General features: G+C 43.5%; 1 protein-coding gene across 16 annotated transcripts; it reads right to left on the minus strand.

Annotated features, from left to right (window-relative positions):
- Positions 1 to 3,555: 3,555 nt before the first annotated feature.
- TPM1 (tropomyosin 1) lies at positions 3,556 to 29,521 on the minus strand. 16 transcript variants are annotated; one of them, XM_067534569.1, is made up of 10 exons: positions 29,278 to 29,496; positions 28,059 to 28,184; positions 18,057 to 18,190; positions 16,551 to 16,668; positions 15,523 to 15,593; positions 15,182 to 15,257; positions 14,034 to 14,096; positions 12,449 to 12,518; positions 11,041 to 11,119; positions 9,123 to 9,343 (listed from the first exon to the last, which is right to left on the minus strand). In XM_067534569.1, the coding sequence occupies exons 1-10, from the start codon at positions 29,389 to 29,391 to the stop codon at positions 9,340 to 9,342; spliced, it is 855 nt and encodes a 284-aa protein (XP_067390670.1). In that variant the 5' UTR covers positions 29,392 to 29,496; the 3' UTR covers positions 9,123 to 9,339. The 16 variants fall into 16 exon arrangements, with proteins under 16 accessions (XP_067390672.1, XP_067390671.1, XP_067390676.1 ...); XM_067534568.1 differs by lacking the exon at positions 15,182 to 15,257 and adding an exon at positions 14,611 to 14,686 and having other exon boundaries at positions 29,278 to 29,487; XM_067534571.1 differs by lacking the exons at positions 9,123 to 9,343; positions 11,041 to 11,119 and adding an exon at positions 3,556 to 4,461 and having other exon boundaries at positions 29,278 to 29,518.
- Positions 29,522 to 54,422: the final 24,901 nt, after the last annotated feature.

The following is a 54,422-nucleotide window of genomic DNA, read 5'->3' on the forward strand; positions in this document are numbered from 1 at the left end:
AGATTATGAGGCTGTGGGAAATGGTGCAGACAAGGTCAGCATCTTTACTAATTATTAACAGAAATAGCACTTGAATTCTCTGCACAGAGGAAAGGTTTTTTTGTGAACTCTTTGCTGCTCTCCCCCATATCAATCAACTGACAGACATTCACATTGCTTACTAAGATCAATTTATTTTTAGCGGTACCCTATGTTTATGCAATAGTCAGAAATAGCTTACAAATTGGCAGGACTCTGGCTTAGAGACAATAAAATAGATTTGGAGCAGCAGCCAAGAATCTTATTTACATTTATACAGATTTTCCATAGCGTAACTCTTGGAAAGAGTACAAAACACACTGAAGAAGGAAAATTACACAGCTTTCCTCCATTAAAAATATTCCTGTGTGTTTTCCAAGAAAACATATTAGGATGGAAAACCTACACTTTTCTCTATATATTTAATATTTTATTAACCTTTCGGCCTTAATTCCCAATCATTCTTTCATGGATATCCCTATTTTACTAAATAAAAAACTCAAAATACAAATCTTAGTCCAAAAGAAACGGCTGAGGAAAGATATTCTATTTCACAATGGACTGGATGATATTTTTTCATCTCTTCCTCTTTTGATTCTTTATATTTCTTTTTTTGCTAATTATTTTGAGCCAATTTCTGCTCTCGCTTCCACCTATAATTCCATTGAAGTCAGTGATCTTAACCCAGATTTTTCACTAGTGGAAATGAGAGCAGAAATTGGCCCATTAAACCTAATATATTTAATGGATTCAAATTCCTCACTTAGAGCTAATTCTCTAAAGGGACATGTCCCATTGATGGGGACTGGCAATATTTACTGACAAAGGACAGATCACAGGCAACTGCAAAAAGTACCTAATAGACATTAAATTTGCAAAGCATTACAGCATGTCTAAAGTGCAATACAAGTAATACATAAAGGTAGATTTCAATCTGCCAAATGTGTTCTGGTATTCAAGCAAGAAATGAATTGGACTGTCTCATGAGAACATACACCTCAGGAAACTCAAAATGTCGTCGAAATCGGTGATTTAACAGAACCGATTGTCTATGAACTCCATGTCCGGAGTTAGCATTGTTGCTGAAAGTGACGGGTAACAGCAGCAGGGAGAGAAACCCATGTTCGTTAGGGTTAGATTTGCATCCAAAACGTGGAACTGATCCCACGTGCAACCAATCCCTCTCTCATTATCAATTACTTTTGCCTGCTAAAGAACTGCAGCAGCAGGCCCAGAAGGGCTAGTGGCTCAGGGGTCTGAGATACACGATTAGCCTGATCTAAACAGATGTTACTGATACTGTGCCAATACAAGGGTGTGTTCGTGTGCACCTAGCCACATCCCTGTGGCTAGAGTCAGTAAATAAAAGCCACCTGGGGCTGGCTCACTCTAGAGCTCACATTTACCTTCAGTTCTCCAAGAAGAGAGGCATTCATTTGCCTATTGTGAAGGCTTACAGCAACAACCACAGCGCTTCACTCGGGGAAAGCTACTACAGGAGCCAAGAGAAAGAGTGTGACTTTCAGCCGAAGTCACATCTTGATGTACAGACATTTGCATTTTTCATCTCATTAAGTGATACTGAAAACGTTACAACCACACAAGAATGGGGGATGTTATACCCACAAACTGGGAGCACAATTCATTGCTTCCTGGAAGGCGAGAGATTTTAATGTGTGTACATAAAAGGTTCGTCCTTACTCAAGCATACAGTACAGTTTAGAGCTAAATACACAAGCCCAGACCATGGGACCATAAAAACAGCAATTGGGAGAGGCAGCGTAATCTGCTCCATTTAACTCAGGGCTGAGCGCCAGGAATGCCTCCATGCAGATCCCAGCTCACTGTGTGGCCTGGGCCCCAATCCTAGCACAGCACTTACTACTGTGAGCGGTTCCGCTGCCTTCACAACCATAAGCAAGTGCAGGACTGGACTCTTACAACCCCATTATCTGGTATTCCAGCCTTGCGCTAAGGAAGGTGAATTATTAATCTGTTTGTGCACTTCTAGTATTTTCAGGTCTTCGGAGGGACAGCCCCATCCAAATTAGACCAGACCTAGAACTCCTCTAACACAGACTTCTTGCTTCCCATTGCCAGTCCTGGGAAACAGAATACCTGAAGCAGGGAAGTGCACTGGCAATATTCTAGCCCACCCTTACTCACGGGGCATGGTGGGAGGCCGGTATACTGCCATTACAGCAGCTCTACACCACTGAGGGAGGCCCATTACCCTGGGAATATTCCCTGCCCTGTTATTTCCATCCCCTTTCTGCAATGATGAACAGAGGCCAGGGGCAACAGAGAAGCCGCTCCAGTATATCTCCCACCCCGTTTTCCAATTAGTACCTGAAAACATTCCATGCTTCCTTATCCTTCCACCATTTCTTATAGCGCACAAGACATTGTGGAGTTCCTTAGTTTCCATCTATTGCCCAGGATTCACAGTTGTACAAGCCTTTGGATGATCTGGAAGCATCTTTTTAACTTGCCACCATCCCACCACTCTGGCTGCTGGGAGCAGGGAAGAAGGGTGGGTAACGTATCCCCCTCTCTCAACAACCAGGGCGTGTGTGTAGAAAATCCACACACACACCCCCCTCCCCATTTTTTCAAGTTTTCCAGTGACAGAGCAGGCAAGTAAAATGAAGACAAATATACATTTACAATCCAGCAGCTGACACTGAGAGGGGTATGAAAAGAATAGCTCGTTCAGAGTGGACTTGACAACAGGATTTTCAAGTGTTACAAGTAAATTAACATCTAAGATACACAAATACACTATGGCGGGATTTTCAAATGTGCTCACTGTTGGCCTGACTCTGTTCCCACTGAAGTCAATGGGAGTTTTGCCACCGACTTCACTGGAATAGAGTTAGGCCGAGCGCTTTTGAAAATCTGACCCACCGTTATAGAGAGATGGGCCTGAGCTGTATAACTGGATCAGAGGATGAGGATATATGTCTTTACTGCCCAGTTAACTACTTGAGTTATCGCCTCTTGAGTTAGCCTAGTGACCACACTGCAAAACAACATTCAAGCTACACAGAATGGTATATTAGCAGCTGGCAAGACATGCTAACTCAAGTTGTAGCCTATATCCCCAAAGGCCAGACAACTCGAGTTAAAAGAACCACCATATTTGAAGTAAGGATTTGGACAGGACTCGAGTTAGGGGCAATACTTGAGTTATGATTTGATTTAACTCTGCAGTGAAGACAAGTCCTGAGTGCATTTGGATTGGGAGGTGTGATTCCGACCAATCTCTAAGAACATACACACAACAATAATTAAAAATGTAGAGCACGTTGTTATAGCACTAATGGGTTTTTTAAAAAGTTTTTAACTGTTCTGACCCTCTAGCAAATGCATCTAATATGTCACGCATTTTAGCATTGTTTTTACTTTACTTTTAGAGACGGTAGAAAGCCAGCTTGTTCATATATTTTATCTTGATGAGCCACAGCTATGTATATGCATGCTTTACACAGATCAAAAGCTAAAAAGATTAAAAATATAAATCACAGAACAGCAAAATTTTAAAAAATGTCCTAAAATGTGCGTTTTATTCCATATCATTATACAACGTTTACGTACAGGCATACTTTTAAAACTGCTCAACAGGTGTGTAAAATAAAGTGAGGCAAATACCAATTTATAAATTCCCCCCAACTCCACACAAATAAAATACATTTTAAAACAATCTACCAAATTTATACTTTCTCCTCAATTTACTGAATCTTTCATTTCAACATGAAAAATACAATGGAATGGATACTCAAGTTGAAATGCTGACCTACACATTTGTAATGAGCTGCTAGTATACAAGTTAAAAACCAAAGTCTTAAATATTGTATGTGGCTTACAAATCCTTGGTTTTATTGAATTAGCACAGCTCAATAAAACTCAGATCAAATAAATTACCGTGCTGGACAAACTTCTGAATTGTACAATTATCAAACAAAAGATCACAGCAGTACCTTTTGTTCAAAGTAGCACCAGTCCACACCTGATTTGTCTCTCCAGCATTAACTGTCTTGTTAAATATACAGCTGGCACTAGAGGTGGGATTCTTTCTGCTACAGCAAGGATTCCTGGACAGACTAAGCATACTGATGTTGCTGAACTCTCTACAAAGTGTAGGCAACATTATATTGGGAAATGGCACATTGAAACCGTAATAGAATAGTTCAACCTGCATATGGCTTGCCCATTTTGGTGTTTCCCTGACCCCTGCCCGGCATTTAGCGGATGTTCCTGTGACTGTGGTGAAACTAAAATAAAAACACGTTTAAGGGGTTTCATGGCAAGCAGGTGTAAAAACAAAGAAATATATATGTGGTCACAGCTAAGGAGGTTTTCACATGTTGTTTAACTCCAGTAAAGTTTGATCCAGCATCTGATGCATACTAAGGTTTTCTTCTTTGGCATGCGCCACTTTCTCTGTTATGGGATTAGAAAATCAAAATGTGAATAGCAGCTCTTCGGACACATCGATTTTCTATACATGAAGGCATGCAATCATCCTTTATAATGGAGGGATTTATTATGATAAGAAATGTGCATGCTCATAAATACCAATGTTCCCAGCCAAGACAACTAGGGAATGGTCCAAACTAACAAAATGAATCGCAAGTGATGCAAGTTTTGAACTGTTCTGCAGCTGTATTTGTTAAAAACAACACATTTGCCCGAAAAGAGGAGAGATTTTGTAAGGTCTAGAAACCATGTGCTGTGGGAATGGGGAGGTTTAAACATTTTTTGAATGAATAGGGCAACAATAAATGACAGAATTTGTTAATCTGTATTCTATGCAGTTCCACACTTTGAAGTTGCATTATAATTCAGAACTTGCAGAGAAATGAGAACAAAAGAACCAAAAACTGAAATTATATCAGCTGCTAAATAAAATAACAGTTTCATTGGCAGTTAGTAGTTTTATGTTGCATGCACACTTTTTTATAGAACAGTCATTTAACACTCTTACGTGATACAGTATGTGAGCACAATGTTCTGGAGCCATATGCTACCAGAATCCAATAAAAGTGACTTTATTCTGATGCAAGTATACCTCTAAACTGACCAGGTATTTCCACCAGGAGTTCCTATTTTGGGGCTGCTTTTATTCAAATACTAGCCAATTTTATTGTAACTCAAAACAGTGCATTAAATTTCCAGATACAAAACAGCTGGGAATATATTTATTTTGGTTTTGAAAGCTGATTCTTAGCTAACGTTTTTCTTCCCCTAGTTACCAGTGACATCAGCTAAAAAGGAATATGCTCTCTCTACAAAGGGGGTTTTTAAAATATCATTAGCTAACTACTGTAACTGGTACTGAAGTGGAAAGAAACTGATATGACAGTGGCATACAAAGAATTTGTGGCTGCTCCAAGATATTATGGAGCTTTGTCAGAAGGGTTGCTTCTTCCACTTGCACTTTTTTCCCCAAGAGTGAATTGAGAATTTCATCCATTAATTTACAGCAGTTATAATATCTTGGAAATCAATTTACAGGTTTCTTGCATATTTCTACCTTGCTCATTCATTCTTGAGGAACTGCAGAGTAAGATTGTTTAGACACAACTAAGTTTATTCACGCTAAAGTTTAATCCTCATTCAGTGCCAGCTTTAGTTCATTAGTTAGGCGACTGTTTTGCTCAAGTTGCTGGTAGAGTTGGTCTGTACAGTCAGCAAGCAGGTTAGAAGAAAAAGAGAGGCAGAATGAACAAAGATTAGACAGAGAAACAGGTGAGCAAGAGTTAATAAAGAAACTAGTCACACCACGGACAGTAACTAGTTACACATTGAGAGAAATTCTTTACCTTAGGAATCCCTTTACATTTCTAGTTCTCTGATGACTAAATACCTACTCCAAAGCTCAAGAAACAGCTTACAACCTATAAAGGACTTCTCTAAGACCCCCTTTCTGGAGTAGGCTTGTGAGTCAGGAAAACAGAAAGAAAAATGGGAGAACTGCTATGGTATTCCCAATGACGCCACATGAAACACATTATAAACTTCCTAGCTTGAATTCACACACACGAGCAATGTACATAGGGTTTACTTGTTTTATGAATGCCATGACTCCTAGCAAATGCAGAAGAGGTGGCAGAATCATACTCAATATTAGCAAACTAAAAGCAATAGTATAATCAGCCTTCACTGCAGAAGAAATGCACTAGTTTAGTCAACAGCATACTATTTCTTGGTTCAATCCAACTCCAATGAAATCACTGGTGCTTTTCCACTGAGCCCCCCATTCGATTTTTACCATTGAGTTTGACAGGAATTTGCTCAAGCCCTAAATGCTGCACTGTATGTTCCCATTATTGCGCCATTTGGTTGTTGAAATGGTACTTAAGGAAGAGAACGTGTATTTCTCAGCTATTGAGATAAGGAGGTTTTGAGGCCTTTAAACTAAATTTTTTTTAAAAAAAATCACAAGTGCCCCTGTGACAGCTTTCACAAAAGATACCTTTCAAATTATAGCTGAAATGATAGCATGCAAATTCACAGATGAATGCGTTGCTTGAGTATGGCAAACTACTAAAGGACTGCCAACAGAGTTCATTTCAAGACTGGACAAAACATCCACAGTAACCGCATTTAGACACTAAATCTAGAAAGGACTAGTCCATGAAGTTGCATTCGGTTCCCCCCCCCCCGCGATAGCTTAGCTGTGAATTCTGAGACAGGTCTACACAGGTTTCTGAACATCCTTACTCCACAACTTATTCAACTGTGGGGAACCATCCATTTTGCTTCTTTTACCCTTCCTGATAACAGCAACTGTAGTGCTGTTCCTCTAGAAGGTAGCTGTCCAGTACCACCCAATGTGGGCAAGGTCGTGCAATGAATTCGTTTGTAGGATGCACTTGTGTAATGAGTGGCAATCACCAATTGCTCCTGAGAACCCAGACTCCACTGACCAGAAGAATAAGATCAGAGGATATACTGGAACACAGGTCTTCCACTGCTACTGGACTGCTTCAATTTCCCTCTTTTACTTTCTCTTTTCCACTTCCATGTTATATATTAAACACACTTGGAAACAGTTTCCAAACCTAGATGTAGCTAAGCTTCCATTTCGAATGCCAAAATGTATTTAGCGCTTATACAAACAATACTGTGTTACCATTTGAATGAAAACCTGAATGTTTACCTGTGTCAATCAAAACTAAAGTTATATAAATCACTGAGGCAAGGATTCCCAATGTTTCTGTGTGCCCAAATTGAGACTAGTTCTAAAGTAACTAGTCACACTTGGAAATTTTGATCTTGTGCTTAATTTACTAACTCTTAAATGTATACATAAAGAGGGAAAAAGCCATGTTTGGGGTAACTTGATACCTATTGGATTTAAATTAGAGAAAGAAAAGAAAGAAAAATCACTGGCAAGGCCACAGTCAAATTTTAAAATAAATATGTTTATAATCTGGACAATCTTCACAATCATAGCAATTATCTGGTTAGACTCTACTGAAGTTACAAAAAATAAACCCGTTGTGTTCTCTCTATAGCTGCTTCTAGTGCATTTCTAATAAGCAGTAATCCAGGTGTACTGATCTGACAAGATGGCATGAGCTGAAGTTATTAAAAGAAGGGAGGGTGTAATTTCCAATTCTATTTAAAAAACGGGGCAAGTGAGGGGGTTATTCCCAAATGTGAAGAAGCAGTGGGAGGTGGGGCAGGGGGAGGTTGACGGAACCACTTTCAAGCCTCATGGAAAACTGCAACCAAAGGCAGGTTTCAAAAATATAAATGAAAAAGCTCTACATGAGGTTACTTGATGGTGTCTTTTAAACTGGAACGAGACATAGCCAAATTGAAGAGTTACTGTTCTACAACTTTAAAATGACTACCCTCAAAATTCAACCTCAAATATATTGACCAGAGCTTATTAATGTTTCAAGCTTTAGAACTTCAGCAACAAAATCCAATGAAAGAAATAATTAGTAGTCAATTCAGTTTAAATTGATATTCACTTTAATGTAAAGCTATTAGAAAAAAAGGACTTTTTCCATTGTGAAGGAAATGAAGTTCAAATAGTTACAATGAACGTAAGTCCCCCTGAAGCAGCATTAAGGTTTAGTTGTACATTTCAGCAGGAGAGCAAAAAAGGTCAATATTTAGTGTTTTGTATTTAAAAGGAACACTGTCAGGTCAATCTTAACCCATTTAGGTTTTGCCAGATAAAATTTTATAAAACCTGAGATCAATGGAAACATTTTAATTATACATGAAAACAGTTTCACTCTAAGTCCTAATGACAAGATTTTTTTTTGTTTGTATTTAAAACATTCCCCTGAAGTCTCAAACTTGCAGCTTTGTGCTAGGGCAGTCTGTGAAACTGACTAAAGGTGAAAGTGAAACTTGTATTTTCATCTCCCCAGTGAAATGTAAACAGTAAACTAACAGCATCTATGGTGATAGATTAATCAATTTTAAAATTCTACAACCTAAGTTGTTGTTAATGAACACAGATAAGGACATTTGATTATCTTATTTTGAGAAAAAAATGATTTTTCACCTGACACTATCCTTTTAAAAGTTCTTTTACTAGAAGTTAAACAACAAATACATTTATATAAAGCAGGAAGTCTTCCACATCAAGACTTCAAGCTGTAGGAAATTTTGGACTCTCTAGAAAAACACAACTGTGAAGAACTTAAGGGCCAAATTGTTCTCTCAGCTGTGTTCCCATGACCGAGTGACCCCAGTGGGAGCCATGTCCTTGCAGATTTTGGCCCAACAATAAGAATCTAAAAAACTCATTAAGTCTAAGAAATAGTCATATCATCTGAATTTTAATTTGAGAGAAAATGAGGACTGCATTACAAAAGCAACCAATTTAAGATAGCCAAGAGTAGCATTATCATGCCACAGACTGGTATTTTTCATTTTGCAATTTTGCATTGTTGATATTCTGACAAGATTGTTGCTGGGATTGGGGGCTGGAGGGAGGAAGGGGTGGTGAACAAAGAAAAGAAAAGAAAATCAAAACTAAATCCTTAATGGCAAAAAAATAGCAGATTTTTAATTTTATTAATAGTTGAAATGATTATTTAAATAAATAAAAGGCAAAGGAATAGCAAAAGGGATATGGACACAGTGGGATGTTTATTTTACACTGAAAGAAGTAGAGTTTCTGTACAATAGAAGGCATGAAGACAGCAATGTCCTGAGACAGGATGCTAAAAGGAAAGAATCAAGGTAAGCTGGAGGACAGGACAATGAACCCGTGAAACATCCAAGAGCTTGAAAAGGTGGCTTATCCAGCTTGATGAAGATATCTTTGGAGAGGTGAAGCAAAGAAATTTATCTGCATGAAGATAAAAGGTGGGAAATAAAAGTGGCATAATGGAAAGAACTCAAAACACAGCAGCAATAGCACAGGATACCAAGATGCATGCGCCAAGATGACTACTAGTGAAATATCACACCACACTTCTTGTTGGAATGCCTTCATTTAAATATATATATGGATAAATGAATTTAGAGTTGAGAGTCAATTCCTGATTATCTTTCCATTTGTTAAACTCCATTTATGAAAAGTTACCTATAATTAAAAGTCAATTACAGAAAGGCAATTATAGTTACAAAATCTTTAAAGCCTCAGATTTTAAGCCTATTTTCAAATTGGAAATCTCTCAAAGTTATGCTATAATTATTAGTAAGAAGATTTTGAAGCTCTTATAGTCTTACAAACTGTTTATAAAGATGTTAGTGTGATAAATCACTGTGTGGAATTATATTTCTGAGTTTAGAATCAAAACATACAAAACAGATAATATTAGACCACAACCAAAAAGTTCCAACACTTGGAAGTTAGGACAAAAAAATATCGTAGTTTGTATATTTAGGGATTTTTTTTTAAAAAAAAGCAGGGAGAAAAAATGTAAAACCTTCAATACATGCAAAAAACATTGGTGGCTCTAACCAAAGGCTAAAGCTTACTAAAAATGTGTTGAGCTCTGAAATTGAAGTGTAGAGGTTGAAAGTACCATCTATACGTAGGTATGCTTTAGACATAGGTGTGCTTTAGACAGAGCCACAAGTGTTCAGGTTTTCTGATTTCAGTTTTAAAAAATTAGTGCACACAAGAGTTATCAGAATGGGGAGGGAAGAAAGAAGGTAAAGGTTTCAGCATAGTTGACTTCTGTTCAATATCTTTAAAGCATGCAAGAAAATTCAGTCTGCTTGAAACAACACTGTATCACCAAACAAAACATTGGCTGGTTATACCCTATGTATCTTGCAATTTTACCACTTTTTCTGCTCAAAGTAAAAACTCCAGCCTTTTTACGAAAAGCCAATACTCCATATTTCTGCCTTTTCTCTCAAACTACTGTCTTTCACCGCCAGCAAATGTGTAAAGATTTATTTTTCAAACTCTACAGAAACAACCCACATCCCAACAGCTGTCACTTCTATTTTAAAAAATGATATTAAAGTATTTGTTCTTAGTGATGACAGCTGAAATTTTGAGAGCAGTCTAGGAAATTTGGATACACAGCTTCCATTAAAATTGAAAATTTTACTTTGAAAATTTCAACCTACTATCTTTGCCAGAGGTAATCATTATGATAGAATTAAAACATTCTATGTAGAAAATACTCTCTGTATGGCATGTAACAAGGATCTTATCTTTTGGCAACTCCAAAATGATAAGCATTCTAGAAATGCTAGAACAGAAGTGAACTCAAAGGGGAATGTAAAAGCACAACCAAAGGGAAATGATCCAGATAAATGCAAGGGAAAGAGGGTTCACAGATACAAAATAAAAGGGTAAAAGGGAATTGACTAAGCTAGCCGTGCAAAGTTGTCATGACATTTACCAGGCCAGGCACAATATTTGTCCACCCTTTAGCATGATGAAGAGAATACTCATGATGCTTTAACACCCAATCAATGTATTCCTTCCCCTAAAGAGTGAGCAAGTATAATTTTGCAAGGCTGCAACTGAACAATCACGAGGGTAGAGAAGCAGGTACAGGCACAGGAATGGAGGACATTTACATGGAAGTCATATCATTGAGAGCGTGGTCCAGCTCCTCACTGATTGCTTTGTACTTCAGTTTCTGAGAATATAACTCATCTAACATTCACCAGGGAAGGCAGAGGTGAAAGGAAATGGAGAATGATCATGTGATGGAAAGTGAAGGTGGAGGCAGGGAGACACCATCCGGAAACAGCATCAAAAAACGGGAACAGTGCACAGAAGGAAGTGGCGTGGCAGGCAGAGAACAAAACAAATAATACACAAATTAGGAAGGAATACAAATGGTGAACAATTTTATGTGAAAAGTCAATTAAAATTACTGCATCATCAGCAAGCCAAGCTAAGATATAGATAAAGCTAAAGAAAATAAAGTGTTGCAAGGAAAAAATAATTTCCATTTAAACTGTATTTAACTTCCATTACACAAGTTATCAAGACACATGTAATGAGCTACAAGCCAGTGGCAGAGGGAAAAGGTTTGAAAATGGTGCTTAGGGAGAACCAGGTATCTCACTTCTACCTTTAAAAGATCTTTTGGGTTTTGTATGATACCATACCCTCAGGCTTTCCCAGAGCTTTAGTTCTTCCCAAGCATCTCCATTTTCTTTTCTCTCTCTCTCTCTCTTTTTTTTTTTTTTTTTTTACTGAGAAAGTAACCATAAATTCTCACAGTCAGTTGGTTCTTTTGTAACCTTTATAGACCTCTTGCACAAGTCAGCTTCCTCTATCAAGCAATTAAGCTTCTTACAATATTAAACTTAAAGTGAACACAATTTTAGGGGTAAACCTCACATAGCTCAACCTTTCATTACAAACCACTACTGAATTCTATTCTCTAGGTAAAAGGGCAGTTTGCTGCAATTCAGATAGATTTATCAGAGTCCTAAAAGCAAACTTTGTGGAGTTAAATATGCTGTACTCCTGAATGTGTATACAATCTATTAACTTGGCTGAAAAATAGCAACTGTTCTATGCCACAAAATAGTTGCCATGACCTGCACTTATCTCAGTCATAAATTAAATTAACTTGATATTCCTAATTATACCAAACAACATACTAACTCGTTACTGATATTTTAAAGTAATTCAACTAGGATATTAATATCATTTACCAACTGATCATTTTCCTTATCTGAATATCCAAGTAGAAGAATTTAAAGCAAAAAAAGTCTTAGAATATCAAAGAACAAGAAACAGACAAGAGCAAAACACTGTCCAGCTAAAAAGTTTAATTAAGTGAGTAATAAATTTGAATTGGAAAACACTTCATTTAATTTAGGGTCTATCCTGCCCATTTTAGTTATGTAAGTAGTCCCACTTATTTGCATGGAATAAAGATTTGTTGGACTGGGCACTAGGTGAACTCACAGGTGAATATCAGCCTTGTATTCTGTAGGAAATGTGAAAAACAAAGCACGGTCATACCTTCTAAGTCGTCAATGCTCTTCTCCAGCTTGGTTACTGACCTCTCAGCAAATTCAGCACGGGTCTCAGCCTGGAGTTAAAAAGGCATGCAAAGTTAAAAACCATACAAACAATATTAGGAAACTGTCACGGCATTTACAAATACAAAGGCAACAATGAGTGTGAGGAAAAAAATTCTGTAGAATGACAAGATAATAGGAAATACAGCAGAACCTTAAAGATACTAACACCTGGGGAACGGGGGTTTGTTTGTAACTCTGAAATGTTTGTAATTTTGAACAAAACATTATGGTTGTTCTTTCAAAAGTTTAAAATTGAACATTGACATACAACTTTGAAACTTTACCATAAAGAAGAAAAACGCTGCTTTTCACAGTTGTAGCGTAAATGAAACAAGCACAGAAACCGTTTCCTTATCTTGTCAAATCTTTTATTTTCAACTTTATTTCTGAGTACTGTACTACCCCTTTACTCTCATACCCCCTGCAGTCAGTGTCTTCCGGCTGAGGCTGGGCGAGATCTCTGCAAAGCTGGCACCTGGCACTAAGGAATCTGGCAACACTGCCTGGTTTGTAAGCAGCTCCCTGCCCTATTCCTGTTTCTTGCCTGTGGGCTGAGCTGGGTGGGCCTGCCCTGCACCCTTAGCGCTATGAACCTCAGCCCTCGGCTGTCTCTGCCCAGGGCTCACCCTGCTCTGTGCACTGCCTGCTGCATTCCAGAAGCAGCACGTGGCAGGGAGTGGCCACCAGCCCGCTGCCAGCACCCCTCCCCTCCCCTGCCCCTTGCACTCCTAGAGGGGCTGGCAGGACCCAGGAGCACAGCCATGGCAAAGCTTGAACCGCATCAGTGCGCACGTAGTGCAGGCTGTGGCCCTTTAAAACTCCCCCGGAGCACAGCTTGCCGACAGCAGCTCAGACTCCAGCTCCTCATGCTCCAGGCCAGGCTCTGGCTGTAACAGCAGCAGCCCCCATCCTAGTACCGGCAGCTTCCAGGCGGCAGCATCATCATCGGCAGCTTGGGCTGCGGCAGCTTCTTTCCCAGGCTGGGACTGAGCTTGCAAGCTTGACCCCTCCTGGTGGCGGGGTTGCGGTGTGTGAAAACAGCGTCCCCCTCCTGGCAGGGTGGGGAGGTGAAACAGCACCCATGGCTTACAGGAAAGCAGCGCAGACCCAGGCTGCTTCTGCTCTGCCTGCTCGGGCTGGCAGCAGGGGCTCACAGCCGTGCCCATAAACCTCAGCGTCTTCACCTCCTACCTGTAAGCAGCTGCCCCTCACATAGCGAGTGGGGACAGGAAGCCCTGATGTGCTTATCTTTAAGATGCAATACAGGCAAAGTACAGTATTTGCTTTCTTCCCCCCCCTCTGCCGCTGCCTGATTTGGCTGACTGGCCAGTCTGTAACTCTGATGTTTGTATCTTTGAGGTTCTACTGCAGGCGTAAAATCACAAGCATCCTCCGATATTGTCTCATGCTTTATAGCTCTAATGCTGGCACCTAACATTATGCTATTTTTCACACTGAGTTTATTGTACATTAATCAGAGCAGTATCATAAGATACATTAATACAGAATTGTTCTAATTTTACCTCCTTCAGTTTGTCAGTCAGGATCTTGATCTCCTCTTCATACTTGTCTTCCTTCTGTGAGTACTGTAATTAGAAAGAGCATCGAAGATGTCAGACCAAATATTCTGTATATGAAAATACAACATATATGACAATCTCACAAGTAATGATAACCATATACTTGCTCTACTATGGATGTACTTTAGTTTATCATTCAAGACATAATGGTCTTGCTCTCATTTATTACAAGGGCCAAATTTTGCTCTAAGTTGCAGAGTGGTAACTCAAGGCAGAATTTGGTCTTATAATTTTAAGATGGGAGGGCAAGTTGGAAAAAATGAAATACTTTAGCACAGAAATTGCATTTTATATCTATACATATAAAGTTTTATGTAACTGGGGAATAATTAATGTCATGTATATTTAATTATTGTTTGTATATTTGAATTAATGTCAGATATCTGACAGTGGCCAGATAGTATCCAAGTAACAAGTCCAAATATTTCCATTTACCAAAAGCCCTACTGAAACACAGTGTAAACATTTAAAGACAGTGTATAAAAATCCAGGCCACTGGGGTTATAAGACTCTAGCCTACCTTCTCAGCCTGAGCCTCCAGCGACTTCAGGTTGTTGGTCACAGTTTTCAACTCCTCTTCAAGCTCAGCACATTTGCTATTATTTTGGAACGGAGGCAGGAAAGGGGGCAGGTGGGAGATCAGTCAAGCAAAAGAAACAGGAAAAAAAAAGGGGGGAGAAAGATTGAGAAAAATGAAAACTGAATTACAGAGCAAAAGAATAGCCTAAAAAGCAGCTGAATCCATCACAGATTGAAAGCGATTCATTACAATGCCAGAATCATCTTTAACAAACAAAAACAAACCCTATTGCAAACAAGTCACCTACAGCATCGGGCTTACTTGGAAGTATTGATAGACCCTTTAAATGTGAGATAGTTCAGCTTCTTTTTGGCTGCCAAAGATCAGTTGTAAAGGTTAAATAAATAAATAAAATTAAAAAAAGATCAAAGAAAGCCATCAAAGCAAGATGCAAAGAGAGTAAAGAGTGCAGTGAAGGTTCATTCGTCATTACTGAGTGAACTAACGGGCTATGAAAGCTCAAAGACTTGCGTTGCAGTTAAACCTAAAAACTGTATATTAGTATCAGTACCTTATCCTCTGCAGCCATTAATGCTTTCAAGGTTTGATCCATTATTCTTAATTGTTCTTCCAGCTGTCGGACTTGGCTGTTAGTGAACACATGAAACGCACAAAAGCCATTCACAAAATCAGTGTGCAGGTAGGGCATGCAGTGACAAAACACTCACACACACGCACACGCACACCTACATGTTTACTTTGGTGTTTAACATTTATCTCAATCGTTACAGTAAATGAGCAAACCATAGCTTTGAGCTGAACACAAAGAAGTGTACTGCCAACATCTCATGCAAGTACAGCCACCGTCTTGCAGCACCTCACACACCTCCCCAGGGAAGACACAGCACTTACCCTTCTGAGAGCTCAGCACGTTCCTCGGCACGCTCCAGATCGCTCTCAATGATCACCAGCTTACGAGCCACCTAGAGGAAGGCACATCAACCAACCAAAACAAACACACACACATTACTGCACGCTATATGCTAGTACAGCCAAAGGCTATGATAACGTCTCTCACTATAACTAAGGGCATGTCTTCCCTCAGCGGAACTGGAGACCCGCTCAATTGATCTGGAAATTGACTGAATAAATCCACGCCCAGAAAAAGATTAACGCTGCATGAATTTAGGAAGTCGACGGGAGATATGCATTACTTTACGTAGCTTGCATACTTCCCGTCAACTGCTGCCGAATTTCGCCGCAAGTGTAGACCACGCCTAAGTACAGGGACAATGCACTTCTCTCTCAATCACTGATTCAAGGAAAACGAATTGGTTCCTGACTGAACTAAACCCTGGTTACTCATATGGGCCCAACTGCATCGCCTGGCCTGGTTTTTCACGTCCCCTACTCCCATTCACCAACATGACAGTTTAAAATTAAGTTTTTCTTTTTACAGCCTCTCTGAAGACAGCAGTGATCCTTCGCTCAGCCATTTTGGAGCAACCATAGGTGGGGCACCAGCATCATGGTATGCAATGTCAGGATATCTCAGACCAGGATGATGAATAGGCCAAGATGTGTTTACTCCTGTCTGTGCTATTATTGTCCGTTTTTACCTACTGGGCAGCCAAGAGTCTGCCATTTTATCCAGTGCTGTTCTTGCAGTGGGCTACTCTCTGCTAAGGAGAGCACAGATTTCCACTCAGACTGTGCAGTGGAATCTCAGTATGGATCAGATCTCCAGCAGACAAACCCCGGTCCTGCCTCTAGAGGCACTCAGGAGCCTGTTTCTCATATCAGTCCTTCGTGGGAACAGCGCCGCTCTCTTATTAACGGAGATGCTCGTGACCTTGTGTACTTGTAAGCCAAACAAAAGAGAAAAGCTGTAGCCAAAGCCTATAAGGCCTCAGCTCTTCGATTTGCTCTCAGGAACTGACCTCTTCGTACTTGCGGTCAGCCTCCTCAGCAATGTGCTTGGCCTCTTTAAGCTGGATCTCCTGGATTTCCATTTTTTCTTCATCCTTCTGGGCTCTGTTCTCAATGACCTTCATTCCTCTGAAAGACAGGCATAACAGGAAATACTAGATTTAGTGCTTCCCAGTTTATCTCCAACCCCTACACCATTTTGAGCGCATCTGTCTATGACAGAAGACTGAGATGGATGCAACACGTCAGAGACGTCATTTTATTTTGCAGTATGTTAGGCAAAACTTCCCAGGTCTAGTCCGGGTTCCCTGTGCACTTTCACTTAGGAGATTGAGAAGAAACTGATGGTGTCTGACTTAAACAAAAGTGGTTCATTATGCTGCTTGCGCAACTCAGCATTGCATGGACGTTTGCAATCAGCAACCTGACCACATTTTTTTTTCAATTCAGTGAAAGCGCTCTCTCACCCAAAGGTGAATGACAAAAGGGACTTACTTTTGATGTCCTAAGAAAGCGACTAAGGACAACTCTCAACTCTACTCTCTGGCACTGCATGTTCAAATCCCTGCGGGGCATTTTTCTGACAGAGTTCTTTGTGATCTACTGTATCTGGATCTTAGAACCTAAAGTCCTCTCTGAACCACACAAACAAAACACTCAGCATTCTTGCAATAACCGGGATTTGCCCCAGTGCACCAAGCCAAAGTTCCTTTCCCTAACGTTCTGCAGTGTGCTGTGTCTGTCAAATGCTTCCCACCTCAAAAGGTGGCTGCATCATCAGTAATGGTGTAGAGTGAGTCTGAAAAACATTTAGTGACCTTTCTGGATCAAAGGCACCATTATGAGTATTAAATATAATTTGTACAAGTCCACAGGTGGGATTTTCAAAGACACTTAAGTCCTATGGGATTTGGGCTCTTAACTCATCTAAATACTTCTGAAAATCCTACCTCAAATCTCTATCTGGACCAACTGTTTCTCTCCCCTTCCTTCACCCACGAAAGCACAAAACTGCATTAATGCACAAACCATATGAACAGGCAGAGCAGCAGTCTCTTTACAGACTCGCTAGTCTCTGGGTGCGCTTTTCAGTTGGATGCTCAGGAGAGATGCTGTCTACAGTCTGCCATCAGAAGACTGAGTGTGCAACACCACCACAGAACGCCTGGCCAAGGATACAAGAGTTTTGGAGTTGGATTCATCTGGATCTCTCAAGAGGTAGTACAACACAACAAAAGACAAAGCACCAAGTCTAATGGTCATAGGGTATTTGTAAAGCGTTATCTCAGAACCTGACATATAAGCAAGGACTAAAGCCTGCATGTTTAACATGTCCCTCCAGACAAATTGTAACTGACTGAAGTTAACACATATGAAGGCACAGAAGATTACATGCAGCCACAACATAGAGAGAGGTGGTTTAATTTATTTCTATCCACTCCACATCTTGACAGTACTTGGCTTGTCACAGACATAGCTTGCTGCTCAATTGAGAGCCTGAATAAGGCCATACCCACCTTTCACTTTCATCTGCTGCCTTCTCGGCCTCCTCCAGTTTCTGCAGAGCTGTTGCCAAGCGCTCCTGAGCACGATCCAACTCTTCCTCAACCAGCTGGATACGTCTGTTCAGAGAGGCTACATCGCTCTCAGCCTAAGCAGAAACAGCGAAGAAAACGAATCCATAATATAACCTAAGAGTCTTCTCTTGTAAAGGACCATTCAGATCAGTGGTTCCCAACCTTTTTGACTCGAAGGCCACAGATACTATTTTTACAACCCTGAAGGGCCACCAGTCTCTGCTGCCTCCCTCCTCCTACAGCAAGGAAACCGTACGCATCCTGTAGCCCTGTGCGCTCCAGCTGGGTCCCTAGGCAGTGGCTCCCTTCTGCAGGCATGGAGATGGGAAATCAGTGCTCCCCTCCCTCTGGCTCCAGCAGAGACCTCAGTGCTTATGGACCCAGGGGGAGGGGAGCTGCGGGCCACTTTGAAAGACCCCGTGGGCCACTTTTGGTCCGTGGGCCATGGGTTGGGAACCACTGATTTGGATGGTATTAGAATGACAGTTGGGAGAATGTAGTAAAACAAAACACCAGTATAACTGATTAAAAGGCTAACGGGTTCCCCCCTCCCCCCCCCCCACACATATACACACACACACATACACAAACAGATGCACGCGCACACACACACACTCTCTCCTACTCCTTCATTAAATTGTGTAGTTATCTTATAAAGGAGGACAACTGATTGATCATCACTTTATATGAAGGACCTAAATCCTGTACAATGTGCCCTAAGAAACTCTCACATACTAAATAACATTCTTTGAGTAATGCTTATTTTTGGTGATTATTCAGCTTCCACATATCCTCAAATTACAGCAATGAGAATCGTTACCTAACCATTAAACAATGTCAAAGTTATGTTTTGCCTATTTTACCCCAGAACAACGTATCACGGGGTTATAAATGGTTTTAAATCCTATATCTTGAGTCTGCATGTGGGAACCTGCCCTGATTTTAACATCACAAGTTGTATGAACATTTCCTTGAGTTTAAAAAAGGTAGGAGTCAGCGGCTCCATGTACAGAGGAAACACACAAGAAGACAATACATGGGTGAGGGTATCCGCAAATATCCAGCTCACAGAGAGTGAGTAAAAAGAACATTAAAAAAACAAAACCAAAAGAAAACACAGAGTACTGGATACTAATGGGTGTTGCTCATGGGAGGGGATACAAGGCTGAAAAACAAGAGTCTATGTTACTTTCCACAAGAATCCTGGCCTCACCAACTCTCACAACACATTTGGATACATATTTAACAATACTATCTGCCTATTACCCTCAGCTTTGCTTTACTTGCATTAGATATTTGCTTAATCTTCTGTGTAACAGTCACACAAAGTCTATGTGCCTCTTATCTTTACAAGCTTTCACTTCTGACATTTTCCAAGCTACATTTGTTCTAGTCACAGAGTAAGTACTGTGACAGCATTTTATATACAACTCCCTCATTAAGCCTCTCTGTTTTTTCCCCGAAGGATATGAAGGGCAGTAGTGTTTAGAATAAAAGGTCACTATTTTAAAAGGAAAATTACTTCCAGGAATACAAATGACGACTTTTAATGTACTGAAAACATTTATTAACTTTGCTCTAACAAGAAAATGTGATTACGGGGCCTGCCATCAAATCTAATTGAAAATACACATTTCTTTCACAGCAAAGGTGCAAGTCAGTGCCTTGCTCCCCAATTAAAGGTTTTTAGGATCCCTCGTTTACAGCTACAACAACAACATTTGTATTATTGTAGTGCCCATGAATGCTAGTAATGAATGAGGATCCCATTGTGCTAAGTGTAAACGAGGATCGCTTACGTACTGGACAGCATCTATCTCCCTTTGATGCACAACCACCACTAGAATGAGAGAGAAGTATGCACACACAACAACAAGGGCACAAATCTGTCATCTATTTGAAATCAATGGGAGAATTGCCACTAGGACTACAAGATAGGGATATATAGTTATATTATTGGCCCTAAGTGTCTGTATTACCCCCAATTTTATTCTTTCCCTAGCCACAAACTGCAGGACTCAGAACTCTTATTTAAGGCCAGTGGTTTTATGAAAAGCACTTGGATACTTTTTCTTGAAAAGTACAACTTTTTATGGGGGAAGGGGCGTGCAAATGTTAGTCTTAAGAATACCCTGGGCAAGAGGCAATGTCACAAGTTAATAATTATGTTAAAAGTGTTCTTAATGTGATCAGAGCACACAACATACTTGGAAAACACAGGATGGTTAAAGTTCAAGTTCTTACTTCCTGTTCTACAAACAGTAACTCAGCAAGGGTTTACCAACTAGCCTTATAAGGCCCATGTTATTCTGCTGCACAGCAGGACTTATATGGTAAGGAAAGGAAAAAATTACTTATGACATTGAGGGGCACTCCCATGGCTAATAGATAAACACAACCTTTCGCACTGGTGCCAGAGCATTCACTTTATCCTGCATACTTTTACAATGAGAGATGACATGAATAATTTACTATTGTGTGTTAATTATTGGTCAGGGTAAAGAAGATTTTGTTTTCAGCTAGTCATATAACAGATTGGGGTGGAGTGCAAAATGTATTATCAAATGTGATCACTAACAAGGTGTAAAATGGGGAAGGAGGGGAGAGTAGAATGGAGAATCATTCGCTTTTTATTCTTTAAGAACATGGCAGCCAATGGTGCATGAAAATAACATTCCTGTTTAGTGTTCAAAAGTTGTAAGCGATTATATTGTTTGGCCAGGGCTTTAGCCTTTTTTATTGTTTGCATATCTGAACCTTGCACAAAAGAAAAAAATATTTATCTGGTCACATGCCATACAAGTCAAGCATTACACTATGGAAAGGGTCAGGTTCACACCTTAGATTGCTTGCTGCAGCTCACTCTCTGGGAAGAAAAATGGAGTCAGAATGCAGCTTCAGCGTGGAAACTCATGTCATATAGCAGAGCCACATATTTAGATGTGCCCGTCAGTTCTGTTTTCTCCATTTATCCACATCAATGCTGACTTCATTTTAAAGGAACTTAAAATATCATGCAAATAAATTCTGGAGAATTTCCATAATCTAAATAAAACATTCCAGGAAAGGAAGAAAACCTCTAACTTCCTTCTAACATACTAAGCCTTAGTGTCCTGTGGCAGAGATCTAATGACAACACTTGATCTAGTAGCTAAGACTGCCCCTATAGATCTGATCCTGCTTCCATTGAAGTCAGTGACAAAACTGCCACTGTTTTCAATAGTGTAAGATTAGGCCTTACCAATTTAGTAGCAAAACTAGTTATATATTTAAAATATTCCATAGTAAGCAAGCTATTATCTCAAATGGGGAAATCGGAGTTCTTTACGCCAGGGATCTTATTATTGTTCTCAAGTTCTTAGAAGAGCAATCCATGTTTAAGGATGCTTAAAATAGGAATATTAAATTAGCAAAACTATGACATGATCTGCCTCTAACTGGGAAAACAGTATGTGAAGTGACCTGTGAGAAGATGAAGTACTGTTACAAAATTCGAATGAACCATCACTGTTTTGTCTGGGGCCATCTGCAACCAATCAGGCAACATTCCACTTGCTGATGGATATCAGATAGCACGCATGTGCATTTTACTGCCTTGATTAGAACACACAAAATTCCAGGTTATAGGGAAAGGCCACTAGTGACACTACAACCAGTTTTTCTATTATAATGAAATAAATGAATGCTGATAACTTTGTTCTTTTATATTACTTTTCTAGAAACACTGAAGACACAAAACATCCCCGGGAGGTATATTTTTACTATACACTTTTTACACAAGTGAAAGTTTAGGTACAGAGATATTAAAAGAATTACCAAAGGTCAGTGGCAAATTGAAGAATAGAACTCGTAGTCGCTTGCTGTAACCGCTAGACAAACTATATCCCTAGACACATACTGAGTGATACTGCTTCTTTTTTTGTAATGTATTCCATATAAAAACCTAAGCAGAACAAATATTTTGGTAGGGAGTATCTTGTTTCCTACTTTTTATATCGAAGCCATTCACTGACCTTTAAACCATTTGCTAGCCTGAAAAAAAGTTTGTTCACTTTAGAGAGAGGAAGGAAGGTTAAGGCCCTACCCTGTTCCTTAGCAGGTCTAGGTTCACTTCCCTGTCCCTCAACAGACTTCCTGTGTGACCTTGGGCAAGTCACTTAGCCTCTCTGTGCCTCAGTTCCCCATCTAGACTATACAGAAAAGCTGGACACGCACAAGTCCATGGGCTGGATGCAATGCATCCAAGGGTGCTGAGGGAGTTGGCTGATGTGACTGCAGAGCCATTGGCCATTATCTTTGAAAACTCGTGGAGATTGGGGGAGATACCACGTGACTGGAAAAAAGGCAGATATAGTGCCCATCTTCTAAAAGGGAAGGAGGAGGAGCCGGAGAACTACAGACCAGTCAGCCTCACCTCAGTCCCTGGAAAAATCACAGAGCAGGTCCTCAAGGAATCCATTTTGAAGCACTTGGAAGAAAGGAAGGTGATTGGGAATAGTCATCATGGATTCACCACGGGCAAGTCATGCCTGACCAACCTGATTACTTCTATGATGAGATTATTGGCTCTGTGGATGCGGGGAAAGTGGTGACTTTAGCAAAGCTTTTGATACAGTCTTCCACAGTATTCTTGCCAGCAAGTTACAGAAGTATGGGTTGGATGAATGGATTACAAGGTGGATAGAAAGCTGGCTAGATCATTGGGCAGTTCAAGGTCTAGCTGGCAGCTGGTATCAAGCGGATTGCCCCGGGGTCGGTTGTGAGGCCATTTTGTTCAATATATTCATTAATGATCTGGAGGATGGGGTGGACTGCACCCTCAGCAAGTTTTTGATGACACTAAGCTAAGGGGAGTGGTAGATACACCAGAGAGTAGAGAGAGAATATAGAATAACCTAGACAAATTGGAGGATGGACTAAAAGAAATCTGATGAGGTTCAACAAGGACAAGTGCAGAATCCTGCACTTAGAACGAAAGAATCCCATGCACTGCTACAGACTGGGGACTGATGAGCTAGGCAGCAGTTCTGCAGAAAAGGACCTGGGGGTTACAGTGGACAAGAAGCTGGATATGAGTCAACAATGTGCCCTTGTTCCCAGAAAGCTAATGGAATATTGGGCTGCATTAGTAGAAGCACTGCCAGCAGATCGAGAAAAGTGATTATTCCCCTCTATTGGGAGTATTGTGGCCAGTTGTAGGCCCCTCACTTCAAGAAGAATGTGGACAAATTGGAGAGTCCAGCAGATGGCAATGAAAATGATTAGGGGACTGGAGCACAAGACTTATGAGGAGAGGCTGAGGGAACTGGGCTTGTTTAGTCTGCAAAAAAGAAGAAGGAGGAGGGATTTGATAGCAGCCTTCAATTACCTGAAGTGGGGTTCCAAGGAGGATGGAGCTAGGCTGTTCTCAGTGGTGGCAGATGACAGAACAAGGAGCAATGGTCCTCAAATTGCAGAGGGGAAGGTCTAGGTTGGATATTAGGAAAAACTTTTTCACTAGGAGAGTGGTGAAGCACTGGAATGGGTTACCTAGGGAGGTGGTGGAATCTCCATCCTTAGAGGTTTTTCAGGCCTGGCTTGACAAAAGCCTGACTGGGATGATTTAGTTGGGGTTGGTCCTGCTTTCAGCAGGGGGATGGACTAGATGACCTCGAGGTTCCTTCCATCCCTAATCTCCTATGAGTCTATGATTCTATGATCTGTAAAATGGGGATAACAACATTTCTCTACATCACAGGGGCATTCTGAGGATAAATACAGTAAAGATTGAGAGACACTCAGATATCAGGGCAAATACTTTAGACACACAGATTTGTATAGCATTTAGAGACACTGGCCAACTGCTCAAAATTGGCTGCCTAAAATTAAGCCCTCAGTTCACACTCACTTAAATAAAAGTAACCTGATTTTCAGAAGTACTGAGCACTTACCTCAATGGGAGATGTAGGTATCCAACAGTTCAGAAAATCAGGTCACTTATTTAGATGCCAAAATATGAACTTAGGAACTGACTGTAGGTACCCAAACTTGAACATTTTGTTCATTGTTCCTCAGCATGAACATTTATGCTAAACAACTTAGTCTACCTAAAATATCTTCAGAATCTTTTATTTTTAAACTAGTAGCCACAATTATCTAGTGCTTATCTGAAATCCAGACCATGTTTGCTAAAAACGACATTTGTCTTGAGGTGTTTGTGGGGGAGAACATTAAGCCTGATGCTACATTCGTCAGATTAAAAAAAACACACAGTGAAATGGCATTTAAAGTAACCATTTTGTTAGCGAAACCTGTCAATGAAGTCTGTAGGTGGTCTGGAAAAAGGGAGGCAACAATAAATCCTTCTGAAATGTGCAACTATTCCGATCGGAGCACTGTACATCAATGATCACAACTCTGAAAAACAGGCTATCCTCCTGGGAACCAGGGTGATCACAAACACTGGCACTGAGTTTCACAATGGAAGTGAGATCATGAAGCCTCATTAGGCCACTGAGCAGAACAAGGCCCACTGCAAAGAGCGGCTGGCCAGTGTAAAAATTATTGTCAAGGCAAAGGGAGCCCTCGCCTCGCCTGGAAAAGCAGCACAGAGCCGAATGAGAGGGTGGGGGAAGGGGAAGCACAGGGCAGCCTCCAGGTATAACTTAGTCTCGCCCCCCAGCTCTGAGATTTCTCTCTCCAGAGCGCTGCTGCTGAGCACAGCCCTTCCCCTAGGGCCCCCACACACCCCAGCGCACCCCAGCCCCTGCACAGGGAGCGAGCGAGAGGAAACCTGCCCCCGGTCCGGGAGGAGCAGCAGCAGGACTCTTCCCTGCCGTCCCTGGGTGTGTCCCCCGGCGGGGCAGGGCAGGGCAGGGCAGGGCAGAGGGACCGGGGCAAGCCGCGCGAGCAGCGCTGGGGGGCGGATGGCCCCGCGGAGAAGGCAGGGGCAGCCCTAGCCGGGCTCCGGTACCTGCTCTCGGAGAGCCCGCTCCTGGTCCAGCGCCCGCTGCAGGCTGCCCGCCTGCTCCTCGGCGCTGTCCGCCTGCTGCTGCAGGCTCCGGATCTTCCTCCGCACCGCCTCCAGCGAGCTCAGCCCGGCCATGGCCCCGCTCTGCCTCCGGCCCCGACCCGCCCGCCGCCGCCCCTCGTCCCTGCGCTGCTGCGGCTCGGCTCGGCCCCGCCTCGGCCCCGGAAGTTCCCCCCACCCCCGCCTCCTCCCGCCGCACCGCGCTCGGGGCTGCTGCCCCCCCGCCCGAGGCCAGGCAACGGGGCGGGACGCGGGATCCTAGACCGGCCGGTGCCGGGAACCCCCGGCTGGGCTCTGCAATGGGGGGGGATGGGACTAGGTGGGGGGATAAGAGGGGGACCCCGGCTGGGCTCTGCAACGGGGGGATGGGACCCACGGACCCCGGCTGGGCTGGGCTGTGCAATGGGGGAGGGAGGATGCAGGGGCCCAGGCTGGAGCTGGGCTCTGCACGGAGAGGCGGAGCTGCAGCTCTCACGCTCCCAGGCTGAGCCGTGCAATGGAGCTGGGGGAATGTGGCCCGGGTAGGGCGGCCGGCGCTGACTGACGCTGAACTGGCTGTCGGCTGGTGCGGGCTGCGGGGGCCGGGCCGGGCACAGAGCAATTCCGCAGGGCCGCTGGTGCGCAGCGCATCGCCGGGCCCTGCCTCCATCCACGCACGGGCGCTCCGGCGGGAGGCGGGGAGCGGCCAGGGGAGGGGAATAACCAGCCGGGCGCCGGCTGCGAGGGGCGGCAGCGCCACCTGCAGCCCACAGTGAGACCCATCGTCCCGCTGTGCAGGGGCGGTTCGCATCCGTTCCCCCGGGCGGGCGGGGGACCGGGACCGACCAGAGCAGAGCAGACGGGGTCGGTGGACGCGAGGAAGAGTTACCACCCAACGTGGGTAGACGGCAGGGAGGGGCGAGGAGCAGACTGGGCTTAGGGACCTTTTCTTCCCCCCCCCCTTCCACTCCCTCGCCCCAGTAAGGGAGACTCCCTAGGCGCAAGGCCCGGGTTAGCGGATTGAGTCACTCGGGAAGCTGGGCCGGCCCGGCCTGTGCCACGTGCTGGGATTTAAGGGACGGGGGCTGGAGCCCCCAGGTGACCCCAGGCGGGTTGGTGGCTCTGAGGAATTGATTTAAAGAGCGATCGAGTTTCCTAACCCTTTAAGGGGAGCCCACTCACCACAAGGAAGTCAGCCCCTCTCCCCCCCTCCCCGGGACAGATCTCTCTCCCCTGAAGCTTGGACCTGTGTGCGGTAGAAGGAGGAATACTCTAAATAAACGATTTGTGCCCCAGAGATACTCTACAGATCTGCTCCCCCCATCAGAGCCACTGCATACCCAAGGAAACAGCCTATTCCAGAACAGCTTTTCAAATTCTGCCTTTTGTCTTGACGAGAAACCAAGCCAGGCAGGCACCCTAGCTAACCTCTGCCTGAGCGGCTAGTGCCCATAAAGCTGCTCTTCTCCACACTCCTCCCAAAATGGTGCTTTTCAGTAAAGGGAAATGGCAGCATGGCTGCAGAGGGGAGAGGAGACTCTCTCTTTTCATGAAGGGACTCCAGTAACGTTACTCTCTCCAGCCTTCATCTTTAGGCAAGCTATTTCCAAATAGTTGGCATACTTTTCCTTATAAGGAATATCTCCCCTGGATCTATATGCGGCGCCTTTGAACAAGTTTAAATAAACGTCCTGCTGGAGAGCTGCCTCCCAGACTCTCATCCATTTAGCCTTATACAGCGAAAGACAGACATCTGATCCACATTATACACAATCTCTCTCTGGTACACACACACACACATTTTTAAGACTCTGACTCCATCTCAAACAAGACTGTACAGCTCGATTTCTATGCTGGGACTGAAACATTTTTTAAAAAGTAAACAGAAAAGTATTGTCTTCTTTCAACGCACAATTGGATCCTCTTTACATTTCACCTTCCAAAGTATTCTCCTTGCACTTACAATACTTTGCTTTATCATCAGCTCTAAAACTCCTTCCTAATTTTATTATTTTAAAAGATTCATTTGAAAAGCTGAGTTATGGGGGAAAGACATCAGTTTGGAAGAGTTGTGCATCACCTAACCCTATAATTCAGAGGTGAAATTCACTCATAGGGAATTGAATTAAACAGTGGCAGCCAGAGGGATCTGGACATAAAGCTGTAGAACTGCTAAACTTTTCTGTACTGCATGCATGGAACTATTTAATGCTGGTCAAGGAGCAGACAGGTGGATGGGATATGGGGTTTGGGTGGGGTGCAAACTCTGGTACTATACCATATAAAGCACTGAGCTATATATAACCATCAGCTTGCTCTCTGGATCTCTGTCCTACTGACTGCAGACCTAACAAGTATCATCTTCCAGGCTGATTTTCACATAGAAGGCTGTCTTATTCTTTGACAGGTGAATTATCTCAAGTATCTCCAGACATTAAAATCAAGGAGATGGCCTTCAACTCAAGAACCTCAACTGTAATGCTGTGTATACCTTAAAGACCCTGTACTAAGAGAAAAACAGCAGTCCTCTTCTTGGCCTATGAAACAATAGCTGCAACCAGCTCACTAATAAAAACATCTTTAAATTACTACAAATACTTTTCAGACACAGGAGAAATGGCCATTTTTTCCTTTCTCCCCCGCCCCCTTTTAATCATCTAAACAGACATCCCGTCCCTTACTTACAAGTTCTGTCTAGAGCGGTGGGGACACATGAAATGCATGTGTGCTGAGAGAGCAGAAATTCATGTCAGTGCCTTTGATGGTGCATGCCCTCATGCAAGGAGGTAGCGGGCTTTCACCTCTGGCCAGGAAACGCCCGGCCCCTGCAGCAAGCATGTCCCTGGGGCGCAGCCGGGCTGAAGCACAGGCCTGTCTCCTGTGCAGAGGGGAGTAGGGGTTGGGTGGGTGAGCAGAGAGGGTGTTAAGTGTGTCTATGGGGGGGCTTAACTTACATCTGCAGCCTTTTTCTCAGCCAGTTCCAGTTTTTCCTGGGCATCTTTCAGGGACTCGGAATATTTGTCCAGCTCATCCTCAGTGCCTTTCAACTTCTTTTGCAGAGCCACCAACTCGTCCTCCAGCTGCGAGATGGGTGGAAAGTGGTAGGGGACGGAGGGGGAAGGACGGGGTGTAGCAGGCAATGTGATCGTGCAAAGGAGAAGTGTGGGTGCAGAGGGACAGAGAAGGACAGACGGACAGAGAGAGAGAGAGAGAGAAAAGGAGAGAAAGAGTTAGATTCCCTTTTGCTCTTGGCAGAGGCACGATACCTTGGTGGCCTTCTCTTCTGCGGAGAAGAGGCTTTCCTCAGCCTTGTGCAGCTCCTCCAGCACTTCCTCTCTGGTATCCTCAGTCACTCGCACTTGCTTTTCCAATTGCACAATGTCCTCCTCAAACTAGGCGCACACAGAGGAAATACAATGCACACAGACACTTCTTTCTGGGTATTCCCCCCTTCCCTTCCCCAACCTCCCAGTAAACGCAATTTAAAAAAAGCTCCAAGTCCATGGCCTGGAAAGAGGAAAGGAAGGGGGGAACACAGCTGGACAGTTGCAAGGGAACACTTCTCGTTTCAGATACTTCACCTACAACAAAAGCAAGGAGTGTCCCCTAGCACCTGGAAGACTCTCCCATTTCTGCGGCCAGCCACACGCTTTGTTGGGCTGCGACCCACTTCGTCAGCTGCACACCAAGGGCACCGATCTGACCCAGTGGGCTGCAGCCCAGGAAAGCGTAGGGCCGCAGACATGTGCTGGTCTCTCAGGTGCTGCAGTGGTTTTTGCTGCGGACAGACGAAGAGGGCTACCCGGGCCGGCACGTCTCAGCCCCGCGGGGCAGAGGGAGCTGGGAGCCGCCGCCTAACCTGCCCTTCGTGCAGCCAGGCAGACTTTTACACTTGATTCCCGGCTCGCTTCTAAAACATCCGCCCCCTCCCGACACAAGCACAGCGGGGAGAGGGCCTTTGAAGTCCCTCTGGGCCCCTTGCCCCCGCCCCACATCCCTCGGGGGGCTGGGGCAGTTCCCGGGGGTGACGAGCCGGTCCTGTCTCGTTACTGGGGCGGGGCGGGCAATTCCAGCCCGCAGAGTCCGACCCGTCGCCCGCCCACGAGGAGAACAGCTGGAAAAAGGCCCGCGGGCTCCCGGCGAGCCCGGCTAGCGCCCGCGGGGGGTGCAGACCTGCTTGCTCCGGTCCTCCGCCGCCTTCTTGTCCGCCTCGGCTTGCTCGGCTCTGTCCAGCGCGTTCTCCTTGTCCAGCTTCAGCATCTGCATCTTCTTCTTGATGGCATCCATGGCGGCGGCGGGCTAGGCGCGGGCCGGGCGGCTACACACAGGCAGGAGAGACCGGGCGGAGCACGGGACGGGACGGGACGGGACGGGCGGCGGCGGCTCTGTGCGGCTGGGCTGAGCCGGGCTGCAGATATGTACTTTCCACGGGGGCTGCCTGCATTCCTCAAGACACCATCCAATACTTTTTTGGAGAGGGCTTTCCTCCGCCCGCCCCGCCCGGTCCCTGCCCCCTTTCCCCGGCTCGCTCCCCGCTCCGCTTTCCCATTCGCTGCCGCCCGCCCTTTGACCAGGGATATGACTATATATGGGTTCGGCTGGGCGCGGGCGGGACGGGACGGGACGGGCCAGGCCAGGGCCGGGATTTGTGCCGGAGTACGCAGGACGGGACGTCGGGTGCCGGCCCTGGCACTCTCGGGGGAGGGCGGGTCGCATCGCCCGGGGCAGGCCAGGAGCCGGAGGGAGCGAACCTCCGTTCAGTCCTGCCCGATCTGCCGGTCCGCAAAGCCGGGAGCCGACTCGGTTCTGCCCCCGCCTAGCCCCGCGCCGCCGAGCGAGCCCAGCCGCCCCGGCCCCGGCCCCCCCGAGTCTCTCCCGGCCGAGAACGGCAGGTTTCCGGCGCCCAGCGCCGCTTGCAGGCATGCCTGGTGTCAGCTCGTTCCCCGGGGGGCGGGTGTCGCCCAACTCAGTGCACACACCCCGCTGCAGGGAAGGAAGGCAGGCAGGAGCCCCTCGAGCCTCACCGCTCAGCAGGGATGAAACTGTCTTCGTTTTTGCCCCCGGCGCAGGCAGGAAGTCTTAGTTTGTAGCCACAGCCGGAGCTGATCCTCTTCTGGCTTGCTAGTGCATTTCTACGGCGGCTGACAGACTGGGGGATGAGGAGACGAGGGCCTGCTAGGGGTTAACGGCCGCACTGGAAGAGTGTAGTCCTTAAAACGATTGCAGCTCCCGGCACACGCATGGGGACACATTTGTAAAAATCAGCCGCGCACTTGATCGGGCAGATTCGTAATATTCCTAGTGCAATGCAGGCAGACTGAGCTCCCGGAGCTAGGAGCTGTCTTTCTTCAGTGCCCAGCCCACTCCTGGCTAGCACTTCTAGCCACTATCGTAATATCAATAATAATTCAAGCAGTATTGTAAATAGGGATTGATTTATAGCGTCCCCTTCCACCAGGCCGATTTTTTTTTTTCACTTTTCCTGGTTGTTTTCTCAGGGAGCAAACATCACTGCAAGCAAACCCTAGAAAAAAGAATGTTGCAGCCGGAAGAATTTATCTGAGTGTCTGTGAAGTAGCTGTGACAAGGAGGAGGCGTTTGTTCACAACGGCCCTGGAACAGTTCACAAGCTGTAGTACATGATGAGATATAGATTATTCCCTCTGAAAATAGCTGAGTTGATAAGGCTGGCCAAACAACTTGGGAACACTTCAGAGGTCTATCATATTCCTCTCCAGAATTTCATCACATTTTTAACGAAGGGGGAGAGGGGGCTGTAAGACTGCTGTTGCATAGGAAAGGGGTGCAAGTGTTAACTTTCTAGCAATTTATTTTTGGTTTATTGGGCAGTTACACTACAGAAAATGTTGAGGCAACTGGTCAGGAATGGTGAGTTGGGCAGATCTTGTTTAACACTAGTATGTTAATGTTTGCATAGTTTGTGCTGTGAAGAATGAAGACAAGTAGATGCCTGTGAAATGATAGATGCCTGGTACTCCTGTACTCTGCTCATTTGAAGTTAAAATATTTACACAAAACCTGAAATGTATGTAGGAGATGTTTAGATACTTTAAGTTAAAAATGAGAGACACAAGCAATCCTGAAAACAATGAAGAAAATGAAATGTATTTAAATGAAGACATTCTACCTATTGTGGTTTTTCCATATTGAAATAAAGTGTTATGTCTCATTAGCACAAGGAGCAAGATACAACAGGTCTCTCAGACCCTGACAAACACGATATACATGTGCACCTTGTCACAATTTAAGAAAGTAAACTGCTGTATGGAGAAGTGCATGATCTCCAGGATTTGCTTGTGCAAAGGTAGCAGTGAACCAACCTTATTGGGCTTTTGCCTGCATTAAGAAATTTTAGCAGAAAATTCCTAAGTGATGCTATGACTGGTTCAACAGAATCAATGTTGGCCATAGCATAGGCTAAGCTCCAATGGCTTCTGGCACGGATACCTGTGAGTAGGATGACCAGATATCTTGATAGTATTGGGACTGCCCCGATATTAGGGGCATTGTCTTATATAGGCAACTATACCCTTCCCCCGCCCACTCCCCAAAATGTGTTCTGATTTTTCATACTTACTATCCGGTCACCCTAGCTTCTGGGGCCATTAGGGCCCTGCTTTTCAACGGCATCAAGGGAGATAAGTACCCATCTCTCTTTGAATTTCAATGTTCAGTGCATTAAAGGGGAGAGGGAGGGACGGAACAAACGACAAAAAACAAAACAAAAACCCAACCCTAAATTTCAGAGCCACCAGAGTTTGAATCTGTGGGTTGGTTTCAGGTCATTATAAAGCCAGTGGCTATCTGCAGGATCTGAGTTCACATGTCAAATGGCATAAAGTCGGAGCTGTTCGGACCCCTCTCTCCTACAGAATGTACAATTTCACCAGCTGAGGATCTGCTTTCTGTATCGTTATCCCTAGTAAATAAAAGTTAATTGTAGTGCTCATTGGAATGGTACCTGGTTGTCCTACAAGACTAAAAGATAGTAATAGGTATCTCTCTAGAAGGTAAAATTCTTTCCTTTGTCTTCCTTTAAAATTGATTTCAACTCAGACTGTGTCAATGGTTAATTCCACCTGGAAGAGTGTCATAAGACAAAATTGTAGGAAATGCTGTTTTAAGCATACCTAGATATGAATCTGAATATGGTTTTTCAAAAATCCTTTGTGGGTTAATTTGTCTGCTTAGTCATTTATTTGTGGCCACTTCTAACTTCCATCAGCTTCAGTGGGAACAGGATTGGGCCCTTACTTAGGTTAGTATGGAATTAAAAAAAAAATAAACCCAACTAATTGCATTTCATATGGCAAACTGATTTTATTTTGAAATTCAGCAATCTATTTCATGCAGCTGCTAGGATTCCAAAAGCAAAAATGACTTTAAAAGTGCAAAATGCTGTGGGACTGTGAATACTATGAGGTAGCTCTGTCGCTTCTGGATGGAACAAACGTCTTGCAAAATTAAAAAACATCTTGTCTGGCCAATTAAGGAGTGGAGCTGATAGGCTCTGAAAAGACTCACATCCAGTTCCCTTTAGCTGAAAGGATGTTGGCCTGACCTGGGATCCTCAAGGGTGGAGTGGGGAAATTGAAAAGTAATCTGTATATTGGAGTGGGGGGCAGAAGGGGGCAATCCTTGGATCTCAGAAAGATACCTAGAGAAAGTTTCCACCTCCCCAGGAAAAAAGAAATTTTGAAGTTCTTCTCACAGTAAAATTTCTGATTAGTGTGGTTTGTTTATATCAAGATTCCACAGCCCCTCACAGATCTGAATTTTAGACGTGATTTAAATTGTTTTTCTGATAGAGAAGAAGAGAAGCACAAACATGTACAAACAAGCTCATCTCACCTTTTACTGAACATTTCAAGTTGCTTGGATATTTTTGCTCCAGCTGGCTAGAAAAGGCAGGCCTTACATTTAAGAGGCATACACAATTGCTTTCTCTCTCTCTCTCCTTTAAAAACTGATACTTGAGGAAAGTGTGTTCTCAAGTTAATTATGAATATTGAAAAAAGATGCAGCACAAGCACTGATTTTCCAAGATAATAATACTGATATGTTACTGTTACCTCCAGGTACCTTTTCACCCCTTTTAGTCAGAGATCTCTGCCATAGCACTTTGGCTGAGTTGGGTCTGTAATCCCACTAAATTCACAACCAGCAAGCAGGCTTCCTAACAACCATTTTACCTGTTTTTGGCAAGATGACAAAGGTAATTTATGTTGGTAAAAGAAAATACCTATTGCAGTTATGTTGTGATTTGTGAAATAAATTAGACTTTTTAAAAATTAGACAATACAGCTAAGAAAGGTACAGAAAAAATATGTTTAAACAATACTTCTCCCTGCAACATGGGTCTGTAAAACTCTGATCTGGCAAAGTAAGCTTAGTTACCTCTCAGAACATGACTGGAAAGGGCCTTTTCTGAGACCCCATGCAGCAGTGGAATGTAACTTGGGAAGGGATGTGTCCCTTTGTCCAGAGCTCAGGTTGGGCTAAGAAATTCTCACTGAAGAATCTGAGAACACACAAAGGAGCAAGTGGATATAGTATTCATATGCGTATTGCCTTGAAACACGGACTGGTTTTGCCAGTTCTTGGCAAACAGATTTCTTAATGGTGAGTAAGGACTCAAATAGGTCAGTTGTAGTGAGCTCATAGGTCTGTGTGTTTCATGTACTATGGGGGAGAGTGTTCAGCAACACTAAGACATTTTACTTCAGGCAAAAACCTGATGTGAACAAAGGTGTCATGGAAATCTGAAACATTTGTCTAATTAGAGGGTTCATAAAAATCAATTTGGGACAGAGAGAACGACATCAGTTTTGGATCTCTCTCAGATGTGGGAGTAAAAAAAAAAAATTTATCTGTATAACAAATACAACACTAAAAATCATAATTACTGATCAATTAGGCAGGCTTCGCCAACAGTTTGTATTGATCTTTTCATCTGAGGATCTCAAAGAGTTTTACAATAAAATAGCTTAAATACATGCTATTGCAGTGAGATAGATATATTATACAGAGCGTACACTGGGAAAATAAAACTGAAGCAACTAAGAGGTTAAAAATTACTTGCCCACAGTTCCACAATTCAGTTTTGATCTTGGGTTCATTGAAATCAATAGCAAAAGATCCCATTGATTTCAATGGTGCAGGCTAAGGCCTTAAGTTAGTGATAGAACTTGAAATGTAACACGGGAGTCTTGACTTCCAGTTCCCTGCTCAATCTACTGGATAACATGCACATGCAGAATGTCTATGAATATCACAGCTTCATATACTAAAAGCTCTCAGTGTCACCTCTGTGAATGTTTTCAGTTGTGTTTCTAAGATGAGCAGTACAGGTGTTAATTTAAGACTGGAAAATAGTAAAATCAGTAAAAAAACAATTAGCGCGTTCTAAAATAATTTTTTGCATTAGAAAATACATTGTTCCCATCTAAACTTCTGTCATCCAAGAAGGCAGCTCCTTATAGTCCGCTAGTTTCCTTAAAGGTGAAAGTATTTATAGTACAGTCTTCTGCACCTGCCCTGATCTATAACTCAAGAGTCTGCTCAGATGCCACACCAAATGCGTTGGCTAGAAACCATGAGCTAATGTCTTAAAATATCTTCAAGACTCTTGTAAGACTCACTTAACCCTAGTCACTCTGCTATTATTAATTACAACTAAACTGTGAAATATTACATGTCCCCAATTTTTTCTTTTTTAAACCAAAGAGGCCCTTGGGGTGAGTGAGCAAATTATGAAATACTCTTTTCATTCTCTGAAAAAACAAATGAGAACAAGGCAGAAAAAGACCGAAATGGGAACATTTTCCTACATCCTATCTTTCATAGATTCAGAGGGTTTAAGGCCAGAAGGGACCATTAGATCATCATGTCTGACCTCCTGCATAACACAGATCATTAAACTTCACCCAGTTACCCTGTCATGGGCTCAATTACTTGTCTTTGCCTAAAGCATTCACTAGTTTGGACTGATGACATTTGGGGCAGGTACTGTCTTTTTGTTCTGTTTGGACAGTACAAGGGGGTCCCTGCCCATAACTCTGAATCCTAGGTTCTACAGTAATACAAATAATAAATAACAATAATGATTGAGAGAGAGAAAATCCACCCTTAGCAGTTTGTTTCAATGGTTAATCATCCTTGCTGTTAAAAATATGTGCCTAATTTCTCATATGAATTTGTCTGGCTTCACTTTCCAGTCATTGATTCTTGTTATACTTTCTCCACTAGATTAATACCGGGTATTTTCTCCCTGTGAAGGTAATTAATTATACATTGTAATCAAGTCACCCCATAATCTTCTTTTTGACCAACTGAAACAGATTGAGCTAGTCTCTTGCTGTAAAGTGTTTTCTCCAGCCCTCCCATCATTCTTATGGCTTTTTTCTGCAGCCTCTCCAATTTTTCAATATCCTTTTTAAAATGTAGACACCGGAACTGGATGTAGCATTCCAGGATCAATCTCACCAATGCTGTATACAAAGATAAAACCACCTCATTATTCCCGTTTATACCTCCAAGAATCACATTAGCCCATTTTGCAAGAGCATTGGGCTGGGAGCTCACATTGAACTGTTGTTCCATTCTGACCTCTAAATCCTTGTCAGAGAACAGGGTTACTTACCAGAAACTGTTGTTCTTCGAGATGTGTTGCTCATGTCCATTCCAATATAGGTGAGTGCATGCCATCGTGCATGGGTTCCCGGAACTTTTTCCCCTTAGCAGGGGGTTTGTAGGGTTGGCTCTGGTGCCCCCTGGAGTGCCGCGCGCATGCTGTGGTATATGAGGCACTGCCGGCCCTATGGCCCCTCAGTCCCTTCTTTCTGCCAACTCCAACAGCGGGGACGGAGGGTGGGTGTGAAATGGACATGAGCAACACAGCTCGAAGAACAACAGTTTCTGGTAAGTAACACTGTTTTCTACTTTGAGTGATTGCTCATCTCCATTCCAATATAGGTGATTAAAAAGCAATACCTTAGAGGTGGGTAGGAGTTATCGGTGAGCTGTTCTCAGCATGACTCCGCTGAAATCCGCGTCCTCTCTCACCTGCTGCATGATGGCGTAGTGGGACGTGAAGGTGTGCACCGACGATCAGGTGGCAGCTTTGCAGATGTCCTGCAGGGGCACCCTCTCCAGGAAGGCCGCAGACGAGGCCTGAGCTCTGGTTGAGTGCGCTGTGATGACACCTGGAAGCGGCACGTTCACCTGCCCATAGCCGCACTTGATGAAGGAGGTGATCCACGTGGAGATGTGCTGGGTGGAGACAGGTGATCCCTTCATCCGGTCCGCCAATGCGACGAAGAGCTGCATTGTCTTCCGGCATGGCCTCGTCCGATCGATGTAGTAGGCCAGGGCTCGCCTCACGTCCAGCAAGTGCCATCTCCGCTCCTCTATTGCCTGTACCTTTGGGGGGCCCCTGCTGGGAGGCTGAGGACGAGCTAGAAGGCCGGTTACGCCATCCAAACCCCCTGTTCCTGTCTCTGCCCCATTAGGTTGTTGCTGTGCCTGGGGCTGTGACTGTCGCCTCAAGGCCTGGGGTGATAGAGGCCCGGGGTGATAGAGGCCCAAGGAACAAAGTGTGGCCCGCGAATCCTTAGGCCATGCAGCTTCTCATCAGTTTTGTCTGCAAACAGGCCCGACCCATCGAAGGGGAGGTCCTGGATCGACTGCTGCACTTCCTGTGAGAGCCCCGAGGACTGCAGCCACGAACACTGCCTCATGGCAACGGCAGAGGCCATAGCCCTGCTTGCCGTGTCCACAGCATCACTGGCGGTTTGTAGTGCTGCCCCCCACCACCGTGATCCCCTCATCGAGGACCGTGGCGAAGTCAGCTGCCTGCTCCTGGGGCAACGTCTCAGCAAATCGTCTGAGGGAGTCCCAGAGATTGAAGTTATTCCGGCCCAGTAGGGCCTGGTGATTTGAGATCCTGAACTGCAATGCCGCAGTTGAATAAACTTTCCTACCAAACAAGTCCATGTTTTTGTTCTCCTTGTTCTTGGGAGTGGAACCTTGGTACCCCTGCCTGTCCCTCTGATTGGCCACATCCACCACCAGGGTTCCCGGGGTCGGGTGTGTAAAGAGGAACTTGAATCCTGCCACAGGGACATAATATTTCTTTTCGGTGCCCTTGGATGTAGGGGCGACCGAGGCAGGGGTTTGCCACAGGGCCTTAGCGAGCTTAAGGACCCTGTCGTGAACTGGCAGGGCAACCTTTGATGTGCCCTCTGCCCCCAGGACACCGAAAAGGGGATCCTCCTCCTCTGACAGTTCCCTGACCTCCAGGTTCAAGTTAGAGGCCACCCTTTTCAGCAGCTCCTGGTGTGCCCTGAAATCTCTCAGCGGCATCCTGTGGTTCCTGGATGCTGGATGGAGGAGGACTGTGGGTGCTCGACACCTTGTCGATAGGGTGGCCCCGTGGAGAGTTCCTCCCCTTGGTCCGATTCCTCCTCCGAGGAATGGCCCTTACGTTTTTTGTCTGGTGTGGGGGGCACCGACTGCACCCCTGAAGATGGGATGGACACTGTCCCTTGTCCCATATGAGCCCCCCCATGGGCCCCAATAGAGCCATTGCCAGGGACCTTGGGGCCAACCTGGGACTGGCATCGGCACCGGCTGATGAGCCTTCTGGTGGCGTCGGCTGGACCCTCGAGTGTCCTTGCCCTTCCGGGACCCGGAGCGGCTGGAGCGGTGGTGTCGAGCCCGTCTCCGGCCTTTGCCGCTCCATGCCGGGGACTGACCCCTCGATGACGCCGAGGAGGCAGATGAAGATCGCCGCTGCCTCCACGAACGGTGCCGACGTGAGGAGGCACGCTCCGAGCTCAGTGACGATGCCCGTCTCGGCACCGACAACTTCCGGTGCCGCTTGCCCCTAGGGGACTGGGACCGGTGCTTTCGGGAGCCTCGTGATGCCGAACCTGACTCAGCAGACCGGGATCTGCGATGCGCTGGAGTGGGCGAGCCTTTCGGTGCCGGACTCCCCGCCGGTGACCGGGTCTGGTGCCGCCTGTACGAACAGCTCGGTGCGGGGACCAGGAACGTGAGCTGTCCCTGCGCCGCGAGGCAGCCTTCGAGCAGTGCCGCCTTGTCTGTGTTGCCTCCGGTGTCGGGGACCGAGCTCGGTACCGCAGGGAAGATCTGCTCGGTGAGCAAGACTCAGAGCTGAGAGGGGAGCTTCCACGCTCTACCCTCGGTGGCCGTCTGGGCGGGAGACTTTTTCGCCCCTGTCGGGGGTCTCAACCAGCCTCCGGGGGGATCCAGCGCGGGTTTGCCCCGGGACACTGGCCCTCTCTCCCTCGGCGGAGTGGGGCGCGGAGGCGTGGGCAGGGCCATCAGGGCTCTTGTCGCCTGACAAGCCTCTGGAGTCGACGGCACCTGCAGGGGCACTCCTGCACCCCCAGGAGTCGGGGGAGGCTCCCTGCTCGGAGATGCAGGCACCGGAGCAAGCTCTACGGGCCGTGGCTGGTGCACCGCTGCACTTGACCCCGCCCGTACCGGTGGTGTGGGGGAGTGCGCGCGCTCCGTGAGCTGCCGCCTCTTTTTCTTCGGCACCGGAGATGGCTCCTTGCACCGAGTTGACGTCGGTGCCAGTGGTGCCCTCTGCACTGAGGAGACGCTCGGTGCCGCGGTGGAACGAGGCGGCTCGGAGGCCGGTCGGAGCGCTGCTTCCATCAAAATGTCCCGCTCTTTCTGAGTCCTAGGCTCGAAAGCCTTACAAATCCTACACTTCTCCTTCCGGTGCTGCTCTCCCAGGCACTTGGGGCAGCGATCGTGAGGGTCACTAATTGGAAAAGCCTTGCCACAAGCGGCGCAGGGTTTACAGCCAGGTGACCCGGGCATGGCCCGGCCACCCTAACCCCTTGCGGGCTTCTTATTCAATCTTAAACTACTCTTCTTAACTACCGACACAACAAACAAACAAAGTTCAACAAGGGGAAGGTACTTGCGAGAAGCAAGAGTCGTTCCAGCAACCGTCACGGGCGGAAAGAAGGAACTGAGGGGCTGTAGAGTCGGCAGTGCCTCGTATACCGCGGCATGCGCACGGCACTCCAGGGAGCACCGGAGCCGACCCTACGGGTCTGCTAAGGGGAAAAAGTTCTGGGAACCCATGCACGGTGGCGTGCACTCATTTATATTGGAATGGACATGAGCAATCACTCGAAGTAGAATTACAGGAGACTTAGTAGCTTGTCTTTGTCCTATTTTCTTGACAGGGATGAGTATTGTAAAGCCTGAGTCTGTGTCTTCTTGTCATCCCCACTTACTCTCTAGCATCACAGCCTGTAATATTACACAAGCTGAGGGGGCTTTACGGAAGTTATTGGGTTCAACTGCAAGCAGAGAAATCATGACAGCAATGGTGCAAAACCAGGCAAACATACACATCTCCCAGCCTGGTGCAAAGGGGAGGCCCCAGGGTAGTGGGAGTTGAAGAGCCAGCCCACCCTCACGGGTGGCTCTTGTCCCATGCGGCTGGGCCAGTTCTTTGTTCCAGGCATTATGACCTAGTACACAGAGTCACACCGTGCTGCCCAGGTGCTGAGGTGAAGGGTGTTGCGGTGGGTGGTCAGTGCCCCTCAGCAGTTTAGTATAATCAGTGCAACCACTGAACAGAGAGGCTACATCCACCCCCGACCCATGGTCGTTCCCCTTCTCTGCTCCGTGTGCCTGAACCCAATAAATATGCCAAAGTCAGACAGGGAAAAAAAATCCTGTTACTTGCCAACTGAGTACATTTAATATAGAAGAAGTCAATGAGGCCCATTGAATAAGGGGCCCTCAAATGCCATCTTTACAAAGCCACATTTAGTCAGGTTTGCATGTGGATATCCCACACAATAAACTATATGTAACCATGGAGCGTGTGTCTTCCTGCTTTCATTTAAAAAATACCCTTGTTTTTGGAATTGTTTTTGCAGGAAGTCTATTGAAAGCCCGGAGGAACAGTCAGTGAAAATGTTCATTTTCATTATGGTCGGTTTGCTCTTGAAAATACTAAGCAAGAGATACTGTGACATAGGAGGGAAGAATGCCAAAGATGACAGGTAAAACTGAAGATAAAGTTTTCATGATGTGTTATGCAGGTAAAAGTGGGACTAAAAGCCAGTCCACACAACCACCACACTGAAATGGATTGTGCATTAACTGCATCAGAGATCAAAAAAGCAGCAGCTCTATTCTGGACTGGGGGCTGGCTGTCATCTCATATGGGTGTGAAACTGGCATAACTATTAACTGAACTGAAGTTACTCCTGATCTACATCAGTGCAATTGCTAATCAGACTCAGCCCTTTTGTGTGTGAGGACAGGAAAGGGGTGGTAAAAATGCCCACCGTGTAGGCCTTCTTAGCAGATTGGAGTGGGGATATGCTGGACAACAACATAGACCCTGTATTCAGAAAACACTGTCCATTTTTATTAAGCAGTTCTCTTGCCAGTACACTGAGCTATATATATATCTCTATGCACACTATGATTATAATGTCCACCAGCACATCTAGATAATTACAAGGTCTGTCAAAGTACAGCTTTGCAATATTTTGGCAGAACAACAAACATATCCATTTGTGAAACCACTGAACTGTTTTATATTGCTGTCCTATTGATATGATGACATAAAATCATAAATAATTGAGATATAATGATGATTAAAAACAACAGCCAAGAAATCTGATGTCATTTCTGACACTCACCCTTTAGTACTCTAGCTCAGTGTGGGAGAATGTAGAAATGGATCATGGCAGAAAGCTGTTTACCGCCTCTTGGTGGCTGAGGGGAAACCTGATCAGGAACGTCCTGAGATCCTGTGGCAGAACCACCAGCAGCGAATCTATAATAGCAGCAATTTCTAGAGCAGCAATGGCAGTACAGGCAGTGGAATAAAAGAACAGCATCAACACCTGAATGGAAATGGTAATTTCCTTGCAGGAATTATTTTTTGTACTGAGGTAGTGCTCAGATGTCCCAGTCCGGATTGTGACAGGCACCGTACAAAGACATAGGAACATATTATCTTGGCTACAACAATGTTCTGCTTTGTCATTCGTATCTGAGGCAGGCTACCAGAACAGTTGATCTTCAGATATATTTAAGTTTCAAAAATCACTGGTGGTAGACAAATAGAAAATGAGCCAGTAATTACACTGTGATTTTAAAATGATATTGTCATTTTACGTTGCATAGGGTTACACAGGATGAAGTGAATGCTTCTGGAAGACAGCCAACTTTGCTCTTAAGCCCCTCCTTGGCATATGAATTGATTTGAATATGTGCTTTTTCTCTTGGAAGGGTCAGGGAGTTAAGCTAATACTGTCTTTAGACAGCGTTCAATAATCCCTACTCTGTTTTGTCAAGTCTAATGTTTACATATTATTTTTCTACTCTTTAGTCAAATAAGATGTTCAGTGCATGCCAAGTTATCTGCAATCCCAACGTAGTGACTGTGTAGCGGCTTGTGTGATGGGAGTCGTGTGTGTGGCTCCGAAGTAGTGTACGGCAGAAAGAGACTATACCGGACGTGAATAACGTAGGTGCTGTAAGATTATTAATAAAACTTCTGGGGCAAATCTTCTGATGTCCGCTGAATGTGGGATGATGAGTGCTTGGCCACCAGTATAGCCTGTCAGTCAAACCTAAAGGAATTTACTGTGATGGAGTTCTCACAATTCCAGATTTCAACCTCTCACAGTAACCCATTTAAAAACAAATTCTAAAAACATGCTGTCGATAGAAACCAATATTTTAACCATTAAGGAATAATACCCAAGAGATTTCAAGCTGAACTGGAATTTTGGGTTCTGAATGTAGGTAGAATTTGTGTCTTATTTTGAGAGTGTGACTCATTACTTGGAACAGAGTTACAGATGTAGGCTCTGATTCAGTAAAGCACTTAAGTACATGCTTAATATAAAGATCCCAAAGACCCATACGGAAAATAAAGAGTTCCATTCAGTGATATAAAAGCAGAATGTACCCAGCACCACCAAACTCATTCATTCACATGCTCATTCCTACCCAAACATTGGTGAGACATTTTTAATGGGTAGCTGGATGACCTATGGTATTGGTCACGGGCGCTCAGACCGACAGTTCTGAGCAATGGGTTTGACTTAGGCCTTGATCCTGACACTTCTTATACTCAGACATTCTGCTATCCAGGCATGGAGCTCCACAGTGCCGGAACCACTCCTTCTGCTGTGCGGAAGGAGCACGTGAGTCCTCGGGAGGGCCGTAAATGTAGACTTGGCCCCTGGGGACCCTCGATACGCCACTGGTTATAACCAACAGCAGGATGTGTCGTGTTCTGTTCTGAGTTTTTGACCAGTAAGGAAACAAAGTAAAGAAAGAGACATTCAGCATTCATTACAAACAATCCTCTTTTTGAAATGTCAGTTCATCCTTTGTCCATATTGCTGAACGGATAATATTTTATCCACTGCAATAGAAGCCTTATATTTGCACAGCATGAAAACCGCTACTGAAGCAAAGGAACTGTGAAAGTGTGTAGTCTCGGCTCAGGAAATAGCACCTAGACTAGGTACGGTGCAATAATTGTAACTGTGCCATCCCAACATCGCTCTCTATGTATTCAATAATCTTAACTTGGCTTTTTCCTTCTCTCACTGATTTCAAACATACAACCCACGTTATTGAGATCTTTGAGTTGATTTTTTGACTTATTATTTAAGAATGACAAATGAGATTCAGCGTTAGCCAGTGTAATAACTTCAGTACACTGGAAAAACAAACATTTTAAATAATCCCTGCATTTCTTCTTTGAGACCTTTTTGTATCTCAGAATCTTTTTACTAATTTCTTAGCTGTTAATACTTTTCTAGTTACAGAGCTTACTTTCTTATTCCCATTGGGCCTAATGCCATTTTTGCCATAGAAGAGCCATAAGGATATGACACACAGGCTCTGAATAGTGAAAGTTGTGAAATTTTAAATCTACAACATATAATTTTGTCCCTGCACTAGAATGGGACCAGCTTAGAATGAATTAATAGAAAGTCCCAAGTTGTCTCCCTGGGCCTGATTCTTAGACTCATTTTATACAACAACTTAGACTGGTTTTACATAAGGGCTAACTCCACAGACTTCAATGGAGTTACTTCTGATTACACCCGTATAAGAAAGAGCTAAATCATCTCAGCCAACATGCAGATTTTAACACCAATTACTGGAAACTTCCCTTTAGCATGAAATTGTTCCTTGGACATAAAAATACTTCCCTGTGGGTTAAATTCATCCCAGCCATCTCTGCCTGATCCCAGAATGAAGGGCTGTTTGGAGAAACTATGTATGGCAGGTTAGAGAGATGGACTCTACCCCAGCCTGTGGGCGTGGTGCAGGGCAGCCTTTCTGCACCCACTACTCCAGCTGGGTGAGACATGGGGCTGTCATCCTTGCAGGCCTTTCGTGAAGATATTTTTATATTCCGTTTCATGCATTTTAATGTGCGTCTTGCAGTTTCAAACAGTCTTTTCTGAGACGGCTCCAGGATATTTACACTGAAACGGGGCTCTTATGACCTTTCTGTTTTTCATGCTGAACGGGAAGTGGGCTGTATATTTCAAGTTTCCATATCAATATATCTGAGGGTATGTCTACCCTAGGCTGTGAAGGCAGCTGGTGTAGACACCCCTGAGTTATCTTTAATCTATCTAGCTAAAGTCCCTGAGCCGTGAAGCTGCAACAGCACAAGTTTCAGTGCCACCTAGTCCCGCAATTACCCAGGGCTCTGGGTGGGCTTGTACAGGCCACAGCTGCGGTGTTCTGGGATCTGAACTAGCTAGCTTAAAGCCAGTTTGGCAATACTTAATTTGTGCCAGGGTTTACCAGGGTCGAGCCCCGGCAGCTCTGGGCTGGCTGCGTCAGTTATCAATGTACAATCATTGCTTGAACCCCGACACCTCTTTCAATACATATTATGCACTGCAGCTCAGCTACGTCTGCTTGAACTTCAGTCACATGCTGCCACTGGAGCAGAAGCGTACTCTGAGTAACAGAGTGTCTTAAAAACTTCTAGTGTCACAATGTCATGCATCTCTCATCTGATGAATGATCTAGTAACAATGGGTATCAAAATAGCAGCTTCCAGGTGCCAACAATGAAAGCAGTTGAAGAGCTAATCCTCCACGTCAGTTTGTTTAACATCCATCCCAACCATCCCATGGTCGGTGTGAATTGTTAATCAAGTAGAATTGAAAATTGGCGCTGAAATGGCATAGCTGTTACAGCTGGATAACAGGCCAGGAGCCAGCCAGAAGCTAAGGTTTCATTAGAGGCTATTTTAACATTCATTGGTCCATAGGGACAGTAAGCTTAGTAAACAATTGGACTTTTACTATAGCTGTCTGACAAAGTGACTCTTGAAAGTTCATCACTGAAATTAACATTTTACAAGGAAACACCTGTACATTTCTCCAGTGGAACCAGCAATGAGGCTAACAAGAGATTAAATGCCCTGATAGCCTCTTTGGAGAGGTTTTTTCTGTTGAACACAATTGCAGTTAAACCATTTATGAGAAAGGAGGATAATATCTAATCTAGGTTACACAGTTTCTAATTCCACTTATGGCGACAGAACAACGTGTGGATCAACTGCCCAGTGAGTCTCCAAGTTCTACAGGGCTGTCCACAGCTGGCTTCATTGTTAAACTGGAGCTCTGGGGTAAACTTTTCAAAAAACTCTAAATGATCAAAATGGTTTCACTGAAAATCAATGGGATTTAGGTTCCTAAATGCCTCAGTCAGTTTTGAAAATGGGACATGGGTGCTTTTGTAAATTTTAGCCCTGTTCAGTTTACTCATTGCTGAATTCACTCAATGGAGTTTTTATTTTTCCTTTTAAAGAATATAGGAAAAGTGCAGGCAAATCAAAACTTTTCACCAATCCCGCACAATGCTGATGCCCTTAGGTCCTATACTATTCAGTAAAATTTGGCCTCAGCACATATGTATTGGCAAAAAATCTAACCCAAGCTGTTATGCAGAAATCAGTCTAGAGTTCTCAAATCAGACCTATAAAAAGTAAACCATTTCTGTTTAATCATCATCACGTTTCTGATAGCACTCAATGTGCTAGGCACTACACGGACATAAAAGATGATGATTCCTGCCTCAGAACATATTCTTACAAATCATAAAAGGAAAATCTGGTCTCAGATATGATGCTGGGGATATTTTGTTGTAATTTAGACATCAAAGCCACAGTGTCTGTTCACCCTCTGTCTGAGCATGCATAATTCATAAGTTGAGGTCAGTGCACAAGGTGAGAATTGGCTCTTTATAGCAGTTTCAGTTTCCTTCTGAGCGCTGTGTGACTTATTTTAAATTTGATTTCCCTGTATAGACAGTTTCTTTGTCTAACAACTGTGATGTTGGAAAAAATGAATGCAAAACTAAAACCATTTTAGATTCTCAAGGAGTCTGAGAAAATGATTGGAAAAAAACCAGCAATTTTTAAAATGTAAAGTAATTTATTCATATCTAATGAGGCCTTGATTCATCAGAGCACTTAATCCTGTACTTAAATGTTGGCTTTAAGTTAAGGGTAAGTGTAAGTGTTTTGCCTACTTGGGGTTTAAATAACTAATACAACTTGCTGTATTAAAAATAAAATGTCATCAAACATGTTGCAGAGACAAGTAGAAATGAATTTTAAATACTTAATGGATGATGTTATAACCATGAAAGAGGCAGCAGTCTATGAATCTGACCTAGGACTGGGAACTCCTGTGCTCTAACCCAAGGTTAGCCACTGACCGTGCTATCTTTGCCAACTCATTTCAGCTCTCTGTGTCACAGTTTCTATATCTATATAGTGGGGCAATTACAGAGGTATTGTAAAATTTGACATTTGCAGATGCAATGAACTATACGTGTACTAAAGACTATTACAGTAATCTATTACAATGGTTGTCAACTGGAATATATGAAAACGATTTCTAGCAATCTGTGCAGTGCCTTTTAAGATTAATTTGACTAAGAAAAATTTAATTTACAAATGTCAACACAAAACATTACTAAAAATATTAGAGTATGATGGTGCCTAAAATTCTAGGCCTCTGATTCAGCACAGCACTTCAGCTAACTTTAAGCATGTGCTTTAACTTAGGGCTTTATAGGAATTCTAAATATTTTCCTTTTAATGGCAACAAAATGTCCCCAGAATCATATTTTAAAAATAGCTCTAGTCTTAAGAGCTAGATGAAGAGACAAGAGAAAGCAGAGTTTAAGTGCAAAACTGCTTCAGATGGACTCAACAAGTCAATACCTAACAAATCTTTTGTACACTATGTCCATGTTAAGCCAATATCGTGTTTTGCCAAGTGAAGTCCATTAATGTGGGAAGTTGCAAGGAAGGAGGAAAAGTACTGAAAATCATAGGAGAACTAAGCAGGGGAATGGAACCTGATCTGGAAAATATGACTTTTCATAAGGGATTAAATCAATAGCAAACCACCAAGAACTAGGTTTGTAGGAAGGCACCTTATTTTGAGGGTAGTTTAATTGCCTTAGGGGTATGTGTATGGGAAATAACTCAAATTTATCATAAATGAAGCCCACTCTTTTATCTGTCAATAACATCTAGGCACAGTTCTTCATATGTTATGCTGTCCTTTGTTTACATTGTCAACATTTGTTGTTAGATAGTCCAGCTGTTGGTATGATATGGAACATTATTTTTCAGCTGCTTCATTCCTTGTTATCGGGAAGGCAGCAGTTTTTTCCCTTCTTGAGATTAAGAACATCCCACTAGAGAACAGTAGGGGAAGTGTCAAGAACAGCAACAAAAAATGTTGATGCAAACTGATGCCATAAGTCTATTTGGGTAAAAAATTAAGTTGAACAAAGTGAAAATAAATGTTAACAACATTCCAAGTTCCTCCCCCATTTATAGCTACAGTGCAGCTGTAGCATTAAAAACTCACAACTTGTTTTAAACAATTTCCTATCCTGAATCAACTAAAAATGAGATTTTCATAAATATTACTATTGATCATTATGTGGCGAGAGGTTCCTTAATTTAAAGGGACACTGTCAATTAAGTTTAGACCCAAAATTTAGTAGCCTCTTTGTTTTTAAGCAACCCTCTTTTTGAATTTTGAATCTATTTTGAATCTATACAACTTTAAGTCTCACTTAAAGACCCATGTCTGCGATGCTGCTTTCAATGAACCATCTGGATGCATATATAAATTCCTTTTTGTCATTTCCCTTCCCTGATCTCTGTTTACTGTTCTGTCCTTCAGCTGCAAACAACTCAGAGCAGGCACCATCCTTCCTGAGTGTGTGGAAAGTTCCTATCATGTAGTGTGCACCATTAAAAACAAACAAGAACAACAATGTGCTGGTCCATGAAATCCAGAATAAAAAATCCATATACACCGACAAAGCAAAGCTGGCCAAATGCCAGTTGCATTATTATCCTGGAGGAGAAAAATACTAAAGGTAAGCAAACTATTTAAATGATGAAAGGAAGTCAGGTTTTTAAAAACCTTCTTAGTAACCCTAGTATCTTAGCTAATTATCTCTATAATCCTATGGGACCTGACCATGATCAGTGCAATGAGTTAAAAATATACCCACTTCCCTAAAGCTGTTTTTAAACAGAAAAAAAGATTTTTGCATCGTTTTAAGGATTCCAAAAAAACCCCTAATGACAGCTCATTTCTATGAAGCTAATAATTCAGTTAGTAAAAATATACTTAGTCAGTCAGTGGTTATTCTCATCATTCCAACTTGGACGGCACATATTCTGTACAAGGAGCGTTGACAAAAGTTTAATTCATTGGGCTCCACACATGCTTTGTACTGTGCACATAGCTGCCCACAAGAGGAAATGAAAAAGCCTTACATTTCCCCGTCAGTTCTCTATACCTTGTGGCAAAAAAACTGACAGCAAATATATTCTCTTAGATAATATCCCAGCCTTGAAAGAAATTTAGGGAAGAACAGTGCTCAAATATCTATCAGTCTATAGAGCAACTTAAACTCTAGGATCTTTCTCAAGAATTGTCTTCTTTGAAGCCTTACTGGATAGGACTTCTTTCTTGTTCCTCCTTTCACCTATCCAACATGTCAATTTCATGGCTGTGACATCAGTGGCCAAAGTAGCTAGAAGTCCTGAGCGATTCAAAATCACTGGTTACACAACCATGACTACACATCGGTATGGGACTGACCAATTTTAAAAAATAAGCCCCATTTGTCTGCTCACATGCAAGGCTGAACAAATGCCATCTGTAACCTGAGTTTTTTCTATTAGTGTTTCTAAGTGTATTTGTAATAGATAGGGGCTGTGTAACCCATCTGTAAATATAAGTTGCCTAGACTACGTGTCCAGGGGCACAAGAGCATTGTGCCATCAATCAATCAATCCATCAGTTCTGTTTCCTGATCAAGCTCTTTAGGGCGAAACGGTGCTGCCGAAAAGGAGTAACGGTGGAAGGGTTTCGGCGGAGGGCAGTCCGCTGCGAAACCCCACCGCCGCCGAAAGTCCTGGTCCGCCGCGAAACCCCACCCTTTTTTCCCCGAGTGGTACTTGGGAAAAAAAGGTTGAGAACCGCTGCTTTAGGGGTTTTAAAGCACCCTTTTAAAATAGAAATAAACCATACTTTTCTCCGACTGATATTCTGTAGAACAAGGATCCATCATATTGATTTGAAGATTACGTCACGTTATTACTGTGAGCATTTCCCCAACCATGTCATGAGGGGCTTCAAGAGGAGAAAATTCCCCAGCTAGCTGACTGAAGAGGCGCAGGGTATGTCTCTACTGCAATCATGTAGAAATACCTGAGCAAGCTTTAAAGTAGCCAACTCAAATACCAGTACCGCCAGGCAGCATGGGATTCAGCATGGGCTAGCCTGTACAGCCCATGATGAAGAGGCTTACCTGCTACTAGTACCTGAGCTAGACAGATTAAAGCTAGTTCGGGGATGTCGACATGAGCTGCAGTCACATCCTGCGATTGCAGTACAATAACGAGAGTTCTGTGGCACCTTAAAGACTAACAAATTTATTTGGGCATAAGCTTTCGAGGGCAGAGACCCACTTTGTCAGATGCAATCAGATGAGATTGCAGTGTAGACATACCCTAAATCTGTGATGGCAAAGCCAATCCGACAGTGTAAACATTATGAAATGGCTGTAGAGAGACTGGTTGTTAGCTGTGACTTGTCCTAATATTCAGAAAGAGTGAAATCCAGCAGGTGGCAGAGGACAAAGCAACGCATCCTTGTCACGGACTGATAACCAGCAGAGACTTGCTTCAGCAAATGAATATAAACCTGCCTGAAATTGGCCTCAGTAGTAGTACTCTGTGTCACCAACAAGGGGATCCAGGTCTGTGGATGACCTCAAGGTTCTTGATCAGTCCCACAGCTGGATTCTGGCCATAGGGAGTGCTGCATGGACTAAGTTAATGAAGGTACTAGACAGGAAAGAACATCCTATGGTTAAAACACGAGACTGGGATGCAGGAGATCTGGTTTCAGTTCTTAGCTCCGCCATGGACTTCTTGTGGGATTTTAGACAAAGTAACATCTCTGCCTCAGTTCCTGTCTGTGAAATAGGAATAATACTTCTGCTCTCCTCCCCGGGCCTCTCTTGTCCAATAGATCGCAAGTTCTTACGGGCAGGGACTGTTTCTCAATGTGTTTCTACAGGCCCATGCACGCGGTGGCCTTTGGACACGGATAAAAGGAATACATATCATGAACACTATAAGTTCTTAGGTAATTTTTAATATAAAGCCCAAGACTCCGAGTGCTGATTTCTTTGCATTTTCCATTTGACCTTGCAAAAATCTCTGTGTTTATGGAGTTATTCAATCCTAAAGTTCCACGTGGAACCTACACTGCCTAGTTCTGAACATAAGCTAAACATTGAAGACAAAAATGGAAAATGAACAACTTATCAGGTAATCAAATCCATCCTCTTCCCACTGCAGGATTGGTCCAGCTGGTAAACTCCCCAGTGCCCCTTATAACATGGATCAGCGGCTGCAAGCTGAAGCTGGACAAATTCAGACTGGAAATAAGGCACACATTTTTGACAGTGAGGGTATTTAACCACTGGAACAATTTACCAGTGGTTGTGGTGGATTCTCTATCACTGACAATTTTTATACCAAGATTGGATGCTTTTTCTAAAAGATCTGTTCTAGGAATTACTTTGGCAAAGTTCTAAGGCCTGTTAAACTAGAGGATCACAATGATCTCTTCTGGCCTTGGAATGTATGAATGGTCTATTCAGGCTTGGGGTGATGCATTTCCTGCACATCCTTTTTCCTGTGATTCAGGATTTTCTTTATTGAGATACAAGAGCAAAACTCCTTCTCTCTATTTGAGTTCTCTGATTGTCTTGAATCAGATGCTGATCACTTGGGAGCTAAACCTTTCCTCCCCAGGCTGGGAGAGCATTGCCACATAGCAGAACTAACATAGCTACGGTTCTGAAAGCAAGAAGAGGGTGACAAGAATCATTTCCTGCTGGTTGATTCACGCTGGTACTGGCTTTATAGAAGGCCACTCACCCACCCAGAAAGTGAGGGAAAGAACACAGCAACATGCCAGCTAGAGGAGATCCAGGATGACTAAGTGAGGAAAGGAATGGTTTCATTTGGATAGGACATAGGCAGAGAGAATACTCATTGCTGAAACTGAATATTCAGTAAAGGTGGGATTTTCAAAATCACCCAAGTGATTTAAGAGCACAAATGCAACTGAAAGTCAAAGGGACGTGTGCTTTTTAGCCAAGTGGGTGCATTTGATTATCCTATACTGAATAGCTACCCACACACCAGACCTGTGTTAAGAATCTCAACCTTTAAAGACATGGCGTTTTCTCCTATTTAAAAAATGGCCAAATGGATTACATTCAAACTTAAAACCAAAATTCATTCCTGAGCTGTGTCTTTTTTATGCCTGGAGCAAAATTTTTGTGGTTGAGTTGTTAACCCCTAAAAACCAGAATAGAAATGTAGACAGCTATAATCCTTACACACACACACACACGCACACGCACACACGCACACGGTCCTTTCAGCAGTTTTCTGAAGCCTGTGACTTAATCACATTAACCTAATTACCATGCTGAAATTAAAAAAACCCACACATTCAATTAGTCTTGCATAAGGCTTCAAACATCACTTCCGGCCTATAGCACCAAAACCAGTCACTGTAATATAGAACAACACAGGCCAAAACTTTCTGTTCTAAATCCATATTTAATCATCTAAATAAGTGAGCTCCTTTGAGCACCCACAACTCTGACTGACTTGCAGATGCCCTAAAATTAGTTCAAGGGGGAGATTTGAAGGGCACAAAAGTCAGTTGAACACTTCACTTCTACTGGATCATACTGGGGCAGCTTTGCTGCTTGTGCCGCCCACAGCAGCTACACTTCTATTTTTAGCACACTAGCTCAGAGCTAGTGCAGGTATGGCTACCTGAGCTGGAAATTATATCCCTAGGTTGTGCAGACACACTCAGTAGGAGATAGTGGGTGCCTACCTGCTATTTATGCCTTTGAAAATCTCCCATTTAGAACTTTAGGCTTCTATATTTGGAAATGTTGGCTACAATTCTCATCAAGGCAAACATTGCACATGGGTGAAATATATTGCTAGCAACAAGTTACACATTAAAAGATTTGGGGATGTTGCAATTTTTCACCATTAAAACCTAATATTTGTTGAATTTAGCATTTATTTAACTGGTAGGAACAGATGACATTAGGGCAGCAGTGGAAAGTTTTGCAAATTTATTAACTCTTTTTTAGAGTAGCCATTTCAAAGTGGTTTAGCATTAGGATTTGATTCACATTGCTAGGGACTATTTTGGAAATCCATAAATCTGCAGCATTGATATGTAATTTAAACACTGGGTTCCAGTGTAAATCTACTGTCTGGTAAAACAAGATATTCCTTTATTTGTTTTACATTACCACTGAGTGCATGGTTTAGATGAGATCAAAGATGCAAGTAAGTCTAATAAAAATAGTAATGATGGGTAACTTATTCTACCTGCATATTCTAGTCAATATCACAATGAAGCAAGGTTTAGAGAATCAATTTCTCGATACCTTAAATGACATCTTATTACAGTTAATTTTAGAGCACACAATAATATAGTCTACTTTTGACTTATCCTAAGTAACATACAGGAATTGGTTCAAAAAGTAACTCTTCGAGCTGGTCCAAAATTTTTTGACAGAAGAATTTTCTGTAGGAAAATGCAGTTTATTCAAAATCTAAATGTTTTATGAGAATATATCAATTTTTTGGAAAATGTTGATGGAAACAAGTGGCCATGTTTTGTTTCGATAAAGTAAAAGGTGGTGTTTCATTTCATTTTGGCTATTACATTGAAATATTAATTGTAATATATTGATGTCTGTTTAATAGAATATAGCAGTTGAAATGAAATGTTTTGACATTATTGAAACAACAAACAAAGTGATTCAACATTATTGAAATGAAACGTTTGGACAGCTCTAAAAAATTAGCTGTCACCATTCAGAAAAAAGACCTGGGTAAACTGTGGGCAGCTTAGTTAAAACATCTGCTCAATATGGAGTAGTAGTCAAAGTAGTAAATGTTTGGATGGGAGATAAAATACTGAAGATATACACAGTGCCATTATAAAACCAATGGTGGGTCTTCAGCTCGACCAGGGCATTCAGTTGTGGTCAGCCCATATCGCAGAGCAGAATTAGAGGAGGGTCAGAGATGTGGGGTTGGAAATGATTAGATAGGACAGACGGCCATATGACTGGAGTGAAAGAGAATGAGAAGATTGGAATTGTTTGTATCAGAAAGGAGACTAATAAGAGGGAATGCACTTAAGGTATATAAAAATGACCAGTGTAGAGAAGATAAGTCAGGCATTTCTAATGACCCTTTTTTATATGACAAGAAAAACGAGACATCACAGGGAAAGTAAAAGGTGGCAAATGTAAAAGTGATTAAAGGAATGGTGTGCTTTTACACCAAACAATTAACCTGCAGAACTCATTGCCACCAGCCAGGTATCATTCAGGCCAAGGCGCTAGAAGGATTCTAATTAGGGTTGAATATTTATGCGGCTAATGAGAACATCCACTGCAACATTATTTTTTTTTAAAGGCAGGATATAAACTCTCATGCCTAAGTGTATAATTCAGCCACTGGGAAGAAACCTAACCTGTGGGCAAGTTATTCCAGAATTGCACTCTGCAGATTTTTATATACCTTCCAATGAAACTTCTGAAATCAGCCATCAGAGCCAGAATCCTGGACTAGAGAAATCATTGCTCTCGGCTGGTATGGCAGTTCCTGTGTTTAGCATTTGCCTTCACATTGTGGGTATTTTGCTTCGCAGGCTCCCTATCTGTTCCAGACACAGTCAAAGCTTCCTGTGTTTATGGAATGTCTGCAAAAACCACTGCGTTTCTGGGCAGGGAAAACTGACCACAAGTGCTGAATGTTCATAGATTGTCTCAAAATTCATCTGATACTTAAAAATAGGCATTTAGGAACTGGAGTTTCCCTCTTACCTTCTCCCCTGCACTCCAAAATGTATTGACTTAAATGTTTGGGGTTTTTAAATGGAAGATTTAATCAAAAAAAATGTTAAGAGAAAGAGAAAGGAAAGAAACTGCTTCAAGTAGTAAGATACTTGGTTGCGTCAGCCTTGAACTTTGTGGACTGTTCCCGTTCTGCCTGTATCTCAGGCTGGCATCCTTCCCCTGCTGCATGCACACATGAAAATGCTCAACATGTTTTGTGGGAGAAGCACATTAACAAACAACCACCAGAATAAGTTAATTAACTACTTCTGCAGTCCTATGAAAGGGGCCCACCGCCCTGAATCAACAGACACTAGTGACAAATCATGATTGTCTTATTATCCCAGCTAACCCCATTGCTCCAGATTCTCTCCCCCAGTTCTTGCCCTAACTGGCCAGCTGAAAATTCACCTATCTAGTGTAGGGGAGCTCGTGGAGAAGGAGTAAAGTGGCATAGGTTGATCCTACCCCAAATACCTCAGTACACACAGTCACATCGGACAGGAAATGGGGGGGACACACATGTAGTACACCAATCCTCAACTAGTGAGTGGTCCCCTGCAGATCATAGCCTGTTGGTGTAAATTAGAGAAGCTTCTAAGCTGCTTTACCTGATGTCAGTGGGCTGGGCCAGTGCACATGTATCAGGAGAATCAGAGTCATAACTTGCTCCTGGATCACCTCAACCCCACTCTCCTGCTCCAGGGAGGCAGAACTACTTG

The sequence above is a fragment of the Emydura macquarii genome, unplaced genomic scaffold (assembly GCF_026122565.2).
Source record: "Emydura macquarii macquarii isolate MOO-44397 ecotype Brisbane River unplaced genomic scaffold, CSIRO-AGI_Emac_v2 contig_3451, whole genome shotgun sequence".
Classification (NCBI taxonomy): domain Eukaryota; kingdom Metazoa; phylum Chordata; order Testudines; family Chelidae; genus Emydura; species Emydura macquarii.

Excerpts from the sequence above, each read along its gene's own strand:
- TPM1 (XM_067534579.1), bottom strand. The coding sequence starts at position 29,391 with ATGGATGCCATCAAGAAGAAGATGCAGATGCTGAAGCTGGACAAGGAG. Across the intron at positions 28,185-29,277 it reads CGGAGGACCGGAGCAAGCAG|CTGGAGGACGAGTTGGTGGC; the intron begins GTCTGCACCCCC and ends CCCATCTCGCAG. Across the intron at positions 15,594-16,550 it reads CTGACCGCAAGTACGAAGAG|GTGGCTCGTAAGCTGGTGAT; the intron begins GTCAGTTCCTGA and ends GCCTTCCTCTAG.